This window comes from Parus major, chromosome 12 (assembly GCF_001522545.3).
Source record: "Parus major isolate Abel chromosome 12, Parus_major1.1, whole genome shotgun sequence".
Lineage (NCBI taxonomy): Eukaryota > Metazoa > Chordata > Aves > Passeriformes > Paridae > Parus > Parus major.
In genome coordinates, this window is record NC_031781.1 from 6,325,424 (window position 1) to 6,389,120 (window position 63,697).

Below are 63,697 nucleotides of genomic sequence, written 5' to 3' on the forward strand. Positions count from 1 at the left end.
CCAGGCCACAAAGACGACCTGGCAGGGTCATCCCAGGCCACTCACTGGCTGCTGGCACTGCTGGGGGGCCTAGCCCCAAAGGTTGGCCCAGGGAGGTGGGCACATATTTGGGCCACCCTGCCTGCAGCACCCAGCCAGGTGGGGAAACTGAGGCAGGACACAGGCCAGCAGGGACCAGAACAAGACGGTTCAGACATGCGGGGGACGAGAGGGAAGCGCAGGGCGGGCTCTGGGTGATGATTTATCCCCTCCACTAGGCCTCCGCTTGGGATGGATCCAGGCTTGAACAAGGCTGCCAGCACGTCCAAAAGCCACCGTTAACTCTGCGCCTTCCCACCACCACAGGCAGGCATCACTGAACCCACCACTCACCCAGTATGGGACGGGGGGGGGGGGCCACCAGATCCATGATGTTCCATCACCTCCCTCAGCCCCCCAGTGCCACTGAGCTGCCTGCGGGCAGGGCTTCACCGCATCCCGCTGGTGGCAGGCAGGAGCTGCCCACTCCCCTGCCCGCTCCCCCACGGGCGCCAGGAAGGCTGGGCACTCTCGTCTGCAGCCCCTTTCTTCTCCCAGGTTATAATTACACCTCTCTGGGCAGCTCAGGAAATACCAACTTCTTCCCCCAAGCGTCTCTCAGAATAGCAAGCGGCACGGCCGAACTCATTCAGCATGCACCGGGCTTCGCTCTGCCACCCAGACGCTTCCTCCCACCGGGCAGCCCTGGCACAGCCTTGGCACAGCCCTGGCAAAGGCTCAGCACCACTCACTGCCACTTCCCCAGCTGGCCCTGGCCTTTGCCCCTCGGCCAGGGTCTCCTGGTGGCAGCGGCCAGGGAAGGGGGGAGATGAAAGAGGAGGGAGCATGAGACAATTCGATCGGGCAGTGCGAGCCCTGCCTGCCGCTGTTTGCCTTGCGATAAGGCAGAACAACAAATACAGAGTGACGGGTGGCCCTGAAGAGGTGGCTTGGTTCCCCTCCAGGCTGGGGTTGGTGGGTTCACCACCTCACCGTGCCCACCTTAGTTGGGAACCCTCTGCTCTGGGCAAAGAGCATCTCCCTAGGGATCTCCTTCCTCAGGGTGCCATGCAGATGGGATGCTGCCATCTTCACTGCCGTGTTGGGTAGCCCACATGCTGCCTGGCAACATCCCACTTCTGACCACCAGCCCCAGTGCCCACTTGCCCAGCTTGATGGTGTGGACCTGGCCACATGCATGGGCACAGAACCCCCCCCGCTGTGGCACCCAGGGCCACGTTCCTGGGGGTGCTGAGCAAGCTGCATCGATTTCCCGGCATGCGCCTCTCCGCTGCCTGGAGTGCAGTGTCCCGGGCTCTGGGACACAAGGACAGAGACAGCCCCACTGCAGCCAGACCTCCCACCTCTCCCAGGCTGCTCCAGCTGTCCCAGGCCTTGGTGACACCCCACCAGCACTGCAGTGTGGCCAGGCAGCCTGAGCTGGGCCCTGGTGCTGATGGAGCACGGAGCCAGATGCGTGGGACGGCACGTACCGTCCCGCCGGCCACGTCTGCGCTTCAGGAGAGGCTGCGTTTGCTCTCGCACACCGCGTCCCGGCCAGCACAGACGCCTGCCCGCCCTTGCTGGGATGGGGACACGTGTGTGGGGCAGCAGGGCTCCCAAATCCCTGCCCTGCTCTGGCAGACGGGCAGTCCTGGCCTCACCCCGGCACCCTGCCAGCCTTCCTCAGGGACCGGGGCACCATGGAGTGGGTTTCAGATCTGGAAGGAACTGTATCTCTCTCTCTGCCTCACATCTCGCTTTCACGCAGACTTTATTTAAAAGGTGGAAAATCCCAGAGGGAACAAGGCAGAGTCAGGAGCGGGGGGGCAGAGCAGGGGACCTCTGTCAGCAATGCCATCAGATATGTTGGATGAGAGGTCCCTTGCATCTGGCAACGTGGCCAGGAGGATGTGTACCACCCTGGGCAAGCCTGGCTCCTGCACTGTGCTGGTTCCTTCGGTCAAGCCCCGGCCCAGCACAGTCCGCAGCGGTGCCGGTGGCAGTGTGGCACTCGTGGGGACAGTGTCCTGCCGGCTGTGCCCGTGCCAGGCAGCACCAGCCCAGGGGGCCGTGGCCCACCATGCCCCCACAGCCCACAACACCCGTCTGTGAGCACCCACTGCTCCCACCCGTGGGGACTGAAGGCACAGGCTCTCCCTGGCAGCAGGTGAGTGCTCCCCCAGGCCAGGGACCCCCACAGGGCAGACTCCCTCCCCATCTCCTCTCCCTTGCAGATGAATCCTTTATAATCCGGCCCAGCTGGGGCTGTGGGACTATTCCGGGTGGTAATCCGGCTTTAGCACCAAGCCTGCCGCAGCTGCCGGCCTGCGTGCTGGCAGCCAGGTATCCCGCTGCTGCTCCCGGTGTGTGCCAGGGGGATGGCACCCCCCCGCCCCTGCCCGCCTGCCCAGGTGGCTCTTCAGGTTTCAGCAGAGCTGGGCACACAGGTCTCATATTCCCTGAGGCTGTGCCGATGACGGAGCCCTGCCAGAGAGATGGGCGGCATGGGCAAGTGGGCAGGGATGCCACTCGTGTTCTCCCCGCTGCCATCAGCCCCAGCCCTGGGGTTACCCCCAGCACTGCTGCTGGGCCCAGAGTGACCCCAGCATGGGGTCCCTGGTCAGCCTCTGGCACTGCTTTGGGCACAGGGGTGTGTGGGCACACAGGCACTGCTGGGCAACAACCCAAACCTGGGTGGTCCCTGGGCAACCCCTCCCCAGGGAAACTGACCCCAGCAGGGCACACAGCAGAGAAACCCCCCCTTTCCTTGCCCTCCACAGAGAGCCCCCCTCCACAGCTGCCCTGGGAGTAGGGTCTGCCCTTCCTCTGAACCACATACAGCCAATAGCCTTCCCCCCAGCCTGCCTTCCTAAAATTAGCAACCAAAACCTGTTTTTAACCTGTGGTGTTCCACCCCCCACCTCCCAGCTAAGCAAAGGCAGTGTCAGGGTGCCACCTCCCCCAGAGGAAGGGACACCCAAAGAGGCAAATTCAGCCATTCAGGGGATGGCCGGGCACCTCAGCTTTGGGGCAAATGTTCTGGGGTGCAGCCACATGGGCATGGGAACCCCAGCAGCTGTGGGGAAGGACAGCTCGAGGCAACCTGCCTGGTGCACGGCTGGAGAACCTCTCTGGATAGCCCTGCTCTAGACCTTCCCCAAATAGATCTTCTGGAGATTCCCCTGAGATAGCTCCACCTGAGATCCTCTGGAGATGACAGCCCCACCAGATGGTCATGCCGGCCCCACTCATGCCCCCAGCAAAAGCTGGGTAGAGTAGGCACTGCTCCTGGGTTCACCTTTCAGCCCCAAATACCACACCATGGCTAAGCCTTGGGTCAGGCAATTCCCCTGGTGCTCCAGCCAGGGCAGGATTGGCACCAACAAGTAGGAACAAGTGGCTCTGGAAGCTGCTGTCCTGGCTAGCAGGGCTCTGGCAGCACCAACACCTGCGTGGGCACTTCTGGCCATCTCTGTTGCACCGTGTGGACAGCAGTGTCCATCCAGGGTCTTACCTCTAAGAGCACAAGTGGCACCCATGTCCTGGGGAACAGCTCTGCCTGAGCCTGGGAATGTGCCTGCCTGGAGAATATGCCAACAGCTGAGCTGGCCCGGGGCCACTGTCCTGCAGCAATGGACGTGCTAGGGTTTGGGACACACCAGGGAGGGGAAAGGCAGTTCAGGAGAGGGGGTGGTGGAGCCATGGAGAGGGTTTTCCAGTGCCACAGCTCAGCCACGGCATCATCTGCCAGGCACACAACCCAGGATGGGGCTGCACTGCAGGTATCAGCCACCACCATCCTGCCACATGCTTCAACATCCAAGCACCAGTACTGAGGCAAGCTGGGAAGAGCAGCAAGGAAGCTGAGGCCAGGTGAGGGGAATCATGTCCAGCACTGGGACAGTGCAGGCTGCTGCTGTCACCTGCCAGCTTGAGTCCATGTGGTACAAGGTCAGGTGGCAGCTGGCAGCATGGGGATGGGGACAGGGTGGGCACAGTACAAGGCCAACGGCACTCAGTGTGGTTCTTGGGGAGGCTGGGTGAGACACCAACTTGAGCCCAAAGCATCTCAGACAGCACTAAACTGTATGATGGGTTTTGTTTTAAACTTCAAACACTGCCCTCCAGGAATGCAGGGCCACCCAGGGAAGATGGTGGCACAGGTAGTAGCACTGCAGAGACTGATGGACAGACAGTGCCTGGAAAAGGACATGTCAGGTTTTCTACCACACCTCTACAGTTCTGTTTTGCCTTGGAAGCAAGATGCTTTCCAGGAGTTCACACTCCCCAAAACACAACTAGCCTTAGCAGGATGACACAGAAGGGTCAATAGCAAAACCTCCAAGGTGTCATTTGCTGCTGGCAGCACTGGGGACATCAGGAGGGACTGGCCTCAGCCACAGCCCCGTGTCCCTCCAGCACCCCCAGCACAGCCCCCCGTACCAATGAGGATCCATGATTCGCCCAAGCCCTGTGGCACCACCACTGTGCCCGGCCATGCCACTCTCACCATTGGACCAGCCTGACATTTGCTCCACGGGGACAGCAGGACCGGGCTGTCCCGCTGCCATGGGGGACCCAAGCCAGTCCCAGACCTGCGTCAGTGGCTGGGGAGGCACGCGGCAGCTGAGACCCACGCGGCGAGGAGAGCCGGGGGCATGGGGGTCCGTCCTGTCCCCGACCCGCCTCTGTTTTCTCAAGGGTTGCACTTCCAAAGGAGCCCGTGGGATTCCGCTCCTTCCCCCATCCCCATGCGCCAAGGAAAATAGGCTCTGCCGGTGCTTGTTTGTTTGCCGTGGCCGTGGCCCCGGCGTGTGATTACAGCTGCAGCACGGCCGGGTGCTGTGGGGCCCTTTGCGCCTCAGCCAGGGTCCCCCGCAGTGCCCGCACCCCCATGCCACCCTCGAGTGGAATGGAGTGTCCCACTGCCCCTCAGCATCCCTGGCCACCAGAGCCAAGGCACACGGGCACGCTGTTCTGGGAGACAGGGCAGTGTTGCGAGGCACGGGCGCCTTTCTCTGGGGTACCCCCTTGAAGCCACAGGGACCAGGCAGGTCTAACACCTCTTCTTGGGCCCGGTCCAAACACCAGTGGAAAATTCCCCATCTCCTCCGCGTCAGCTCGGCACAGCCATGCGCTCCGCAGCCAGCCAGGGCTCTGCTTCCCTGCCATCCCACCTGTTGGGGACTTGCCAGGTCCCCGGTCTCACCCATGCCACTGCAGGGCCAGCTCAGCTTGGGGACCCCAAGTCCAGCAACCACCCGCTGTGGTCCACTTTCCCTTGGGGAAGAGTTCTCTCCAGTGGGACTTTCACAGCTGGCACAGCAGAGAGGGCCACCGTGCTGGCTGGCATAGGACACGCGTGGCCGACAGGAACGCAATGTGCTGCCCAGCTTTCCACGCTGCTGTCCCGGGCAGCCAGGCTCTATAAATACCACAGCCTATGGAATCACCGCACGCGGGTCCCAGCCAGCCCCAGTGCCCCTGACGGCGGCATCACTCTCCCTGCCCGTGCCCCCTGTTCCGGCACCCCGGCATCCCTGACACCCGATCCTGGCCACAGCCACTTCCAGCCTTCAGAAACATATGTCATTCCCATGGGCGATTAAAAATTAAAGCAGAAAAAAGGGAAAGTAAAGGGAGTTTGGGGGTTGGTGTCACTGAGTATCAGCAGAATGATGAACGCCGAAGTCCCCAGCACCACGGTCCGGGCAGGGGCAATATCAGGGTGTTGGGGTACCGGGCGGTGTGGCAGGGCTCTCTCTCCCCCTGCACTTGCGGGATCTGTCACCCACCCGTGGGAAGGTGCCAGCCGCCGGGAAGTGGCAGGAGTACAGCAAAGCGAAAAGCCCCGGGGCTCTGCCACCTGCCAGATCTGCCGGGCCCCGGAGTCTTCCCGGTGCTGCCCGGCGCCGGGAGGAGGAGGAGGGAACGGAAGAGGAGAGAGAGGAAAGCGGGGCCGGCAAAAGACGGGTCGGAAAGGATTGGATGGGGTGCAGAGGAGAATTAGGGGAGGTGAGGGGTCCGAGCGCCCGGTAGCCTCCAACCACGGAGCTTCACGGAGGAGAAGGCAGCGAGCTTGGGAGTGAGAGCAGCAGGGGAGATCGGAGAGACCTACCTGCCTTCTCTCCGCGGTGCCTCTGCTGCGGGCTGGGGCAAGCAGCCCCCGGTGGCCGGTGCTGCGGATTAGAGACTATCCTGCGACCGTAATCCCGGCGGAGCCGGAGATTAAACTGGACCCGATCCCGCCCCCAGCGCGGAGGCTCCCAATCTCCTCTCCGCCGGGGCACAGGAGGAGCGCTGGGGAGCGGGTGGAGCGACCGCTCCGCATCGACCGACCCCTGCCCCGCCCCGCCCCGCCCCGCCCCGGCGGGACCGCCGCTCCTCGGGCATAGCCGCCCACCGGGGACCGCCGCCCCAGCGGGCACCAGGGTCCAACTGGGCATCACCTCCGCAAGTGAATCATTTCCCCACCAGGCATCATCCCCCACCGGGCATCGGTGTCCAGGCAGCGCTGCCCTATCTGGAATAGGTACGTCACCAAGCAACCCCAATGCACCGCACATGGCCACTGCATGGGATCTGTGCCCCTCTAGGCACGATCATTACATTGGGCATCCCTGTCCTGCCAGGTATTGACACCCCACCGGGCATCCCTACCTACAGCAGCTCAGGCTTCTGTCCTGACGGAGATCGGTGGCTGCTTCCAAAGGGCTGGGCCAGTGGCTCTAATCCACTTGAAGGGCTCAATCCAGTATGTGTTGAGTGTGGGCACAGGGTTTTCCCCTTTCTCGGACAGGGACAGGTCACCCAGCAGCACACCTTCAGTCAGATTCTCTCCCTGGCCCGGGAAGCTTAGGCTGTTCCCACGTTTAAGCAGCCCAGCTGACTGCCCTGCTCATGGTGCCTGCTGCCCTCACAGCACTCGCCCCAGCATCTCAGCACCCTGGGAGTAAACAATCCACGTGGAATCATAACCCCGAGTAACTGGGACAGGCCAGCCCTCTCCTCCAGTCTCCATCAAACATCCCCACTTGACCTGAAAGATGTCTATTTCCATGAAGACACAAATCCCCATACAAGTTCCCCAAAGAGGAAATTTCTCCCAAGTGCATCCCACATGCTTTAGGGAGAACCGTGGGCTCTGGTGAGTCACCAGTTGTGTCCCCAAAGATTCCCTGTCCCTTGACAAAGTCTGTCAGCCCTAAACTCCCTCCTGCTCCTCTGTGCTGCCCAGCTTTTACTTCAGAGGAAAATTTGGGGGGTCCACCCTTGGGACTCCGCCCACCCCCCATGCTGAGCTGCAAGCCCTGCCCAGCTGCTGTGCACTGGCAGAATGGCTCCGCATGCTGCTGGAAGGTTTTATTTGTGTTATGCATATCTTTCATAAATCCTTGCGAAGCCTCGGGCGGCCTGGGATGGAAACGGCTTTGCCAGCCAGCAGTGAGCGTCGCCATCGGGAGAAGAGGCACCCTCTAGCCTGGACATCGAGGGATGTTAAATATTCAGTGGCGGCTCTGCCCTCACGCTCCCGGCAATCCCGCGGCTCCTGTTACTGCCGCTCTCCTTTGGCTGGAGACGTACATCCATTAACTAATTTCTAATAACAGCAGCATGCGTAAGTGCTGAACCAGCGCTGGCTGGCACGCCGGGGGGACTGGAGGCAGCCAGGTTTGGCAGTGTGACGGGGGAGCCAGAGGCACCCAGAGGATGGGCACGGCTGGCCTCAAGCCATCAGCTTAACCCTTTCCCTGCTGTGGTGAAGGCGGGAGCAGCCACGTGGCACCTGTGGAGAGACGTCCCGGGATGGGTGGCGACGCAACTCTCCAGGGTTGTAAAAGGCGGCCAAGAGCTTCCGCCCCGTAAGCAAACACGGCACAGGTGCTGGGCACAGGGACAGGCAGTGCAGCCCCATGGCACGGGGTGTGGCGACTGCCATGGGGTAGCGTACTGGAGGACCTCTGGAAAGTGACTCGGAGGCTGTCTGCTCCTTCCCAGCCTCCGAATGCCCTTCCCTGCAAGTGGCACAAATGCAGCCATGTCAACCTTTTACTGTCCCCTCTCTTGTCCAGCATGTGACACCCCTCTCTGGTGTTTCCACTTTCCAGGTGGGCAGAGGACGTGGGCTCCACCCTGTCAAGCTGAAGCTTTGCAGAAAATCAAAGCACTGAGGAGAGGAGGAAAAGAGAGTGAAGATGTCCCCAAAACCTCCCAAAGCCCGTCCCAGCATCCTGCAGTTGGCACACAGCAGCTGCAAGCTCGTGCAGCCGGGCTGGCAACATAGACAGGAACAACATGAGAGGAGTGGGCTACGACCCTGCTCTCGGCCCCCTGAGCCCTCTGGTCACCAGCGCTTCTCCAGCGCAGCTCTGGCCAGCCTCACCAATGGCTCCGGTGGTGTCAGGGCTCCAGTGGATTGCAAAATTGCAGTCGTGTGGTTTTCTCCAGCTGGCTGGAAAGTTTGACGCTGAATTCCCGTATGTGAGGAGCCTTCAGGGGAGCACGGCACAGCACGGCTCATCTCTCCAGCAGCATCCTGCCTCACCAATGGCAGGGAGCCGAGTGCTGTGCCAGAGCCCTTGCCCTCAGCACACTTCCATGGGATTTGCCTTCTCACCATTTCCCCCAGCCAAAAGCTGCCCTATTTCTTATCCTTCAGCTGTGCTTTGAGATCAAAGATTAAAGTGAACCCATAAAACCCCTCAAACGTCGCAGCACGGCCAAGGCCAGCCCAGGGCCCAGGCACAAAGCAGTGGGTGCCATGTATGGCCAGGACACGCTCTCCTTGTCACGCTCGGCTTCCTCCCCCAGCCCTTGAGCCCGCTGCCTGCTGCTGCCTGCCACTGCCCGCTGTTCCCAGAGCCCAGATGGCAGGAAGATACGGCAGAGATAATGGTGAGATTTGCAGCCCAAGCAGTGTGCCCCCACCACCACCTTGACCTCCCAAGCAAGAAGTCTCCCAGAGATTGCCCTTTCCAGGAATATTCCAGTGGGTGCCTCAGGTCCCCATCACTGGGCACCCCACAGACACAGCACACACAGGGGCTCCAAGACCCCCACTCCCTCTCTACCCCACAACCACGAAGCGAGTGAGGCACAAAAGGAATGCTGATTGTAAGAGGAGAAGGATGCCTGTGGCCAGCAGCATGGGCTCGGGAGTGACACCTTCCCGAGGCCGTGTCCAGGGCTGGAGCCTTCCTCCCCCCAGCCCTCCCTCCACAGAAGCACCCCGGTGCTGGTAGATTGTGCCTGGACACAGAGGAGCTGGGGAGCAGCTGGTGGCCCCCTCCCTTGCCCTTGTCCGCCGCCTCCCTCGCGGCACATGCTGTCATGTGGCAGGGCACAACAACAACACGGGCTAATTGGTTAATGTGATTTCAAAACATGATTTGCAATTATAACTCACCAGAGAGCATTCAATGATCCCGCACATCGGAGAGTGGGTTTTTCTCCTTCGTTTGTTCCTGGAACCTCGAAACCAATTAACTTTACAGAAGCCAGAAGCAAAGCACTGCTCAGCAGACCTGAAGGGTGGGTTATCTCTGAGCTCAATCACCTCCTTGCCAAGCCACAATCTGAGAACCAAGGACTGAAGGACGAGCCCCAGGGTAACCCTGATGCTTCTCCCTGTGCCACTGAGAGGTTTGGAGGGACCTACACAGGCTCCCCCAGCTCCAACCCATCAAGCACCATGGCTGCTTGGGAGCACTTGAGGACAGAATGCCCTGAGCCATAAGATGTGGGAATAAACTGTTCCTGTTGGCACAGGGAGACTGTTCCTTCAGTTCCCTCCAGAGGTGCTGGCACCTGCTGGCAGCCTGGTCATCTCTGCCACCCATGCAGGACAGCCATGTGCCCACCATCCCCACTGGCAGCACCCACAGCCCCACCAGGGCCAGGGGCTTTGTTTCTGTGGGCTGACCATCCTGCAGCAGAGGCTTAAATGCCATTAAGGTAATTAAGCAAGGACTTAGCAAGGACTTTAATGCCTTTAAATGCAACTCAAATGCCTTTCAAGCCAAACCAACCCGAGTAGTCGTGATGCCCCTGAAACATCCAGCACCAAGTGTCCAGCTCCCCTGAGTCTTGGCTTGTTTCCCCAGTGTCCCCAGTTGGCTGGGCTTTGTTGCTCCCCACATCCCACTGGAAAGCCAGACATGGGGCCAGCAGTATTTTCTCTTGGGTGGGCAAAGGGGTGTTGGGTGCCATCGGCTGCTGGAGGGATGATCTGGCAATTCTCTCTCAGGATGGTGATGCAGCTCCACTCTGCAGGGGGACCCCTGCTCACAGGGGAACACTCCTATGTGCACAGGGCCTGGGTGTCCCCAGGCTGGGAGCTGCCTTCCACCAGCTCCCCAAGCCTCAGGGTCCTCCATACCACAGGGAGCTCAGCATTTCACACTGCAGCCACCTAGGCTTCCTGAGGACAGGGAGGGAGCTCAGGCAGCGGTCAGAACCTCTGAGGAGGCACAAGGTGATGCCAGCAGTGCAGCATGGGGCAGTGGGAGGAAATGTGGGGCAGTGCTGAGGGGTCTCCAGTCCCTGGGGAGGGGCTCTCCTGCTCATCTCCAAGCTTCCTGCAAGCTGTCAGGGAGTGTGGAGTCGGCTGGGAGGCCCCCAGGGAATGCCAGGCATACTGCCCAGGGCCTGGGCAGCAGGGTGGCAGATGGCTGGGGAGCTGGGGACCGGGGAGCAGGGGAGAACCAGGCACACCTTTCAGCCCAGACAACTGTAGCATCCTTGTTTAGAGTTATTTATAACTGGGCCAAAAATGGAGACGTGGCCACAGCCATGTCCCTCCTCTCCCCAGGGCGCTGTGGTTGGTCCAGAGCCGACCAAGGAGCAGATATGGTCCCTGCAGTCCCAGTGAAAGGGCAGTCTGCTCTGGCTCCCTACAGAGGCACCCGTAGGGCTGTCCTGAACCCCGTCACTGCCTGGGGTGACTGTCAGTCCTGGGGCTAGACAGTCCACCACAGGCTCCTGTGGGGTGTGATCCAGCCATGAGGAGGAGAAGGCATAAAGGCCCTTTCATGGCCCATCAGGGATGGGATTCAGCGAGAGAAGCACAAAAGGGCGTGCTGGCACTCAGGACAGGCTGCCATGTCCCACAGCATCGGGGCTGCCCCAGTGGTGGAAGGTGCCTGCCCCAACCAGGGGGCAGCTGGGGAGCGCCAGGTGCTGGTCTTGGCAGGCACCCCTGCATCCCTGCTGGCACCCCCCAGCCCTGTGTTTGGGTGGACTAAACCTGGTGCTGTTTCAGGCTGGGCAGTGCTGGCATGGTGGCCCTCTCCAGGGTTAGGAAAGCCCCGGGGCAGCTGCCCCTCTCCCTCCCCTCTGAGCTGGACAACAATTGGCTGCCCGAAGGACGCCGGCCTTGATCCGCATCGCTGGCCGTCCCCAGGGCCAAGCAAACAGAGAGGAAAACAGCCCCGGCCAGCTCCTGCCACTGCCAGCATGCAGCCAGCCCCCAGCACCCCAGTGCTCCTGTCCCTGGGACCTCTGCCACCCAGCAGAGCTGGCAGCACCGCTCTGCCTGGTGCTGCCAGGGGGCCAGTGGTACTGACCCACCTGCTCCACAGCCAGGAGTGAGCCCAGGGGCTGCTGGGCTGAGCCGGGAGGAGGAAACAGGAACCAGGATGAACACCCACTGTGCTGGCAGAGAGGCTGCCCTCAATGGGAGGAGTGAGGCATGGCCAGGATGGCACTGAGACCACTGGCCCTGGTTGTGGGGTTGTCCCTCCCTGCCCAGTGCAAGGGTCAGCTCGCCCAATTCAGCCCTGTTTGCCGTGGGGCTGGGCCAGTCCCTGGGGCTTGCAGGCTGGCTGGGGCCAGCTGGTTAGTGGCAGGAGGCCAGCACAAGCCCAGGGCACGTGCCATGGCCTTGCCTAGCCACCTCACATGTTTCCCCCACAGCCCAAAAAGTTCCCTGTAACTTTTTCCCACCAGCGGAGCATGGTGCTTCGCAGAAATTCCCCCGGCACCCTTCCCAGAGCTCCCCTGTTGGAGAGCCCCCCCAGTCCCACCAGACGCCAGGGAGATAGCAGAGGCCAGCTCCAGTTCCATCCCCCTGGGTACATCCCACACCACCCAAAGTCCTACCAACCCGCTCCGTGGCACTCCTGGGACTCCCACCCTGCCTGTGAGCAGCAGGGCCCACCCGCCACCATCACTGGGCTTGCTGGGCTGCAGGAAGCACAGACGAGGGCTGGGATGGGTATGGGAAATGCCATCAGCAGCAGCAGCGGCCACTGTGGCACAACGGTGACACCATACCAGGGTGGGGATGGAGATACGGGCCCCCAGCTGCCCTCCCGGCACTACAGCTGTCCCTGGGAAGGTCAGGCCCTGGGTGCCAGGCCACGAGCGGCTGCTCCAGCTCCGCCGGTTCTGCCCAGAGCGCTGCCCGTTCCCGTTCTGCCGCCGGCAAGGTCAGCAGCGGTCCCCGCCGTGCCCCCGCCGCCGGCCAGCCGCTCCCGGTTCCCACCGGCTGGAGGGACGGGCGTGGCCTTGGTGACACCACACCACCCGCTGGGCATCGCCGGCCCGTGACTCTGCGGGATGGCGATGGCCCTGCCCGGAGCCCCGGCAGCGCTGCGGGCACCGGCGGCGGCGGCGCCGCTCCCCGGGCACCCTCTGCCGGCAGCCGGCGGCACAGCCCTGCCCCTGCCCCTGCCCCTGCCCCTGCCCGCCCCTGCCGCTGCTGACCACTGCTACTGACCACTGCCACTGCCACTGACCACTGACATGGACCACTGCTACTGACCACTGACACTGACACTGACCACTGCTACTGACCACTGCCACTGCCCACTGCCACTGCCACTGACCACTGCCACTGCCACTGACCACTGCCACTGACCACTGACACTGATCACTGCCACTGACCACTGACACTGACCACTGACACTGCTACTGCTACTGACCACTGCTACTGACACTGCTACTGCCACTGACACTGACCACTGCTACTGACACTGCCTGCTCTCACTGACCACTGCTGATCACTGCTACTGCCACTGACCACTACTGACCACTACTGACCACTACTGACCACCTCCACTGCCCACTGCCCTTGCCCGCAGGACACCGCCCGCCGTCCACACCCCGCCCACTGCCCGCGCTCCGCCCGCTCCCCACACCCTGCCCGCCCCGTGCCTGCCACTGTCACTGCCCACTGCCCACTGCCCACACCCTGCCCACTGCCCGCCCCCTCACACGCCCTGATTGCCCCCGGCCCGGAGCCTGCCCACGCCTGCCTGCCCCGTGCCTGCTTCCAGCCTGGCCCCACTGGGGCTTCCCCAGCACCCACTGCTTTGTGGGTCAGTCACGCCCATGTGACTCCAGCCCACATCCCCCCAGATCTGTGTCCCAACAAGCCCTCTCCCCCCACTTGCACCCCAGAACTGTGCCTGCCCCTCTGTGGGACAGATCCAGTCCATGGGAAGTGATGGCCATGCTGCCTGGCAGCTCTCCAGGGTGTCACCTGTTTCCTGAGGCCTCTGGCCACCCCAATGCTTTCCATGGAGCTCAACACTGTGAGGTGCCCTGGGGCTTCACATGGCACCACACGGCATGGCACAGCGATCCACTGTCTGTTCTGGGACAACACGCTAAGAGCCCAGCTCTGTGGTGCCACTGACATCCCAGGATCATGTTCCAGCCCCTTTCCATCTGCATGGTGACAGCTGCCAGGACAGAGTCTGGGGCCTGGCACAGTATAGGCAGGGTGCCTGGCCGTCCGAAGCCCACCCCACGGCAGGAGTGGCTCCGCTGGTGCCGGCTGTTTGGGCACAGATCCTCGTGTCTGGATGCTCTGCAGCCTCTGGCACAGCCGTGTCAGCACCTGGCCACTGTCACAGAAGAAAAACACATTCCCTTGTCTCCAGATGGAATTTCCTGTTTTGTTTTTTTATTAAAATGGTGCCCATTGCTTCCCATGCTGGCAGGCACTGCTGAACAGAGCCTTGCTCCCCTGGCTCTCTCACCTTATGCCCTCTTGGAGGTCAGATGGGCTGAGATCATCCTCTCCCTCCCTGGGCTTGTTCCCAGCCCAGCCTAGCACACTGTCCACTCTGTTCCATCCAGCCACCACTGGACACCCCAGCGTGTCCAGCCATAAGATGGACTTTCCTTCTCCCTCCTGCCCTGGCTGAACGGCTTTTACTGCGATAGAGCCGCTAAATCCCCAGTTCCCAGGATGCCGGGAAGGCGAGAGAAGTCATGCGGCTCAAACCGCCCCAGCCCAGCCGAGAACTTGTTACACATTTACCCCACATTAATGAGGCGTCACTGGCTGCTCGGCCTTCGGACCGCAGGGATGTTCCACGGGCAGCCACCCGGCCCCACGGCAGCTATGGGGGTACCATGGGGTGAGTCCCCCCAGAACGGGCACCATGGCAGCAGCCACATCCCCTTCCTCCCCCTCCAGCCCTGATGGGCTGGGCTTTGCAGGAGCAGATGAGGAACTGGGACGGTGATGAGAGCCTTCACCCTGGCACTCCTCCAAGGCAGGAACAGGACCGAGCAGGCAGGAGCGGGTGCTTGGGGACATCGCTATGTACCGCGACTGCGATCGGGATTCCTAGGCTCGCTCGCACCTCTCTTCCCTTTCCAGCGCAGGCAGAGGGGGTGGCAGCACCCCAGAAAGCCCTGGGGTCCCGAGGGGCTGTTCCCAAGCGGCCAGCCAGGTCGTTGGGTGCAGAGGGAGGACACACGACACAGTTGCCTTTTGTTGGTGCCGGCCCCGGGAGCAGGGACCGGGGCTTTGCATCCCCTCCCTCCACCCCCGCCGCTGGCGGGACTGGCGCCCAGCACCGGGGATTTGGGGTTTAAAGAGCAGGCGGCAGCCAGAGCCCCAGCTTACCCGCCGGGCGAGGAGGCAGGCGAGCTCCGGCAGAGCCCACGCACCATAGCAGGTGAGAAAGTGGATTTGGGGCACCGGGCTGGCCCATTGAGGGGGGCCGTGGCGTTGGGGGACTGGGGTGGTGGAGGTCCCTGGGAAGCAGTGAGCTCCCTGCCTCCCCGCAGTGGGTAGCGGGTGCCAGCGGGCTCAGACGTGGTCCCGAGAGGGAAATGAAGGCATCATTGGGCATGTACCACCTTCTTGCTCCTGTCACCCCATAGCTGAGCAGGAACCCCTCAGCCCTGTCCCAGCAGGGGTGGCAGGGGTGAGCACCACCATGCTGGGAAGTTTCCCCAGCAATGCTCCTTCCCTGGGCACTGGTTTATGGGAAGGGGCCTCACCTGGTGGCCTCCCACCTGCTGCTCCTTCACAGCACTCACTGACTCGGTCAAGGCAGGGTTTGCCCTGGCTGGCACCTGGTGAGCTCCGAGGCCATCGGGAAAGGGGGTATCCTGAGGCTGGGCACGGGGCTGGGCAGGAGCGGGAGCTGGGCCAGCAGACAAGGCCCCATTGTGCCGTGCCGGGGCCGCTGGCTCGGCCATCAATAGCCCCATTATGCTCGGCGGCGGCCCCCGCAGCCTTCCCAGCCGGCACAGCCCCCCGGGAGCACCGTGGGAGGCAATCTGAAGTGGCTGTTGTGTTGGGGGGCCAGGGTGAGAGGAGAAGGGTGAGAGAAGAGGGCAGGGTGCCGGGACTCCACCGCTGCCTGTCTGGGTGCTCCCAGGTGCCACCAGCTTTGGGGGCAAGATGCCCAAGATACAAAGCAGGAAGGGTCAGGGGGAGCAGCTGGACACTCCTGTCCTCATTTCCCCACCCTCACCATCCCACCAGACATTGCCTGGGCCCAAGGTGGCCATGGCTGTACTGCTTTGCCCTGGGGCAGGGATGAGCAAGTGGGCGGTGAGGGGCTGACATCAGCCCTGGGTGTGGATGCAGCCGGGCCAGCAGGAGATGAATGGAACCGCGTGCTTCCTGACAAGACACACCCTGGCTAAAATTACTGACCCCATGGCAGGGACACCAGCCTATTTTTACAGCCCAAAGAGCTGGATGCCTCTGGTTGGTGTGGCTCAGGGCAGGGCCAAAAGGACATGGGCTGGACAGCAGGCAGAGGGGCTCAGCCAGCATCTTCTACTGCCCTCCTGCTGGCGTGGGGAGAGTCCTTGGATGGTGGCAGAAAGCCTGAGTGTCCTGCTCCTGCGCAATGAATGGTTTTGAGGAGCTTTGGTGGTTTTCAGTGCAAGGCACGTGGCCCCTCTGCCTGTCTCAGAACCTGGCTGCTGGCAGACATGAAGCCAAGGGCAAATGGTCACCTTGAGTCAGGAGGATAGGATCCTATAAGATAAGGGTCCCTCCCTTTCCCTTTCCAAAAAGCCACTGTTCTGCACCTGGAAGATGGACATCCCCTTCTCCATCACTCCCCCAAAGGGTCACCATGTACCCCATGGCTTGGTCCCACAGAAGGGACACATGATGGCAGCACCCCACAGCTGCTCAGGCACTGAGCTGCACACAGCACCTCCATCCTCTGGACAGCCCAGATCAGTCCAGCACAGGGTAGGGACAATTAAAAAGGGATTAGCTGGGCTACACCAGCATGGCAGTGCCGGGAGCCGGTACCTAATCCCGGCAGGAATGCACTGGGGCCACAGGGCTCCCTGGTGCTGGGGTCTCACCAGCGTGCTATGGTGGGGGGTGGGCATAGGGCCAGGTTGGGTGTATCTACAGATAGGGTATGAAACTAGAGCTGGTGTCCCTCTGGGATATTGGCACCATACCGTGCCACAAGGATGCAGCCATCTCAGGCATGTTTACTTGCTGCCAGCCAAGCCCTCACACTGGCACACTTGGGATGCCATGGGCTCTGTCCCCTGCCCGGCATATCCTTCCCCTGTACCGGGAATGTGGCATCCACACAAGGCCTTATGCCATCCCATGACCCAACATTCTGGACGCACCACAGATGGATTCCCACAGAAGTCCGAAAGTCACATCTTCAGTGCCATCACAAACCACCAAAAGCTTTTTGGGGTGTCCAGACCCAGGGGATACTAGTTTGAGCAGCATACCCCTGTGCCCGGGTCATGGCTGTAGGCAGGGGTGAGGATGCCACACTCCTCCCCTGCTGACAAGTTGGCAGTGTCATTGGCAGCGCTGGCAAAGGCCACCCTGCTGCACAAACCCATCCCTTGGCTGGGGAGCAGTGCCGTGCCACACCCATGTGTCACAGGGATGCCTATGGCACCAGCTGTCGTGACGCAGCTCGCCTTGACCCTTGGGTTTTCCATGTCCTCAGCCATGATAGCTCCATCAGGACAGAGGGAAGCTCTCTAGGCCCCAGGGATGTGGGGGACCACCCAGTAGCACCCTTGGGGGAGTCACCCCACAGGTCCCCACAGAATCACGAGCGTTTCTTCTGGTGAGGTACCATTTCCATTTGGGATGCGAGATTTGTACCCATCCTGAGGGCTAGCAGATGCCAGTCCTTCTGACATGCAGGGTATCCAGCAGCCAGTGGTGCTGGGCACGCATTCCATGATGGCACGGATACATCCCCATGCCCTGCTGGCTCAGCCCCGGCACAGGAGATGCAGGAGCTTTGCCCGTTGCCCGCTGCCTCTCCGCCCCGGAGCCCTGCGGAGGTGGAGAGGAGCCGCTTCCTACCGCTAACACCGCTGGGGGCTCGGGCGCTGCCGGCGGAGCTACAGATGCTTGCCGGAGCCGGAACCGCCGGGAGGGATTTGGCCGAGGCAGCGATCCCTGGGTGCGGATCTGCCAGCGGCAGGGACGGGATCAAAGAGCGAAAGCGCCAGCACCTGCTGGTGCCGTCGGCAGTGACACCCCCGCTCTGGCGGGGAGCCAGGCCACCGGTACCTGGCTGTGAAACCTCCCGCGGGCTGGCACAGGGTACGGGATGAGGGATGCTAGTGGCGGTGCCCATTCCAGATGGGAATCGCCATCGTGCCGGCGCCCAGCGGCTCCGGTGCCTGCCAGGAGCACCCCGTGGGGCAGGAAGGGATGGCCGGCGGCCGACGTGGCGCATCCCTCCCGCGCTGGTTTTTCCGGGATGGAAGCCCGGCCCTTCTGACGCTTGATGGTTTCTCCAGGCGGAGCCGCTGCCAGCAAGGTCCCCTCAGGGCTCCAGGGCTGGGGTGGTGGTGACGTCACCTTGGTCACCTCGCCACGCTTGCCGGGAGTGGCGGTAGTTGGAAAAGTCCCAACTGGGTGAAGGGAAACTAAGGCACGGTGCTGGCATAGCACGGGAAGGTGCCCACTGAGCAGGGCTGGGCACGACATCCCTCTCCCCACCATCTCAGCGCCATCCAGGGACAGTAGGCACAGGGACGCCATGCCCGTGTGGGGGCCACCCAGCGCAAAGTCCTGCTGGTGTCTGGACAAAGTCTTACAGCGGAATAACCCCTGCAGTACCGGTGCCAGCTCTTCCTCTGCTGCCCCACCCGTCCCTTGGCTATCTCTGTCCTCCTTGCTGCCCACAAAGCTGGGCTGGGCTGGGCTGGATGCCACTCAGCAGTGTGGCGCAGCTAGGAGAGCAAGTGGTGGTGCTGGAACAGAGCCTGCCAGCGTGCCAGAGTACCAGGGCTGGCAGCACGAGGGTTACTGGCAGTAGGATAAAAGGGCATTTCCCGGGCACCCTGCCTGGCACAGCTTCTGCCTACTGCTGGCCTGCCTGCCCGGCTCTGGCTTCCTGCTGAAATCATTGCCTGCCTCTGCCAGCTGCCTGTCTGCACCTGCACCTGACCTGCCTGCAGCCGCTTCTGGCGCTCACTGCCAGCCCACCTGCGCTCGCTGCCTGCTGGAACCCACTGCCTGCACCTGCCCGCACCCGCTTCTACCCGCACCCCTTCCTCCCCGCTCGCCCTGCACCTGCCTGCGCACTCTGCTGCCTGCAGCTCTGCCTCCCCGCTCATTCTGGACCTGCCTTCCCGGACTCCTGCACCCGCAGGTAGGGACAGTGAGGAGCACGGGGAGAACAAGGCAGGTGTGGTCCCTAAGGCAGCTCGTGTTCCCCCCGCCCCGAGCCCTGCCCGCCGAGGCACGCGTGGCCCCGCTGCCGGCACCACTCGGCACTTGCTATTCTTGGCAGCGGCAGCTGGAAAATGGGAGGCAGCGGAGGAATTTTGTTTGCTCCGGGCTGGGCTCGGGCCAGACATCTGGGCTGCAGCTGAGCGGGGCGCGGGACCGGCCCCCCGTACCCCCGGTACGGCCCCGGCACCCTCCGGGACGGCCCCCACACCCGGACGGGCAAGTGCCTGTCCCGGCGAGGAGGGAGCCCCGCCACCACTCGTGTGCTGAGCCACACGTGCGCTGAGCTTGGCATCCTCAGCTCTGCCCCGGGGGCAGCGGGGTCACCGTGGGTGTCCCCGTGAGTGTCACCGCGAGCCACGGGGGTGGCAGCACGGGGGGTGTGTGAGTGGCCGTGGGTGTGTGTATGTGCGAGGGTGCCCGCGTGTCCGCTCGTGTGTTCGTACACACGTGTGCGTGTCCCTGTGCGCGCCCCCGACCCCGCCCCGCCCCGCCCCGCGGGGCCGCCCCGCTCCCTCCCGGCGGACGCGGCGGGCGGGGCCGGGCCGAGCCGAGCCGAGCCGGGACACAGGTGGGTGTCGGGGGCCCGGCAGGGTACGGGGGTGGCCGGGGAGCGTCCCGGGATGGGGTCTGTGCGCTGTCGTCGGGGGGGCTGCCCGTGCTGGTACCGGGGGGGCTCGCGGTGGGGTTCGTGTCCCCTCTGGCACCGGAGGGCTGGCGTCGGGGTTCGCCCGGGGAGTTTCGCGAGCTGGATCCGGATCTGCCAGGGTTGGCACCGAGGGTCTGTGGTGCTGCCGCTGCTGCCCGCCCGCCCCCCGGCCGGCTCCCCGTGCCAGCCGAACCAGAGCCACGCGGGTCCGCGCCCGGGGGTCTGTCCCGGCCGCTCGGCAGCCGAGGGCAGGGGACAGCCCCCGTGCCCCGGCACGGCCCTGGCTGGCGGCAGCCGTCGGGGCTGCCAGAGCCCGGCGGGTCCCGCGCCTCATCCCGGCGCCTCTGTAAATGCCATTAGCGCCGACCGCCTTCGTGCCGGGACACCGGGCAGCCTTACCCGGCACTGCGCCCAGCCGGGCCCCGTGCGCTGCCCGCTGCCTGCCCCGGGCTCACCTCCACCGACCAGCCTGGAGGGGCTGCCCTGCCCGCAGGAGCCCCTGTCCGTGCCATGTATATGTGACCCTCCCAGCTCAGACAGGGTAGTAGAGCCTGCGGTGATTGCACCGAGCCCCAGGGCTGTGCTGAGGCTTTGGTTGTCACCAGCGTCCTGGTGAGGCCACAGTGGCTGTGCCATGGGTGAGACCCACAGGGGCTGATGACCGGCATAGCTCAGTTTGTGCCTTGCACAGGGCACTGCAGCACGGCCAGGGGACAAGGTGGGATCTGTGTTCTAGCACAGTGCCCTGATAACCATCACCTCCCTCTCCCCAAGGGAGAGGGTGCTGCTGCCAGAGGAGGACTTCCCTAACTCGTAGTGGGCAACCATCAGTGTGGCAAACACACCAGCATGGGCCCCTCAGGGTATTGTGGGCATCTGTTTAGCCAGAGCCCCCCCAGAATTCTGCTCCCATTTGCCTGGTGATACAAGAAAGGCCGGGGACTAACGGTGGGTCTCTAGCAGTGCGGAAAACTGAGGCATATGACCCCATGACTACCATCATGGACAGCTTGCCCAGTGCTCAGGAGCCCACTGACTGCCCAGGGTGCCCTATTATATGGTTGTCACCACTTCGGTGTTTGCTCTGTCCTTGTCCCCATTCCTATAGGACAGCTCTGTGCTTGCAGGCAGGAATGGCAGAGCCCAGCACAATCCTGCTGGTGGGCTCAGACAGGCATGGGCAGGGCTGGATGCTGCTTGGCTGAGCTGCCTCTCTTTCCCCACGGGCAGGAGCAGGAGGGGTGTTTCTGAAGCCCATTATGTTTGAGGTTGGATTAATGGGGGCTTAAAAATAGGGAGGGATGTGCCTGGCTCACATCCCCTCCAACTGCCAGGTTGAGCCCAGTGGGGAATCCCCTCATGCCATGCCTGGAGTTGCCCTATGCCGATGCTCAGGGCTCTCCAGACACCGTTGGCGGCATCGGGGAGGGCTCGTGGTCTGGGGGCTGTGGGGAGGGGGCTGTAACCCGAGCTGAGGTCTTGTTTCTCTGCCCCAGCCGCGGCGCCACCAGCCAGACCCCGGCCATGAGGCACACACTGCTCCTGCTCCTGCTTCTGCTGCGCGGCCTCGGCGCTGGCCGCCCCCCACCTGCTGCCACCCCCCGCCTCAAGCTGTCCTTCCCCGGTGAGCATGGGACACGGGCAGGGTGGGGGGCGTGGATCAGGTGTGGGTGCACTGGTTACGGGTCAGCAGCACCCAGCATCATCCCGAGGGATGGGAGTATCCTGGGGGGCAGCATGGTGGGAGGGGTGCAAAACCCCAGCACCGGCACATCCCCAGCACTGCTGCCGCCCTCCCCACGGGCTATCAGGTCTTGGTACTGGCTGCCATGTTCCTAACCTGATGCCAGCCCCTCCAGGGCCACCTGCCTGTCCTTGGGACCTCACTCCCAGCATGTGCTAGCTCAGGTGCCCCTATCCTGTGTGCACCATGGTGGCACTCCCTAGCCACAGCTGTGCCATACCTGTTGGGAATGTTGTACCAGCTGGGGAGCTGAGCCCCGAGTGGCCACTCCACAGGCTCCAGCACGGCGCAGGGGGCTTTGTCCAGCGGCAGGTCTCAGCAAGAGCTCTCCTCCCAGCCTGACAAAGGGCTGTTTGTTCCCGCCACGGTGGGATTAGCTCTGCAGGGCAGGGAATGGCCCCTTCTCCCCGGCTGCCGGGTGAGCAGTGCAGAGATGGGTGCCGAGGGGCACAGGAATCATTGCTGAGTGGGTTGGGGGTGAGCCTCAGGGGACACAGGGGTGGGTGTGGGGCTGGCATGGGGATGAATGCTGGACAGACAAGGGCTTGGTGAACCTAGTCAAGCCAGTGGGACAGGTTTGGGGGAGGGGATGGCATGGCAGGGGGCCGTGGCCTGACCCGGGCAGCCTCGGAGCGTGTCCCAGGCAGTGGAGATGGACAGGCAGTAGCAGGGCCGGGCTGAGCAGTGCCGGTGGGTCCCGGCAGAGCTGCGGGCTCGCCATGGGCTGCGCCTCTTCTCGCTGGAGCACTCCTGCTGCTACGAGGCCCTGCTGCTGGACGAGGAGCGCGGCCGTCTCTTTGTGGGCGCCCAGAACCACCTCCTGTCTTTGGCCCTGGATGACATCAGCCGGCGGGATAGGAAGGTAACGGGGCGGGGAAACATGCTGATGGGGCAGTGCCCGTGCATCAAGTGCTGTGAGCATCCCCTTTTCCACCCACAGATCTACTGGCCGGCTCCCGTGGAGTGGAGGGAAGAATGCAACTGGGCTGGCAAGGACATCACTGTGAGCGATGGGGCGTGTTGTGGGATGGCAGGACTGTGCCAGGGACCTGCCCCAGCACTACCTTACCCTTCATTCCCTCCATCCCTAGGCTGAGTGCATGAACTTTGTGAAGATCCTGCACCCCTACAACCAGACCCACCTGTACGCCTGTGGCACTGGTGCCTTCCACCCAGTCTGTGCCTTCATCGAGGCTGGCCAGCATGCAGAAGTGAGCTTCCCCTGGCACCACCACAGCCCCCAGCTGCTGCCACCTGCCCATCTCCCATCCTTACCCCTCTCCAGGAGCCTGTTTTCAAGCTGGACCCGCGCCACACTGAGGATGGCAAGGGGAAGAGCCCGTACGACCCCCGGCATACAGCCGCCTCTGTCCTTGTGGGTAAGGGCATTCTGAGCCTGCTACTGGGTGCAGCGTGGCATAGGGGTGCTGGGGGGTCCCCTATAACGCTTCCCTCGGTGCCTGCCAGGCGAGGAGCTCTACTCTGGGGTGGCCACCGATCTGATGGGCCGTGACTTTACCATCTTCCGCAGCCTGGGCCGACGTCCCTCCATCCGCACGGAGCAGCATGACTCTCGCTGGCTCAATGGTCAGTGCTGGGGACTGGGAAGGTGGGGGGGACCACTGGCACCCTGGCACAGCAGTGCTGCTGCATGGAGGTATCAGGGCAATGATTCCCTCAGGCTCAGATGTACATTGTCCTTCACTGCCTCCAGAGGATGATTTCAGGGGTTCCTGTGTCCCCACTAATGTCTGGAGGAATCCCATCCTCACTCTGCCTCTGCTCTGCAGCTGGGCAGGGTTGGTTCTGCACCCTCCCCTGGGACCCCAACAGTCCCTGGGGAGCAGAGTTAGTGGAAGCACCACCCCTCTCTGTCCCCAGAGCCCAAGTTCGTGGCCGTTTTTTGGGTGCCAGAGAGTGAGGATCCTGACGATGACAAGATCTACTTCTTCTTCCGTGAGATGGCAGTTGAACGGCAGCAGGGGCTGGGCAAGACCAGCTTCGCCCGTATCGGCCAAATCTGCCGGGTGAGAGCACCCACGGGCAGGTGGGCTGGGGGTCGGGGTGCCCAGGGGTGCCACCTGCTGCTGCTGCTGACACCGGTGTCCTCCTTTCCCTGGCAGAATGACATGGGCGGGCAGCGCAGCCTGGTGAACAAGTGGACGACATTCCTGAAGGCTCGGCTTGTCTGCGCCGTGCCAGGCCCTGACGGGGCAGACACCCACTTTGATGAGCTCCGTGAGTAAACGGGGATGCGACCCCACCAGCGTAGCTGTGGGCAACACTGGCAGCACTGACGCCTTCCCTGCTTGCAGGGGATGTTTTCCTGTTGCAGACAAGAGACAGGCGCAACCCTCTGGTCTATGCCATCTTCTCCACTTCCAGGTCAAGCCCCCTCCCCAGTACCCTGTACATACCCAGTGGTGCCCCCCTTGCCTCCTCACATCTTTGCCCTCTCTCTCCCACCAGCTCTGTTTTCCAAGGCTCAGCTGTCTGTGTCTACACCATGGCTGACATCCGCCGGGCTTTCCTGGGCCCCTTTGCACACAAGGAAGGTCCCAACTACCAGTGGGTGTCATACCAGGGGCGTGTGCCGTACCCCCGCCCAGGCATGGTACGTGGTGTGGGGCTGTCCTGGCTGGTGCCACCAGTGGGATGCCACTGCCTGGGGTTGGGGCAGTGGGGTGTGAGACCCTGCTTAGCCAGTGCTGTCTCCCTGCAGTGTCCCAGCAAAACCTTTGGCACTTTCGGCTCCACCAAGGACTTCCCAGACGAGGTGATCCAGTTTGCCCGTCACCACCCGCTGATGTATAACCCTGTCTTGCCGCATGGCCAGCGTCCCCTCTTTCTGCAAGCCACCGTGCCCTACACTTTCACCCGCATCGCTGTGGACCGTGTCACTGCTGCTGATGGCCAGTACGATGTCCTCTTCATTGGCACAGGCATGTAGTGACCCCAGGGATGGGGCAGTGAGGGAAAGCAGGGGGATGCTGGGGCTGGGACCTGTGGCCTCACCCCTTCCTGCCTGCAGATGTGGGCACAGTGCTGAAGGTGGTCTCAGTGCCCAAGGAGAGCTGGCACCGCATGGAGCCGCTGCTGCTGGAGGAGCTGCAGGTCTTCCAGGTGAGGGTCAGGGTTCTGCATCCCACCAGTCAGACTTCCCTGCAGCACCCCCATGTGCTGTCCATGCTCTGGGTTGTGCCAGGGCACTCCAGCTGCCAGGCTGCGGAGCCAGGAGGCTGCATACCCGGGTTCCCCCATGTGTCCTTAACTCCTGCCCATGCTCTGCCCACAGGATGCCTCCCCCATCACCAGCCTGCAGCTCTCCTCCAAGCGGGTAAGGGGGGATCTCTGGGCATTCCCATGTCCACCGTGGCTCTGCCTAGCCGTGTGCCACAGCACGGGAGTGCTCAGCTCTGCTCTTTCCCCAGCATCAGCTCTATGCTGGCTCAACCACAGCGCTGGCCCAGCTGCCCCTGCACCGCTGCGGAGCCTACGGCAAAGCCTGTGCCGAGTGCTGCCTGGCCCGGGACCCATACTGTGCCTGGGATGGCAACACCTGCACCCGCTACGTGCCCAACACCAAGAGGTAGGTGCCGTGCCAGGGTGCAGTGCTGGGGCAGGCAGCCTGCCCCGAGGCCATGTGGCAGGAGCACAGATGATGATGAGGAGCACAGATGATGCTGCTGCAGCCCCTGCTCCTCCATCACCTTCCCTCAGGCGTTTCCGCCGGCAGGACGTCCGCAATGGAGACCCCAACGTGCTTTGCTCTGAAGGTGAGCTGGGACCCAGCTAGAGTCTGGGGGCCAACCCTGCCATGGTGGGGGCCTGAAAGCCAGGCTGTGTCCCGCAGATCCCAGGCGGGACACCATCCCCCAGAAGCAACTCTACGGGGTGGAGGGAAGCACCGTCTTTCTGGAGTGCATCCCCAAATCCCTGCAAGCCCACATCCTCTGGACACACCAGCGCACCCCGAATGATCCCCAGCGTGAGGTAGGCTCTCCCTGGGCAGGTAGTGCCGGTGGGACTGTGCCGTGCCATGCCGAGCTGACCGCCCATCTCCACGGCTGCTGCAGGTGCGGATGGACGAGCGGGTGGTGCGGACGGAGCGGGGTGTCCTGCTGCGCAGCGTGCAGCGAGCCGACGCCGGCCTCTACCTCTGCCACGCCACCGAGCACGGCTTCACCCAGCCCCTGCTGCGGCTCTCCCTCGAGGTGATCGGCGCCTGGCAGGCCACGGGCGTGGCATCTGCCGGAGACCCTCAGCTCGCCGCCGGCATCCCCGGCCGCAAGGTCTGGTACCGGGACTTCCTCCAGCTGGTGGAGCGCCCGCCGCTGGCAGCCACGGACAAGGTCTGCCAGAGGCTGTGGAGCCGGGGAAGATCCCCTGCACCGCCCCGCGCTCCCGCCGGGCCCCCCGGCCGCGGGCAGGGTGAGGAGGCGCGCAGAGCCCGCCGGCGGCGCACCCACGAGGGGCCGCGGGCCGAGCGGGGCCCCCGCAGCGCATCCCCCTGGTGACCCGGGGGTCGGCCCCGGGCGCCGGGCTCTGCCTAGGAGCGGGGCCGCAGGTGGGGCACAGCCTCGGCCGCTCTGCCGGCAGCACTGCGGGGGCACTGGCGGGGGGCTGAGGCTCCGGGGCCGCAGGAGGGCAGCCGGGCTGAGCAGCCCCCCGAGGGGCTGCCGACTGCCCTCGCCACCGGCTCCAACACCGGTGGGGACCCAGCCGGCTGCCGGCATCGCAGAGTCACCGAAATATTTATTAACGACTGTTACGATGAATGTAAACCTGCAGGGCCAGGCAGTGCCCCCACCCCAGCATGGCACTGCGGGAGGACGGCACGGCAGGGTCACACTCGGGTCCCAGAAGGGCTACAGGCAGGAGTGGGAGCACGGAGGGGCAGGACAGGCACTGGTGGGACCAGGGGCCCAGCAGGAGGAGGGGGGCACAAAGGGGGGGGCATAAAGGTGGCACCCACCGCCCTGGGTGCAGAAAAGTGGCACAGGGGACCTTGTACTAATTGAGCACAATAAAGCAGATTCAGCCGCCCAAGGTCGTGCATCTGACCCAGAGCCCCAGGAAGCACTCGGGGGGCAGCCTGGTGCCCCACCACACTGGCATCCCAAACCTAGAGGGATGGGATGTTCAGCAACACTGGAGGGCTGAGGGGAGACAAGACTTGCAGGGACATTGCCAAGGTTGATGGGTTTCCCCCAGGCTTCCAGCTCCCCGTGCTTTCAGCTCCACTTTGATTTCTGAAAGATGAAAACCAAACTTCCCCAGTGCCAACAGGCAGCAATTGAGGCAGTGACCGAAGGTGACCTCGGAGTCTGCTGCCTCCTGCTGTCTGCACTGGCATCAGGACCCTTGGTGGCACTGGCCACATCCCACGGCCTCTCCTGACACCATGCTACCAGCACAAACCATGTCCCAGCACTGGCTGCACCCCAGCCTGGACACTTGAGTCCCCAGCATGAGCACAGGCAGGCAGTGGTGCAGGCAGGAGCAGGCAGAGAAAGGAGCTGGTTTTTTCTCCTGACATCCAGCTGGCAGCAGGCTGGCATCCCTGACCCCACCAAGCATCCTGGGCTCAAGGAGCACTACTTCACTGCACCTCTATGCCCTGTGCCATCCCAGCAGCTTGTGGCATTGAGGTCCCCCCTCATTCCAAAGGCTTAGTGACCCAAACCCTTTTGACCACCCCATGTGACACCTGTCACTGTCCCCAACAGAGCAAACAGCACAAGGATCTACAACGTATTTATTTCCAGCATGACAGGAGGGCACACAGGGGCATGAGCTGGTGCTGAGGGAAATGTTCAGGAGTGCAAGCAGGCAGGGAACTAGGGGAGCTGAGGGTCTGCACCCCCCCGGAGCCGCAGGAGCATGAAGATGGTGCTCATGGGCTTGATGTCGTAGTGCGCCAGCGTGTGCTGGTCCTCCAGCTCCCTGGAGCCATAGGTCAGGCGCTGCTCTTTGGCAGAAGGCCCTTGCCGGGCCTGGATCTGCTCCTTCAGCTGTCGGACCGTGTCAGTGGGCAGCACCGTGTAGGTAGTGGTCCGATTCTTATCATCCTTGACCAAGACCTGCATCTTCTGGGGCTCAGTCTGCAGCAGCACCAGTGTGGTGTTGTAGAAGATGCCATATGTGGCCAGGCTATCGCAGTCCTGTAGGATGATGCTGCTTCTGCCTGACTCCTGCTGTGCCAGCCGCTGTGTGTATGTCGGGATGCCCCAATTCTGCTGGATCATCTCCTTCAGCTGCCCGATGGTGGTATAGGGGCTGACACACCTTGTCAGTTTGATGCCTGACAGCTGCACCACATCGATGGTCACGGGCCGGGCTGGCTGCAGGGACAGGAGAGCGAATGAGCAAAGACAGCAGGGGTAGGGCTGGGGGAGTGTGATGCTCACAGGCTCAGGCAGCCTTACCTGCACATTCCAGGGCTGGACATTTTCAAGGCAGGGCAGTGAGTTACAGCAGCTGGCAGCTGCCTTTGCCATCACGTCCCAGTTCTTGTCTTGGCCCAGGATCCCTGTGGGGTCAGCAGGGTCCAGGATGACAGGCCTGCAAACACAGAGTGGGCATTGCTGTCAGTCCCTGGCAGTACCATGGGGCCAGCAGGGACAACCTTACTGGGCACGGTCCTCACCGGGATCTGCATAGCAACCCCTTGACATGGGCACCAATCTCTCCGTGCTGGATTGAGTAGTACTTCTCCCAGTAGATGCAGATCTCCCGGTGCCGGCACAGCAGTTCCAGCACCGTGCGGAAGCCCTGAGCTGTGTCAAAGTAGTCACAGGAGTCTGTGCCTTCCTCCCAGGCATAGATGGTCAGCAGCTCCAGGGCATATTTAGGGGGCAGGTCCACATTGGGGTACTGTGGATTCAGCAGCTGGAGAGAAGACAGAGATGGGGGTGAGAGCTGGCTGGGATGGGTGTCTATTGGGAACTGGGAAAGCTGGGCAGCCCCTCACCTCCTTGTACCAGTGCTTGACCAGGCGCAGGAGGTTCTTCAGCTTGGCAGGGCAACGTTTCACAAACTTCTTCTGCAGCTCAGTGAAGCAGGGGGAAAACTCCCCGGGGTGTCTAGAGGCATACAGGAGCCTTACATATACTTCTGGATTTGGTGGGGCATCCTGGGTCACCTGCCCTGTGGAGTGAAAAGGAGGGTGAGAGCCATCCCATCACTGACACCACTGCCTGTCCCTGTGCCAGCCTGCAGCCCTTACCCAAAGCATCATAGGCAGGCAGGATGTCCATATCAGTGGACTCTTCTTCTGTCTCCTTGGAGGACAGAGTAAGGCTGAGGGAGCGCGGCATGTTGTCAGGACCCTTGTACCTGGGCTCACTGATGAACACATCAAACCGCAAGATCTCCCTGCAGGCCTTCAGCCTTTCCTTGATCAAATCCAGGATATCCTTTCGGTTCATTTTCTGATCCTCATAGCTGAGGAAGCAGCTGAGGAAGAGCACCACATCAGCATCAGAGTTTTTCTTCAGAGCTGTACCCTTTCCTGTTGATCCACCCTGCAGAGAGAGACCCTGCCTGATCAGCACCACTTGGTTGCCACCACTCCTGGAGTTGCCAAGGGAAACTGAGGCAGGGCGGGAGCTGGAGCATGGGACAGTGGAAAGGGTGGCAGCAGGGGTGGCAGCTGGCCCCAAGCCAGGCAGCACTCACCTTGACGGTCTTTTGGACACGGATTTTACCCTCAAAGCAGGTCGTCTTCAGGAATTCACATATTCGCCCCACTGTGTCCTTCACCTGCTTGGAGAAATCTCGGCTGGGCTGCAGGGTGTCCATGATCCAGTTATCCAGGTTCTTGGTGGTTACTGTTCTCAATCCATCCCCGGGTAGCACCTGGCTCCATTCCATGCCGACAGGTGTGTCTCTGCCTTTGCCCTTTGCTGACTTGCCGCTTCCTACGTCTATCCCCGCCTGCAGCTCCCTCCTCCCACAGCCTGCTCCCGTCTGCAGCAGCTTTTAAACCTTCCCGGGCCACCGCCCCGATGCGTCACCGCTGGGAACTTAAGGTGGTTCCAGGTGGTTCCCACCAGATCCCCCGGGTGTCTCTGGTGCCACCACTGCGGGGGCTGGGAGGGGGCAGGAGTGGCTGCGCGTCACCCTGGCATCCAGCTGGGGTGGTGGTGGCAGACAGGCAGCTGGCCAGGCTCTGGGGTGCTGTGGGACCCCATGGCCCCGGTGCTTTCGGTGACACAGGGTCTCTCGCTGGTGCCCAGCCGGACAAAGGCAGAGCCCCACCGCAGGCACCAGTCCCCTGCTGGGGGTTCAAGTGTCCGGTCTGGGGCACAGGCGGTGCTGGGACACCTGGGATATGCTGTGCCATGGTGTCATCACGGGCAATTGGATGTGGCCAGTGCCACCAACTACCTTGGTGTCACCACGGGCAATGGGATGAGGCTGTCACCAGTGTCAGCAGATGCCCTGGCATCAATGTAGGCAGTGAGATGCAGACATAACCAGTTCCACCATGGGTCCTGATGTCAACACCGTCAGTGGGACACAGCTGATGCCAGCCCAGCATCACCAGGGAGGCTGGTGCCCTCCCTTGCCGTGCGATGCAGCCGGTGCCAGCATCACCAGAGCCCTCGGTGCCCCTTGATCCCGGGAGCAGGAGGCAGCGGGTAGGATCCGTAGCGCGTTGAGGTCCGTGCTGCCTTAAGATGGGAAAATGAGAGTTTCAGTTTCTGTTTCGGACGCAAATTCAGTTTCTGGCTCTGCCGAGCTGGAAACGAAACTGCAAAGGATCGATCCCGCGACTGCCCTCCTGGCCCAAATAAAGTGGGAAGAGCCAAATAACAGAAACTCACACTCGGGAACTCGGAGCAGGGCCAGGAGGATGGGCTGGGGCTGTGGGCAGAAGGGGAGTGTGCTCCTGGGAGCAGGGGCTGGCCAGAATGGGAAGAGGAAGAGGATAGGGAATAGGGACAGGAGGAAAAAGGGGCAGGAGACAGGCAGGGGCTGGGGAGAGGGAGGAAGAGAGGGAGGGACAGGGATAGGGACAAGGATGGGGCAGGCAAAGATCAGCAGCAGGGGCAGGGATACGAGTAGGAGTGAGATAGGGTCCATTTGGGGTCAGGGACAGAGATACAGACTGGGCAGAGGAGACATGGTCAGGGACAGGGATATAGTTAGGAGCAGGGACAAGGACAGAAGTAGAGATAGTGGATATTAGGAAAAAGTTTTTTATGGAAAGGGTGATAAAGTACTGGAATCATGTGCCTGGGGAGGTGGTGGAGTTAGGGTTAGGTTAAACACATCCAGGGATGTGAAGAGACAGAAAAGACTGGATGTGGCACTTGGTGCCACGGTCTAGTTGAGGTGTTAGGGCATGGGTTGGACTCAATCTTAGACGTCTCTTCCAACCCAGTGATTCTGTGATTGTCAGCAGCAGCAGCAAATGGCCAGGTCAAGGATGCAGGCAGGAGCAGGGGTGGGTAGGTGTCCCCTTGGTGCTGGGTGACAACAAGGCAGGGGTACAGGCAGGGCTGGGCATATTAGGAGAGGCAGGGAGAGGAGCAGCACTGGGGACAGGGTTAGAGGCAGGGGCAGAGCTGTAGGCAGGGACAGGTGTCATGAGCATTTCACACCTGGCCGGTGCAGCCTGAGGAGCAAGACCAGGACACAAAGATGAGCATGACAAGAAACATTCTTTATTCACACCTGGGGGTTGTCCCAGCCAAATCGAGGCATGTGTGGTTCACATGTGGCTCTTGTACCGTTCAAGTGTCGGGGTACAGGAAGGCTCCACCAATTCCCTGCTGTCCCCATGGCTTTGTAAAGCCAGTGCAATTATTTTGTTTTGGCATCCTTCTCTCCTCGTTCTGGAGTCGGTTTCACTGCCTCAAGGAGTACTTATCTGTGAGGCCAGATGACAGGAGGGTCTCAGGGAGGTGTTGGAGGGCCCAGGCTGCAGGCCTTATCTGCCTGCCTCCCCAACCACAGCTATGTACAGTGTAACAGGGATAGATCTTAGTAAAGGCCAAATAATTTCATACTAGAAAGGCTAGTTGGTACTTTACTTAGGTAATGAGATTTTCCTAATGAGATGCAGGCAGGGGCAGGGACAGAAGAAGGGATATGGGCAGGGATAGTGAGTGGCCAGGAATGAAGATGGAGCCAGGAAACAGACAGGGGCAGGGAGGGGGGCAGGGATGTGCAGAAAATCACATTAGGAAAAGCCAGTATCCATAAATGAGACAGAGGAGTCCTGCAACTTTATTCAAACAAAGGAAGAGACCCCACTGGTCCATACCCCCATAGAGTTTCTCTCCCGACTTTTGGACGACGCAGCCTCCTTGTACCCTAACTCCCGGCCACACGTTGCCCTCTTCCTTTCCCCATTGCCTGAGGTACTAGGAAGGTACAGCTTTCCCAAACCACCTATCACATGTTCTGCCCTTCAACATGTCATTTTCCCCTGAAGTTCAGAAGTTCAGGCTATCTGAGTTCTGCAATAGACTTTGTGCCGACTCATTTGCCTCTTGCCTTAAAGTTCAGGAATTCAAACTGTAGTCAAAATGTCTGGGCTCTGTACCAAACATGTGTGTGGCTTGAGGTTAGTAGAGATATTAAGACCCATTTCAAAGACATGAACCCTCATTTCTCCTAAAGACCCTCACCCGCATTGTTTGTAAATACATCAGTACACATCTTTCCTATCAGGGATGAAGATAGCGTCAGGACAGGGAGAGAGGCAGAGATACGGGCAGGGATACTGAGGGACCGGGGGTGCAAATAGCGCCTGGACAGGGAGAAGGGTCAGAGAGAGGGTCAGAGAAACGGGCAGGGAGACCGGCAAGAACAAGAACAAGGACGGGGACAGGGACACGGGCTCGGGCAGGGGACAGGGACACGGGCTCGGACAGGTCCCACGGCGCATGCGCAGAGTGTGGGGGCGCTCCGGGGGCGGGGCGGGGGCTCCCGGAGGGGCGGGGCGCGGGGTGCGCGCGCGCCGGCCATGCCGCGCTCCCGCCGCGCCGCGCGCCGTGAGTGGGGGGTGCCCGGGTGAGGGGAGCGGGGGCCGGGAGCGCGCGTGCCATGGCCGGGCTGGCAGCGCCGGGCTCACACGAGTCTGCTCCGCACCCTCGCAGGCGGCACCGGCAGTGCCCGGGCGAGCTCGCCCGGCAGCGAGGAGGAGGCCGGCAGCGAGGTGCTGAGCCACTGCAGCAGTGCCAGCGAGAGCGCCAGCCCCGCCGACGAGGGACCAGGTGAGCCACGCGGACCCCATGGTGACCCCCACGTGGGTCGCCGTGTCCCCCGCCCTCGGGCTCCCCGGCTTCACGTGGTGCCGCCCGGGCAGGGAGCGAGGCGGCGAGTGAGCAAGGCCAGGAGGAGGAGATAGAGGACAGGCTGAAAGAGCACATGGACAGCCTCCAGGACAAGAGGTGAGGAGCGGCTGTCACCCCCGCGGGCGCTCCGGGCACGCTGCCCGCCCCTGCCAGCGCTACCAGCCAGGAGCAGGGACGTGCCCCGTCCCGGGATACCCCAGCCCGTGACGTCCCACGGTCTCTCGCAGCGCCAAGGTGCGGCAGGCGGCACTGCGGAGCCTGCGCCTGGCCCTGGCCTCCAAAACCCTGTCCGAGTTCCTGCTGGAGCGCCGCCTCACGCTCACCGACTCCCTGGAGAAGTGTCTCAAGAAAGGTCAGGGTGCAGGCGGGCGGGGGGCAGCGGGGCCGGTGACCCGTGTCTGAGGGAGGTCTTTCGTGCTGCCTACAGGTAAAGGGGAGGAACAGGCGCTGGCGGGCACCGTCCTCACCCTCCTCTGCCTCCAGATGGGCTCTGGCCCGGAGGGAGAAGAGGTGTTCCACAGCCTGAAGTCCCTGCTCGTCAGCGTCCTGACAGACAGCACAGCCAGCCCCAGCGCCCGGCAGAGCGTAAGGCCTGGCCTCTTTCCTCCTGGGAACACCTCCATAGCGGGGAGAGCCCGGGCAATGCCTTTGGGAGCCCCTGCAGTCCCGGGAGGGTGGCAGGATTGGGTGCTATGGAGTGTGGTTGGGCAAAGCAGGGGCACCCCAACGTGGCTGCCCCTTGGCTGGGTGCTGGATCAGGCCCGGCATGATCCAGCAAGCTGATCTGACTGCATTTCCCTCACTTCCCTTGCCAGTGTGCCACGGCCCTGGGCATGTGCTGCTACATTGCTGCTGCTGACCTCGAGGTAACTGCGCCTGGGTGTCATCCATACCCCCTGCAAGAGGGCACCCAGGGGCTGCCATGCCACCTGCCCTCAGCCCACAGTGCCAGGGCAGCCTGGAGCTGAGCTGGAGTAGGGGTACAGGGACATCAGTGACAGCCTAGGCCCCTTCCCTGAGCAGGCTGGAGCTGAACTGGGGCGAGGCCTGTGTTGCAGAGATGTGGTGTTGTGCATAGAGTAGCCTCTCCTACTCCAGGGGGCTTCTGGCACCCCTTGGCATGGTGGGTCCCTTTGGTCCCCAGTGCACAGTTCACTGTGGCATCTTCATTGCAGCTCTGGTCTGACTGCCAAGTTTCTCTCCTCCAGGACCTGGTATCATGCCTGTCTTGCTTGGAGGGCATCTTCAGCCCTACCAGCACAGGCGAAGGGGGCTCAGCACCTGCCCAGCATGGGCCTCTGCACTGCAGTGCACTCCAGTCATGGTCCCTGCTCCTCACCATCTGCCCCCCATCCCACCTCAGGAGCATTTTGGACAAGTGAGTGGGGTGTAGAGTGAGTGGAGGCTGGTGTGGGGCAGCCAGCTGCAGAGCAGGGAGCCCCTGGGGCAGTGCTTGGCCTCCCTGACTGCCCTCTTGCCTCCCTGTCCCAGTCGCTGGCTGCAGCTGCCCCCACTGCTGACCAGCAGCAGCGTTACCCTGCGCATCCTGGCTGGGGAAACCATTGCGCTGCTCTTTGAGCTGGCCCAGGACCTGGAGGTAAGGCATGGGCTGTGGCAATGGGAGCAGTGGGTGGGCAATAACCAGGCAGCAGGGAGGGAGCTGCTGTGACACGCTGCCCAAGCCCCAGCCAAGCTGGCATTGACCGGTGTCACCAGCAGGTGCCCAAGCAGAGGGGCTGGTCCCAGTGATCCCACAGCCCTGTTCTGGCCATGGCAGTGGGCAGTGCCTGGAGCTCATCCTTCTAAACCCCTTGCTTTTTGGCAGGAGGACTTGTGCCACCAAGATACAGAGTTCCTGTGTACCCAGCTCAAGGTCCTGGCTACTGAGAGCAACAAGTACCGAGCCAAGACAGACCGACGGAGGCAGCGATCCATTTTCCGGGACATCCTGCGTTTCATTGAGGTACCAGAGCCTGGTGATGCCCTGCCCTGCCGCTGTGTGGCTGCTTCCCAGCTGCCCAATGATTCCTCTCTGGAGAGCCAGGGGACACACTGGACTGCTGCCCAGGTTATTGCTGATGCCCCTCTCTCTGCTCAGAGTGGGGAGTACCAGGAGGAGACCGTGCGATTTGGCCTGGAGTGCATGTACCTGGACAGCTGGGCACGCCAGCGCACCTACCAAGCCTTTAAGGAGGTGCTGGGCTCTGGCATCTGCCACCACCTCCAGGTAGGGGCTGGGCAGGTGCACTAGGGAGTGCTGGGCTGGTGCTGATGGGTGTTGACAGAGCCCTGCTTTCACAGAACAATGAGCTGCTACGGGAGATCTTTGGCCTCGGGCCCCCCTTGGTGTTGGACACGGCTGCTCTGAAAGCCAGCAAGGTCTCCCGCTTTGAGAAGGTGAGTGCCACCTCCCAGATTTGTGCCCTCAGTCCCCTCCTCTGTCACTGTGGGCTCCAGCTGAGTGCTGGAGTGTGGTGGGCACTGCTGGGGAGGTGAGGAGAGGGGCACCCCTAACTTACCTCTCCTTCCCTCTCCTTCCAGCACCTCTACAACTCAGCTGCCTTCAAAGCCCGCACGAAAGCCCGGAGCCGCGTGCGGGACAAACGGGCAGATGTGCTGTGATGGGCAGAGGGGGGCAGAGCCCCCAGCCCACCTGGACTGCAGACCCAGCACTGTGAGGGGAAAGTGCCCCCAGCCCTCGGGCTTTTATTCATGTACAGCAGAGTATTTAATGTCTGGAGCTGCCCCAAGGGGGGGCTGCCCTCTCTTTTATTTTTTTAACCAAAAAAATAGGAAGGATAAAAGAAGAGCAGATGGAGGTGGTGTCGTGCTGCCGTGTGCCTGCTCCATGGCTGGGGATCCATGTGGCACGGTGGGAGGGGGTCTCATCCAGGTTCCTGCAGCTCTTTTCAGTGGCAGGGCTCATAAACACCCTCCCCAGTCCTGCAGGGGCACCAGGGTGGCCTGGCACAGCTTGAAGCGTGGTGGGAGGGCAAAGCTGTGCAGGGCTGTGGAGCAGCTGGTCCTAATGTCTGTGCCTGTGGCAGGAGCATTCTCCCTGCCCTGCCGTGCTGGGTATAGCCCCTGCCTCCCCAGCCAGGCTGGCATCAGCGATTGTGGCAGAGCGGTGTGGAGTGGTGAGCTCTGCCCAGCCCTGCCAGCTGCCCACCCTCAGTCCTTTTCCAGCCAAATGCTTTATATGAAACAGTAATATTGTGGGAAATTAATTATGGGGGGGTGGGGCACTGCCCAGGCAGGCATGGGGCCATGCCAGTTGGCAGTGCCTGCCTGGGAATGTATCTATCATGGTGATTTTCTAAGACTTTGATTGTAAGAGGAAATTAAAAGGCTAATTGAAGTATGCCTTCTGCCTTGTTAAGAGGAAGGGCTGTCACTGGGGCGGATGCAGGTCCTTACAGCCCAATTTCTTTCACAGCCTGGGACAGGGGCCAGGATTGCCCCTGTGCCCCAAGGGGCGATGCTGCCAGGTCTCAGCAGGTAAGCCTGCTCACTCCCCCCTCCTGCCCTTCGGTGCCCCTTCCCGTGGTGGCCTGGAGCCCATGGTGGGACATGGGGCAGCTCAGCGGTGCCCACCAGGCTGGGCACTGGCATTGAGGCGAGCCCAGAGCTGCTTGCTGGCTGCCCGCAGCTGGCGCACGGCGTCCTCCTGGCTCTCCAGCCACTGGGCCAGTGCCCGCACCGACTGGCTCTGCAGGACTGTGGGGAGAGGATGGGGACGTGCTGAGGGTGGGCAGTTTGGCCACCACAGTTCCCCATCTCCCCACCCTGCCCAGTGCCACGTACCACTCAGGTAGATGGCCAGTGTGGCCAGGACCAGGCTTGACAGTGCCAGGAGCGCCAGCAGGGCCAGCAGCAGGGGGTGGCCAGGGCCGAGGCAGGGGCAGGGGCTGGTGGGGGGCACGGAGCGCAGGGTGGGCAGGAGCTGCGGGGGCACGGGGGACACGGGCCGAGGTGGGGGCCGGCGCAGGCTGCTGGAGGGAGCTGGGCCATTGCCTGCAGACAGGGAAGAGAAGGGGTCAGAGCCTGGCCAGGGGCACAGCCAGGGCTTGCACAGCTCCCCCCAGCAATGCTCTCACCCTCTGTGCCCTTGTGCCCGCCCGAGGCCCAGTACAGGTCGCTGATGGACTCCACGGGACGCAGGCTGATGGCTCCAGACTCGCTGCTGTCGGGGTCCCCAGGCTCTGCTGGTGCAGCACCTTCAGCCCTTCCCATGCTGTCTGCTGGAGCAAAGGGTCAGCCTGTGCCCTGCCCACCTGTCCCGGGCACCCCTGTGGGACCAGAGCCCTGCCAGGGGGGGTCTCAGCCTTGGCAGCCCAGTGCTGCACCAGGGCAGGCAGCTGAGGTTGGTCTCCCTTTGGCACAGCCCTGCAGCCACAGTGGGCAAGCACTCACTGTGCCCCCCTGGCCACACCGCTGTCATCGGAGCAGTTAGCGGGTGCCTGGTGGCCATGATCCCAGAGCCTTGTTAGTGGGGCTGGAATCTGGCCCTGGCTTGGGGGCAGGAATGTGGCACCCCCCAGGCAGGATAGCCCAGGCACTGTGGGACTGGCTGAGGCTGCAAGGGCCAGCTGGAAGCTAGTGGGCAGGTGCAGGGCAGTGCCAGTCTGCGGTGTGGCCCAGCTTGCCCTGCAGGTACTGTGCTGCTTGGGAGTGCACAGATGGAGATGTGGGGTCTATGCTGTGCCAGGGGCCCCTGGTGCCCATTGCCCTAGTGAACACGTCACTTGCGACTGAGAGGGCTTTTTGGAAGTAGGCATTGCTCCAGCACTGTTTTGGGAAGCAACCATGCCTGCATTGGGGTAGAGGAAAAAGATTATTTTCTAGGTGTTTGTGTGCTTTTGAGCAGTGGGCAGGGCCCACGCACTGTGCCCTTGGCAGAGCAGGGCAGGCTGGCGCTGTGCCCACTCCCAATCCCTCCCGGGGTCAGTGGCGTGTCGCAGGGCAGCGTGGCGCCGTGCTGCTGCTGACCAGACTGTGTGTCACCCACAGAGCTGGCAGGCGTCAGGGTTGGGGGGCCTCAGCTGGTACCCAGGGTCCCCTCAGACCCTCCCCATGGCCAGGGACTGCTCCACAGGTACCCACATCATCTCTGCACCCACTTGCCCCCGGTGGAGGGAGCACAGCTGGTCGCATAGGTTTGGTGCAGGGGGCTGTGCCCAACAGCTGCCTGCACCTTCCCCAAACCCCAAGCCCTACACCTGCAGCCCTTCAGGACCCCCTTCTTCCCTGGCAGGCATCTCTGCCCACAGCCCCCATGGCAGAGGGCACCATCTGTCCATCTACTTCCATCCCAACCCCAGAGCCTCGCATCGCCCAGTGTCCCCTGGGGTGCTAGAGCCCCCGCCAGCCCCAAGCCCACTCCCCAGTGTACCTTCTGCAGCCTCCCTGGGCATGGCTCCCTGTGCCCTGCACCCGGGCAGCGTGAGCAGGCAGTGAGGTGGTGCAGGGCCCCCAGGAGCTGGGCACTGGGTTCCCGGTGCGCCAACTGCGCCGCTTAAAATAGGACAGTGAGAAACACGGTTGGGGGGCGATAAAAATAGCTATGGGGAGGGGGGCCTGGTGGCGTGGTCAGGGCTGCTGGCAGCACAGTGCCAGTGGCAAAGGGACAGCAGGTTGTGGCAGTGCCTCATGCCCCCTTTCCCAGGGTAAAGGGGCTGCCAGCTCATGGGATCAGGGCAGAGCCCATGCAGGAAAACTGAGGCACCACCACTGCTGGATCCACCCAAAGCCAAACTGGGGTCTGTGCTGTCTCTCAGCAGCAATGGCAACTGTGCCCATCCTGGGGGCACCACAAAGTCCCCCAGCTTTGCCCGCAAAGACCATGCTAGCTGTGCCAGGAGAATTTATTTAGGTTAGTGAGACCACAGGAAGTGCCAACAGCAGCACTACTGAGGTAGGGGACCGTGGTGGTCCCCGGCTCTTGTCACCAGCCCCACACCCCCTGTGGCAGGCAGGTGTCAGAGGATGTGAGATCCTTGTGCCCATAGAGGCTGTGAGCGTGGGTGGGCACCTGGCAGGAGGTGGCAGGGTTGAGCTGTACCGGCTGGGCACAGCCTTCACCTGCCCAGCCACGGTAGCAGTGGCAGCGGAAAGCAGCCCATGGGCCAGCACCGGGGCCAAGGTGCAGGAGGCTGCCCAGGTCGTGGGGCTGCCGGCGCACACAGCGCCCGTGTCCATGGCACTGTCCATAGCTGCATTCTCGGGCTGCTGCCGTCACGTTGGCCACGTAGGGACCCAGGGTGGACACGAGGTAGTGGCGCAGGCTGGTACAGCTTTCCTGGGGAGGAAGCACCAGTGAGAACCCGCCCCAGCAACAGAGACCTGGCCAGCCCTACCTGGTGGGCACAGGGGATGTGGCCATCCTGTACATCCCATGCCACCTCCTGCTGCCCACTGCCTCCAGTGCTGCCAGGGGCCATACTCACAGCCGAGTGCGAGTACGACATGTCTCCCCAGAGCACGAGTCCCGACGCTCCCAGTGCCGCGCTCTCCCCAATGGTGTGCACCAGGTCAGCCTGCCGGGAACAGAGACATGACCGGTCTGGGGGACACAACCTCTGTCCCCGTGCCAACCGCATCGCCCCCACGGCCAGCTCCGGCCCCACGGTGCTTACCAGCTGCAGGAAGCGGGATGAGCGGCGGTAGGAGAGGCGGGAGTAGGCGATCACGGGCAGGAGGCCGTCGGGCCCGAAGGCGGCCACGCGCAGGGCCTCGCGCAGCCGGTGGTGCACGTAGCGGCGGCGCAGGGTGGGTGGCAGCGCCAGCGGCAGGTAGATGCTGGGGTAGAGGGCGGAAGAGGCGGCCCAGAGCCAGCCCAGATGGTTGTTACGCTGCACCTCTGCCGGCTGGCACTGCCCGGTGTAGTTTGCCTCCTTGGCCCAGTTGGTGTTGAGGCAGTTGGGAAAGCGGTAGAAACCCCAGAGCCCTCTGGGGCGCATGGCTCGGCCCACCAGGAGTGTCTCCTCCATTAGAGCCTGTGCCGCCTGCTCGAACTCCAGCTGGGCCAGTTGGAGCTGCCGCCGTGCCGGCAGGATGCCGTGCTGGCTCCGCACCCACTGCTCTGAGGCTGTCCGGTACATCTTTTTGGCCCCCCAGTTCTGGGCCCATAGAGGCCTCCACTCCTCCCAGTCTACTACGGCCAAGCCATGGAAAGCAGGTCGCAGGAGGAGGCGGATGTCCTCGGCCACCCTGTTGATGTGGGCCTCCAGTGAGACACGCTGGGGGATGCCCCCATTGTGGGGGACACCCTGCTGTGACAGGTAGGGGTACAGCCCAAACTTGTTCTTGTAGAAGATGGTGATGTTCTGGCCGGCAAAGTGGCCACCCTGGTTCTCCACGATGCCGTAGTCGCTGAGGGGCAGCCCCACACCAAAGCGGTGCTGGCAGCGGCTGGTGGGGACGTTCCACACCACGGCAAAGGGCTGCCCGCCTGCCAGGGGCGCGGGTGCTGGGCTCTCCTTGCTGGCTGTGCCCAGCGCCAGGCAGGCCCACAGTGCCAGCACCAGCACCATCCCGCCTCACCAGCTGCTTGCGGGGCCGGCACCCTGTGAGGAAAGGAGAGCCGTGGGAGTGAGGCTGTGGGATGCAGTGGGCATTCCAGCAGTGCACTCGACCCTGGCACACAGTGGGCTAGGATTGGCCACAGAGGCTGGGATGTCCTGCAAGCACATGCTATCCACTCCAAAACCTGACAGGACTTGGGGGTTTGAGACCCCTCCTGCCTCAGCACAGCCAGTGTTACCTCTGCCTGCTGCTCTCTGCTGCTGAGATCCTGCTTGCACCACCACAGCCGTGGCACAGCTCCAGAGTGGCACTGCAAGCCACTGGTGCTGGTGCCTCAATTTCCCTGCTGGCTTCCAGTCCTGCCTGTAGTGGAGGCACCGAGACTCCCTGGTCCCGGTTTTCAGCACAGTGCTGAGCCAGGCTGGGTGACCTACTGAAGGACTCAGTCCCCCCAAGAGGCATGGTGGGGCCAAAGGGGCAGCTCTGTCCCTCACAGTTCAGGCAGGGCCAGAGGGGTCTGGTGCCCCTGCCCGGTGCTGGCCAGCTGCCCAGAATGAGGGGATTAGGCAGGGAATGGGCCCAGGGCCGCGTGATACAGCAAGGGCAGTGCTAATCCCTCGATGCGAGGCTGGATGCTCCCTCTGACCTTCCTGCTCCTGTGCCTCTGGCCCTCACTGACGCCGGCTGCCTTAGGGGGGCTTGGCCACCTGCCCCCCTCGCTGTGCAGTGCAGGGGACTCAATTCTGCAGCCCCACCACCATACCCTACTCCCACAGTGCCACCCCAGCCATCCTGTGCCTCAGTTTCCCCAGGCTGCTCAGTGACGACAGCTGTGACCATGCTGGAGGCCACCACACGCCATCAGCCCCAGCTGCCTCACAGCAAATCCTGAGTGGAGGAGACACTGGTGGCACTGGGCAGTGCTCCTGGGGACTCGTGCCAGCCCCTCAGCCTGGGGTGGACCTGGCTACCCACCATGCTGGTGGTCCCAGAGGCCCAGCCAGGCAAGCTGGGGGCCAGGCAGGAGCAGAGGTAGCGTGCCCAGGTAGGGCAGGGTATGAGAACCACCTCCCTGCCAGCACCACTCCCTCAGCATTGGGGCCAGGGTGAACCACGGAGGCTGGGGGAGCTGGTGCCAGCCCTGAAGAATGGCAGGCAGTCAGGCAGTGCTGCGGCGGGCAGCTCCCACCCACGCTGCTTTTAATCACCAGCTTGGGGCCTCAGCCCCTCAGATGTCCTTCTTCATCCAGAAGATGGGGAGCCCTTTGGCATCACGGTGTGGGGATTCCAGGAGGCTCTGCTCGCTGCTCTCAGCCAGGACACCCCTTGCCCAGATCACAGTTGGTGGGGGAGGTGGTGGGGGGACAGTGAGGGGCTGGGGGGGAGGCGGGGGGGCAGCAGGTACCCACGGCCTGGCGGTGGTGGCAGTGGCAGCCCCAGAAGGGGCGGAGAAGAGCCGCAGCACCTCAGAGGATATAGCTGGGCTGAGAAAGGCCACGTTCTGCACCGGCTCACCCAGGACATAGCCCAGGTGGGCATAGAAATGCTGCTTGTCGTGGGTGGTGAGGTGCAGGCAGTGAAAACCCCGGGCCCGGGCCCACTGCTCAGTGGCCTCCATCAGCCGCCGCCCATAGCCCTGGCCCCGCAGCGCCCGGGCCACCACCACACTCTCCACAAAGAGGTCATGGGGACAGCCAACCACACGGGAGAGTCGGACATGGCCCACGAGCTCGCAGGGCCCCTCCTGGGCGGCAGGGGTCTCGCTGGGGCCCTGGCTCCGCAGCAGCAGCAGGCAGGTGGGAAAGGCGTCCGAGGAGCGCTGGAGTGTGTGGAGCCGCGACGCCCGGCTCTTCCCCCACTCCTCGCCCAGCAGCTTGGCACAGGCTTCCAGCAGCTCCGGCCTCTGGTGCAAGGGGACCAAGCTGAGCTCCTCTGACACGGAACCCATTCTTCTCACTGACAGGAAACCAAGCAGGTCACAGCTTAGAGGCAATAAGGCACAGACCATGCATTTGTTCCCCCCAGCCCGACACCAGCCCCAATACAGGTGCGGTTCCCCAGCCGCACAGCCAGATGAGTTCATGGAGCTTTGGTGGGTCCAAGGGCAAACAACAGATTCATGGCAGGGAAGTGGCATATGGTGCCAGCTCCAGGAAATCATGCCATGAAACCTGCAGAAAGGTCTAGCGCTGCCAAACCAGCTGAGGGCCAGGAGGCACAGTGCTAGCCTTGCCTCCCCTGCCATTAGCTCCTGCTACTTCAGAACCCAGGAGACCAGCCAGCTCATCACTCATGTCCTCAAAGTCAGGGCTCTGAGGAGCCCAAATAGCCTCTGAGAGGTCAGAAAATCCCTATCCTACTGCATGCCATGAGGTCCCATCTCAGGCTGGCCGTTCCCCTTGCAAAGGAGAAGCCGCAGGCAGAAGGCAGGAGAAACCACTATGCCAGTTGATTAACTAGGATTGAGCAAACTGCCCCACTTCCCCTCTGGGGGCTGGGGATGGCCTGAGCCTGCTGTCCCACACCCTAGGTGCTGCCAAGAGGCATGGTGGGGTCACCCCCCTAGCTCCAAGACTCCTGACTCAGCCCAGCCTGCAGTGTCCCCTTCAGAGGCCAGACCCTACCAACACTCCTGAGTGGGTGATGGTTTCCTTCCATCTGCCCAGCAAAGCCACACCAGGACTCCCACAGCATTTGCTTGCCACCCACCATGACTTCACCCACCCTCCCTGTGCTCATTCCGCTGCTACCAACCCTGTCTGCACACACCCAGCCCACAGGCACCCTGCTCACATCTGTACCTTGCTCACACCTGTACCTGCTCACACCCACCCTGCTCACACCCACCCTGCTCACTCACCCTGCCCTCTGCTGCTGGCTCCTTTGTCCCGGATGCCAGCACAGCAGGAAGCAGCCCCGGCTCATGACCAACCACAGCGCCTGGTTCTACTTCCCCGGTGTGAATGACACGTCTGTCAGGGCCCCACACAGCACACCCCACTTCCCACGCTGCACCCCCACACAGGCCACTCACCCTGCCTGTACCCCGATTGCTCCAAACCACAAACCAGCACACACACACACACAGTCTGAAACAGCATCACCCAGCTGATCGCTGCCCCCACCTCATGGCTGCACCTCCTGGTCCCGACCCCACCACTGACCCTCACTGACCACCCAACACTCACCTCACCACTGACCTGTCATCTGACCTGCCATTGACCCCATCAGTGACCCCACTGCTCACCCATCACTGACCCCATCCCTGACCCCATCCCAGACCCCACTGCTCACCCATCCCTGACCCCATCCCTGACCCCACTGCTCACCCATCCCTGACCCCATCCCTGACCCCATCCCTGACCCCATCCCTGACCCCGCCCACCAGCCCATCATTGACCCTATCACTGACCCCAGCATTGACCCATCATTGACCAATAACTGACCCATCATTGACCAATAACTGACCCATTATTGACCCATCACTGGGCCACCACCGCGCCCCTCTCCCTGCCCTTCTCCCCGTGGCGCTGCCCTGCCCCAGCCCGGTCCCGCCCGTACCGTTCCTCGGCCCCGCCGGCCCCGTCACTTCCTCCGGCCCGCCCGGCCCGCCCGCGCCCTCTGGCGGCCGGAGGACGCACCGCCCGCGCCCCCGGAGCCTAGCGCTGCCCCCCAAATTGCCGCACGGACCCACCGTGACAGGCACACCCCACCCTGACCTGCCCAGCCCTCCGCAGCGTCTCCAGTGCCAGGGACACCGAGCCCTACTGGGCAGAGCTGCAGTGCTGCAGCTCTCCTCTCTTCTGGAGCTGGGCTGCCCAAGGCTGTTTTGGGGATGTCCATCTTCACGCCCTCCTCTCCTCCCCAGGGAGTGAGACACTGTGCGGGAGCTCTCCATCCGTCTCTTTCAAGTCGTGATGGGGCTTACAGTGGGCACCACAAAGAAGATGTTGAAGCAGGAGGTGCAGGACAGCTCTTTCACCTGCATGACCAGAACACCGTTCTTCCCTGACTCCTTCTGTGCCAAAGAGATTGCACATAATAGAATTTTTGCACAAAAGCAGATGTTAGATCTTTAGAGCATCACCTGTCCCAGACAGACAGACACTATCCCAGCATGGCCAAGGACGGGTCCCTGGAACTCCACAAAGGACATGGGAAAGGACCAGAGGCCATGCCCGACAGTGGAGGCTGGTTAAGGGTCCCTGAGGGGCAGAAGGAGTTGATCGTGATTTCAGAAGTAGCAACCACCGTCACTGTCACCACGGGGGGCTGCCAGCTGCAGGACTGGGCCCGAAGGGCCATGGGGGGCAGAGGAGGCAGCGCTGGGGGGCCCGGGGCTCTGAGAACTGGCCCTGACGAGTGCCCGGTCCCTGCGGCAGAGACCCCCGCCCAGCACAGGGACCGGTGGGGCGGGGCCACCGGCAGGGGCGGGGCTACGTGCCTCGTGACGTCACACCGAGTGATAGCGCGGCCGCCGGACGGGGGGGGCAGGGCGCGCTTCCGGGACCGGGAGGCGGTGCCGAGGGCCAATAGGAGGCGGGATCCTGCCGCCCACAGCCAATAGGCGCTGTCGGGGGCGTGGCCTGAGCCTTGCCGGCGGCGGGGGGGGCCCACGTGCGGCGGCAGCATGGCGGCAGCGGCGGGCGGCAGGAGGGCCAAGGCCCCGCGCGGGGCGGCGGCACGGCGGCGGCCGCGGCCGGTGGTAAGGGCCGGACCGGGCCGAAGGGAGAGAGGGAGGCGGGTGAAGAAGAGCTATGTCGCCGCGGCCGCCGCCGTGACGCTTTCGCTGCGCCCGTCCCGTCTCGTCTATCGCCCCATTTTGTTCCGCAGGCACCGGCCGCCGATGGAAGACCGCGGGCGACGGCCGGTCGGCCCGCCGACGAGGAAGTGTCTAGCGACTCCGAGACAGAGAGGTAAGGACTGCGCCTGGGGACTGCCGGTACCGTAGTGGGGCGCCGATACCGGGGGATGCCTGTACCGGCGAGGATGCCTGTACCGGAGAGGGTGCCGGTACCTGTGGGGTGCCGGTAGCGATGCTCACGCACGCGTGTCTCTGCAGCCCGTTATTGGAGCGGCGGCGGCGGCGAGAGGCAGCGGAGGAGGAGGTGGAGGAGACGCCGCAGGAGAAGAAGCTGCGCTTGGCCAAGCAGTACCTGGAGGAGCTCCGCCAGCTCGGTGAGTCCCGCCCGGCGCCCGTGTCCCGCGGGGCGGCCCCGGGCGCTGAGCCCGAGCCTCATGCACTGTCCCGCGGCAGAGGAGGAGCGGGCGGAGGAGGAGGAGGAACTCGAGCCGGCAGATCTCATCGGCGACCGGCTGAAGGAGGACGTGGTGAGCGGGGGGGGGGCGGACGTGGCGTCTCGGTCCCGTTGACGGCGGCGGGCTCGGTCCCCTTACCGCGGGACCGGGACTGAGGCCACCTCTGCTGAACCTCTCCCTTCTTCCCCAGTTGGAGCAGAAAGGCCGGCTACAGCGCCTCGTCGCCAAAGATGTAAGTGCCCGGTGCTGGGGGTGCCAGACTGCAAGAGCCAGCTTAGGGGACACTAAGGCACAGCCAGCATGCTACAGCCTTTCTCCCTGCTGCTGGCATCCTGGAGAAGGCAGGGTGCTGTGCTGGAATGCTTCTGTGCCTGGGGAAGGGTCCTGGGCAGCCCAGTTCACATCCTGCTCTTCCTGCAGGTACAGCCTCCAGATGCAGCCAGGATCCGTGTGCTGAGGGGACACCAGCTGCCTGTTACCTGCCTCGTCATCTCTCCTGATGATAGATTCATTTTTTCTGCTTCCAAGGATGGCTCCCTCATCAAATGCAAGTGTTCACCTGGGGCTGCCACTGGCTATTCTCAAGCCGAAGCCCTGCAGGGACCCAGGTGCCCACTGAGGTGGCTTGGGTCTTGGCTGTTCTTGGATTGTGGATAATTCCAGGCTCTGTGGAAGGCTAATTGACACTTCTGGGAGTGGTGGGAGGCTCCCAGAGGCTGATTGTGATGACTTTCCTGCAGGGGAGGTGGACAGTGGGAAGAGGCTGTGCGTGGTGCCCGGCGGGAAGAAGGGCACGGAGGAGCGGCACATGGGGCACGCATCCCATGTCCTTTGCATGGCCATTTCATCAGACGGCAAATACCTGGTACGGGGACAAGGCTGGAGAGATGGCCATGGGAAGTGTTCTCCCAGGGTCCTGGGGGTAGAGTCTTATGCCCAGCTGTTCCTTGCTGGGTTAAAGTAGCGCCTACCCCCTGCTGGGTCACAAATGGGTCCCTGGGACACCCAAAGCCCATGGAGCGGAGGCAGGACAGGGCTGTTGGTCTCCAAGGTGCAGATCTCAGGCATCCCCTGCTGTCTGCCAGGCTACGGGAGACAGGAACAAGCTGATCATGATCTGGGATGCAGCCACCTGCAAGCGCCTGCACATCTTCACAGGGCACCGTGACGCTGTCTCAGTGAGTTGGGGGCATTGGGCAAGATGCCTGTAGGGTCAGGTAGCTGTGTCCTCCTCAGTGTCCCTCACTGCTGTACCATGTCTGTCCATCTGTCCCCAGGGCCTGTCCTTCCGAAAGGGCACACACCAGCTGTACAGCGCTTCCCACGACCGCTGTGTCAAGGTCTGGGATGTGGCAGAGAACGCATACGTGGAGACTCTGTAAGACCTGGGGCAATCCCACTGACCCTTCCAAGGGATGCCCAGAAGCCCTGAGGAGGTGAGGGGGCAGAGAGCCATGCTTGCCATAGCTCTTTGTCATCTCCTTCTCCAGGTTCGGACACCAGGACATCATCACAGGGCTGGACAGCCTGAGCCGGGAGTGCTGTGTGACAGCAGGGGGACGGGATGGCACTGTGCGGCTCTGGAAGATCCCTGAGGAATCACAGCTCGTGTTTTCTGGGCACCAGTAGGTCTGGGATGGAAGAGGGGGCTGTGGGCAGGTGTGTCCAGCTGGGGCAGTGGGGTATGTCTGCCAGGCATCACCAGAAGCACCCTGGGGATGCTGATGCCCTGGTGAGCCCTTGTCCCCTAAGCCGGATCCCAGGGCACACTTGCAGCTTCTGGCAATTGCCTCTTCTCTTCACAGAGGCTCCATCGACTGTATCCAGCTCATCAACGAGGAGCACATGGTGTCTGGTGCTGATGATGGGTGAGCACGGGGCCAGGATGATGCCTGGGGTGGGCAGGGTGTCCCCTCAGCCCCCTCATCCCTCACGTCCCTTGCAGGTCTTTAGCCCTGTGGGGGCTGACGAAGAAGAAGCCGCTGGCACTGGCACGGCAGGCGCACGGTGAGCAGGACACCCAGGGCCTGCAGCAGCCCTTCTGGATCGTGGCGGTGGCTGCCCTGCGCAACAGTGACCTCCTGGCCACAGGTGTGTGACAGCTGCTTTTGGCAGCCTGTGGGGAAATGTGTCCTGCTCCCATTGCTGGGCTGGGGTGCATGACAGTCTCCTCTCTGTGCCCCAGGGTCCCACAGTGGCAGTGTGAAGCTATGGAAATCTGGTGAAGGATTTCGGAAGCTGGAGCACCTCTTGGACATCCCCTTGGTATGGATGGATGGGCAGGTTGGGAATTCTGGAGCTGGGCTGGGGAGTCTCTCAGAAGGGGCTTCCCTCCTTGGGAAGCTTGAGAAGCCTGTGGGAGCCCTTCACCCTGCTCTGTCCCCTCCAGGTGGGTTTTGTCAACAGCCTCAAGTTCTCATCAGCTGGTGACTTCCTGGTGGCTGGCATTGGGCAGGAACACCGGTACTGTCCCCACTCCCTGCTGCTGCCTGGGGGTGCAGCTTCCCCCTCCTCTGGGTCTTGTTGGAGGGTGACCCCCCCATCTCTCTCATCTACAGGCTCGGACGGTGGTGGAGAATCAAAGAAGCAAAAAACAGTATCTGCATCATCCCCCTGAAGCAGAAGAACACAGCCTCTAGTCCTGAATCCCCTGTCAGCTCCTAGGCCCCTGTCCCTGGAGCCACTGGAGCAGGTTCTTCTGTGCCTGGAGCTGTGCCCCCAATCCTTGGTGCAGCCGCCACCCTGAGGTCAGCAGGATGTGAGTGGGGGTTGTCACATTGCCCCCATGTCTTGATGTGGCTCTGCCCTCTGCGAGGGTCTGTCCCCTTCTCTCAGGTTTGGCTGTACCTGAGCTCTGGAACAATCCATTTTGTAAAAAAAACACCACCAAAACCACTTTATTTACATAAATTACAAAAAAAAAAAAAAATCACACTTTTGTTCACAGAAAAAGTCTACTCTTAAAAACTTTGTTGGGCTCAAATACCTGGGTCCTGGTGCTTGCCCTGAGCCTCCAACGCCCCCCGGGGCTCTGCAGGGGCTGGGGTCAGCGGGCATTTGTCTGCCCCTGCTTCTGCCCTGTCTCCCACAAAGGGATGAGAAGCGCCACACACAGTGAGGGAAGTGATGTGGAGGCTTGGGCCCGGCCCAGCCACGCTCAGTGGCTCTCCTGAGGCCAAAACCAGGAGGAAAAGGGGAAAAGGCAAAGCACTGGGGAAAGGGTGATGTGGTGCAAGGCTTGGCACAGAGGGTGATGGGAAAGGCATGGCCCTGGGAAGGTGGGGTGGGCGATGGGGAGAGGGCAGTGTGAGGCACCACAGCAAGGGAGTGGGGGGCACAGCGATTGGCACAAGCGAAAAGCAAGAGGTGGAACGTGGCTTGGCGAGAGGGAGTCGAGTTGTGCGCTGGGGCTGGGGGCAAGGGGCAGAGGATGCGCCCCGTGGCTCTGTGCAGGCAGGTCTGCACCAGGGCTCAGTGCAAGGGACAAGGAGAGGGTATTTGTGCCACAGCTCAGTGCGAGGTCCGTGCGATGTGCACTACGGCTCAGTGCAAGGGATGGGGGGACATTCTCCATGGCTCAGTGCAGGGGGTGAGGTGCACAATGGCTCAGTGCAGGTGACAGAGAGGGACGTGTGCCGTGGCTCAGCTCGGAGCGGGGATGTTCACCATGGCTCGTGGGTGGAGGACAGGGTACATGTAACGTGGCTCAGTGCAAGGGAAGGGTGACACGTACCGTGACCCGACATGAGGGATGTGTAGCTTGTGCTGGGGCAGGGACTGAGCCTCCCAGCTGCACCTGGCACCTCAGTGGGCCGTGCTGCAGGCACTGCTCTCCCTGGGGAAGCAGTGGGGGTGCCGTGTGGCAGCACCACAGCCTGGCCTCCGTCCTTCACAAGGATGACGTTGTGGAATCCACCACCTCACGCCCGTTGCACACCGTGGGCACGTATGGCGAGGCTGAACCTGGACAGGAAGGTGGCAGACAGGACTGGGTTGGGGTCTGGCAGCAGCACCCCCAAGCATGCCATGGTAGTGGTGCCCAGGGAGCTGGGGTGGAGGGTGCCCAGGGTGGTCATGTTCCCTGGAGCTAAAGAGTGCCTCAGGTAGTGACAGGCACCTTGGGGCAGCTGAATCCCCTCTGCTGGGGTGGAGAGAGGCCTTGTCCACTCAGCAATGATGGCCCCCCAGGAGCAGTACCCCTCTGGCAGCTGTGCTGTCCTGATAAGGCACTGGGACAGAGGACAGGGAAGAGCCACTGGGGATACTGCATCTTTCATTCTCCCCCCTTTCCCACTTTGCCCTACCACACACCCCACTTTTCTTCAGGAACCCGTGCTGGGGTGCCCACACACACCCCCCACCAGGAAATGGATGCTGTCCCCCAACCCTTTCCCAGCCCCACCATGCTCACCATGGGACTGGCTGGAGCTGGCTGCTGCCACACTGAACCGAGCGGTGCCCACACGGTGACTGGCCACGTTCTTCTGCGGCTGGAAGAGTATGATGTGGAGCTTGGGGGTGAAGAGGCAGCCGAGGACCACGGTGCCGCTGAGGCTCACCGAGATGCACATGGTGGTGGTCTGGACCTGGAGACAGGGGTGGGCATCAGGTGCTCCACCCATCAGCCCTCTGCCCCAAGCAGGGCAGGATGAAGCCCATACTGTGGCACTGGCCGGCCCCACTGGGCACAGCCTGCACCCTGCAGGGACAGCCCACCCCACACCACATCCCTCTGTCAGGGTGGTCCTGCAGGAGACCCATGGGCAGGGTATGGACACTGCTCTGATGGGGACAGGTTGCCCCTGCAAAGCAGGTACACCCTGAGGAGCAAACCCCAGCCCTGCCCACATGCTGCTTTGTGGCACTGCCTGGGGCCAGAACCTGCACTCCCCCATAGCGGTGCCCACTCCCTCTGGAGGTGCAGGTCCTCTCTGGAAGCCCCTGACTGCAGCTGCCCCCACCAATTCCTCAAGACCCATCAAGAATATGTTTGGTTGTCTGTGCCAGGGGTCTTGAGGTGCTGCAGGATGCACCCCATGCTACCCAGTTCCTGGCACTGCTCGTCAGCCCAGGGACCAGGCTGGCCCTGGGGCTGGCATTCATGCTGGGGTATGGTGTCTGGATGAGCCAGGGGCTGTCTCATGCTTTTGTGTCACCTGGCTGAAGGATGACTATCATACTTCCATGGTCTGGCTATGGTGAATCTCTGGAGGTCTCAGGGCCATTTCCCATCCTCATCCTAGCAAAGGAGGGAGGGGGGCAGGTCCTCTCTCCAGGACTCATTGCCCCATCAGCCACAGCCCCTCAGGACCCTTCACCTGGTGCTGAATTACCCAGTGCAGAGGTGACCATCACCAGGTATGTGGATAAAGACCCTTCCCCAGGCCCACACATCTCCTAATCATGGACCCTGCATGGCCCAAATCTCCAGGACCACTTAGATCAAGCCCTGTCAGAGCCCCCTCATTGCTCCAGCTCTTACACGGTAGTCGCTGGAGGTCACGTAGAAGATGGGCAGGAAGGCCAGCCAGATGATGCAGGTCGTGTACATGGTGAACCCAATGAACTTGGCCTCGTTGAAGTTTTCTGGACATTTCCGTGTCTTGAAGGCGTAGACCGTGCAGAGGACAATCAAGAGGACATTATAGGTGAGCGAAATGAGCATGTTGGAGTCACGGTTGTTGCACTTGAGGGTGACAATGTACCTCTTGTCAGGCTCAGTTTCCTTGCCCGTGCCAGGGGTCTCCACCAGGAGCCAGATGATGACGATGATCAGCTGGCAAGAGATGAGGGCCATGCAGATGACCACCTGCGACGTTGGGCTTATGAAGCGGGGGCGCTGGACCCCCTCCTTCACCCCGCTGAAAATCCTGGCGATGCGGTTCGTCTTGGTCAAGAGGGCTGAGTAGCAGACGGCGAAGGACGTGCCCAGCCCCAGGCGCCGCAGCGTGCACACCCCGGTGGAGGGCTTTGCGATGAAGATGAAGGTCATGCTGTAGCACATGAGGACCCCAGTCAGCAGAATGTAGCACAGCTCTCGTCCAGAGGCCTTCACTATGGGAGTGTCGTTGTTCTTCACGAAGACTCCGATAACGAAGAGGGTGGAGATAAAACCCAGGCAAGAGATAGTGACGGGACCAATGGCCCAGACGTCTTTCCAGCGGATGTACTCTTGGGGCAGCTCGTAGCAGCCATTCAGGGTCTCATTGGGCCAGTAACCAAGACCACAGTCCATGCAGGTGAACTCATCCAGCAGGTACTCGTAGGGCTGGCAGGGGATGCAGATCCAGCAGCAAATGTCTCCAGGCTGCATGCTCTTGATCTCATTCTTCTTGCAGGGATCGCTGCACTGGGACACAGGAGTGGAGGTCTCAGCCCAGGGGATGAGGCTGGTGTCAAGGATGAGCCCCTCTGCCCAGTAGCCCACTTTCTGGTACCGGTACCGCCCGTCCACATAGTGGTAATTGAAGATGTTGTAGCGCCCGATCCCATCGCCGTAGCGGTCAAATCGAACAACGCTCTCGGTGTCCGCTGGCCTGAATGGAGCTGCGGGGAGGAGAAGGGGAGACAGTCACTGCCTTAGGGCAGGAGAACACTCCCTCCAGGCAGGGCTCTTCCAAAGGATCACATCCCACCATGGCTACAGGTAAATGTCCATCCTGTTTCCTGCCTTCACTCCCATTCTTGCTGCCTATGCACGTGTTAGGAGCAGGAAAGCAAAGGTGGAGAGCTACCCACCTGCCCGACAGGCTGTCAGCCCCAGCCAGCTCTGCAGGGACAGAGGGGATTTGTGCAGCCTCCACGGCTCTCAGTGACTCTTGGTAGCCAAGACACCCTCAGCCCAAGTCACAGAGGACATGCTTCTAATTCACCCCAGTCTACATGGGTCCCTGATCACAGGGATCCCTCCAAGTTAATCCCTGAAATGTGAATAAATCATGATGCTTGCAAGGACCTGTGTTCTTGAGGGACCCTTGTGGGGCTGGTCCCTCCCAGCTGTACCAGGATGGTGTTGGTGGTCAGCTTCTCCACCCACACATTTCCACTGGGGACAGAAAGCTTGGATTGCCTCACAAGGATGATGGTGGGCTGTTGGCACCTCAGGACAACCACAGCCCTGGACATGGGTAGGCTAGTGGAATTAGAGGGTTTAGGGTCAAATTTGGGCCTCCTTCTTTCCTATCTTCCACCTGTCCCTTTCCAGTTTGGCAGCCAAACCCCATCTCCATTTTGGACTCACCATCAAAATTAACATTGAGGATAAAGTCCTTGTAAAACCTCTTGCCATTTACAGGCTTCATGGCATCACAGAGCTTGGTGGAGTTGGGGCACAATGTCCGGTGCATGTTGTGAAGAGAGTGAGCCATGGCATAGACTGCATTTACCACAAAGGTGATCTTGGACTCTGGCTCAAACTTGCCTGTCTTGAGGGAGTACCGGCTGCAGTCCTGTGTGTGGAAGCTGCACCTAAACTTCTGCTCCCAAAACTCCCGAAACCAGGGATTTCGGCTGTTATTGTAGGGGTGGAGGTTACGGAAGTAGGAAGCAAACTCCTTAATGGGGTAGGCTGCCAGTTCGATGGTGATGGCTCCCTCTGCCACTGCTTCGCTCCCGGCCACCACGCTCTCCAGGGCTCCCCACCCGTCACTGGCCACCCACATGAAGGACACATTGGCTCTCTGGGCAGCTGTCAGCAGCTCCCGGGCGTCTTCACTTCGGGTGAATAGCACGACCACTCTGGCATTGGGCTTCTGCAGCAGGGCCCGGACCACTCCATCGTAGGTCTTCTTGTTCATGGAGCGCCCCACCTTCTCCGAGGTGGCGATGCAGATGTTGCGCATGCGGGCTTCTTGCTCAAAGGCCTCGATCCCCGTCTCCCCATAGTCACCCTCTGAGGCCACAGTGGAGACGTAGGTCCAGTTGAAGAAGCGGAGGATCTCTGCCATGGCTTTGGCTTGGTAGAAGTCTGGTGGGACAGTGCGGGCAAAGTAGTCATAGCGGGACTTGTCGCTGAGCTTGGCACTGGTGGAGGCATAGCTGATCTGTGGGATCTGGAAGAGCCGCAGCAGGTTGGCCACCTGCATGGAGGAGGAGAGGTGAGTGGTGGCCAGCAAGGGACATTCCTATGGGGGACCCCTGCCCAACACCCAGTGTTGCACGATGCTCCCAAGCACAACCCTTGGGCTGATGAGCAACCCATCCCAATCCAGAGCATCCTGATCTGTGGAGGGACTGGAGAGGAATGGATGGCACATTCACGGAGTGCCTGAGCCCTCAGACATATTGTTTTTTGGGTTTTTTTTTTTAGTATTTCAAGCATTTCCTTCTGAAATTTGGGGCTCAGGAGAGGACAAAAGCAGAAAGTCTGACATAGGTGACCTGTGGGAGATGCTTGATGGCAAGGAGAAAGCCAGGATGCCTGGCAGCCCTACAGCACAGGGGGAATTCTAGGGGCTGGGAGCCAGGACAGAGTTCCCCACCACGCTGGGGGATGCTGCAGAGCTGGGTCAGGGGACAGTGCTTGTGCATCCCACACTGGGAGCTCAGCGGGACTGGCACCTTCCAGCCACTCAGCAGAATACCTCCTTAGCTTCAAAGGGCAAAAAAGCCCCACTAATGAGACTGTTAAAACCCAGGCTCTGGGTCTCGAGTGGGCCAGCGGGGCTGCCAAGCCTGCCCACATCTCACTTCTCCCCAGGCAGGAGACGTAGCTTCATTAACGTGGACAAATGATCTTGACGATAAATTCCCCTAATAGCAAGAATGTCCCTGAGCGCAGTGATGCCGCTGTCTGTCCTCACCATGCATGGGAGCTGTCAGCCTGCCATGTCCCTTCAGTGCCCCCTGAGCTCCCCAGCCGGCCCATATTCTGCCCCTGCTGACACCTGCCTGCCCAGGGTTGGGACATGGGGACATGCTGTGTTCCCAGCAAGGGAAGGGACAAGTGCCAGGATGGGCTGGGATGCTGCCTCCATCATGCAGTCCCAGCTTCTTCTGCCCCATAGCTGGAGGATGCAGGGACCCCAGGGAGCAGGACACACAGTCTGACACACCCTGGGGACTCATTAAATCTCAGCAAGCATGTGGCCCACCGGCCACCCCTGTGACTCAGCTGATGCTGCTGGCTGCCTGCGTCCTCAGGGGATGCTCTTCTCCCTGCTGAAACCAGCCTCCAGGTGCATAGAGCTGTGGTTTTGGGGTCTGAGATGCACTCCACCCAGGGTCACAGCCAGGTCTGAAGTCTGAGGTGCCTGTTCCTATGGGATCATTGGGGACAGGGGGACACTTCTCCTCGGAGCTCACCCTGCCTTAGCCAGGCAGCCCTGTGGCTGAGCCCCTCACAGGTGCATGTCCCTTGCAGCACCTCGCAGGCTGCAGTTTGGAGGGGCAAGGGGGACAGTGTCCCCTCACACAGCTCTGCCTGGCACAGTCCAGATGTGAGCTGGGCTGAGGAGCTGCACCCCCTTGACCCCAGGAGAGGAATAAACAAACACCTGTCCCCATGTGAGGCTTAGCTCCTATGGCTTATGGAGTGTTGGGGGACTCCCACAGCCCGCAAGGGATCCTAACCACATGCCCCACAGTCACAGAGAGATGGCTCACTCATGTGCCTGCCTGGCATTCCCTCCCCACTGGAGAAAGGGGCAGAGCATCACCATGAGTGAGCTTCCCTGTGCCACACTGGCAGTGGCATCACTGCACTGCTGCCAAGGTTTTATCCCCTTCCCCCACTTCAGCCCCTGGCTCCATCCGAGCCCCTCTTGCCTGGGAGGTACCTGGATGGAAACGTCACTGTAGGAGCCCCCGATGACACCGGTGATGGCAGTGGGAATATCATCATGGACAGCGTAGGAGCCATCAGGGCAGATGTGCTCAGAACCATCCACCCTGGTAAGGGAGGCACGGACGAAGTCAAGGGACTGCTCTAGGGCATAGGTGTCCTTGGAACAGGTGTCGAGGATGTGAGCACCCAGCTTCACCCCTGGCAGGATGCTCCCGTCCTTGTTGATCTCGTCCAGGGCGAAGAGCATGGCCTCCAGGCGCTGGATGCCCCGGTGTTCGTTGATCTTGCCGCAGTCTTCACTCCCCACTCCTTTCTCATGGACAGGGAAGAGGCCCCCAATCACCAGGTCCCCATCCATGCTGATCTCCTTCTTGCCAGCCATGCCGTGCCCAGCAGCCAGACAGGTGGCCAGGTGCATCAGCCCCAGCCAGGCGGCCAAGGGGACCGCCATGGGGTGTGCTGGTGCTGGCCGGGGGACCCACACCACCCCGTGTCACCCGCTGCCACCCGTCAAGGTGAGGGCAGGCAGTCCCCAGGCATTGGGTGGTGGGGGATGGCACGGCGTGGTGTCGGTGGGAGAGAGGTTGTGCCACCCCGGCAGAGCCCTCAGCACCTGGAAAAGCAAAGGGAAAAGTTGATGGGTCTGCGGGACGCAAGGCACGACAGGGACGGGGCAGTCAGTGCTGCAGGGAGAGAAGGGGCATGAGCCTGCCTGTGCCCCCCAGCTGGGATGCCCTTAGGAAAATCCCCTGAGCAAGGCAAAGTGAGCAGGTGCAGTATCTCCCACAGTGACCCAGACCCCTCAGGACAGACACAAGTGACACAGATGCCAGGGCACAAGGAGAGGCACAGGGACTGCTCTCCCCACAGCACCCCCAGGGGCGCACTGGCATTGGGGTGGGCACAGGGCTGGCCCCTCTGGCAGCATCAGTCCAGAACAGCCTGAAGGGGAACAGCTTGACAGCCCTAAAATATCATGGAGGGGGAAAGAGCCAGGGATGTCACCTGGCATAGAGAGGCTGAGCTGGGCAGATAGAGCCAAGGCCAGCTCCAAGCTGAGCCCCCAGCCCACACAGCAGCATCAGAGGTGATGACAGATCCCAACCTCCAGCCAAGAGCACTGCCAAAAGCAGCCAGCCATGAGCCCATCGTGCCCACAGCACCCAGTGCCCACAGTATTTTAATCTCCATCCCATTGGCCCTGGGTTCCCCCCTTCTTGTTGTTGCCCTTGGGCTGTCCGTGGCATCAGGGCTGGAGCAGGGACTCGCCACTGGCTTCACCCTCACACAGCAACACAGGGTTCTGGCAGTCACGGTGCTTTAGAGTCTGTTCTCTCACCACCGCCCCTTCCTTCCCTGTATACTAAATTCAGAGATTTCAGTAAAAGTAAGAGCCAGGTTTGCTGACTCCCTCTGCAGAAAGCACGGAGGCGCGGGGGAATCAAAGGCTTTTGCAGCAGGCAGGCCTTGTTTTGGCAGAAGATGCAGTCCCCTCTGAGATTGGTTGTCTTTTCCCAAATCACAGGAGAGATTTGTTTCCCATTTGAAGCTGACTGCTGAAATCCCATGGGGCTGGCATTTCAGGGACCATGGGAGAAGGAGACCCCTTGGCAGTCCAGAAGCCTCAGGCTGCTCTGGAACGGGAAGCTGCTGATGCTGTGGCTGGACCACAGCCTCTCCCACAGCCCAGCAGTGCTTGTGGGGGCACAGAGGGTGGGAGGGGGATGCCACAGAGCGCTGCCCCCCCTGCAGTTCCCTGCAGCCCATACTGAGGCTACTCTCCCTGGGAAGGAGGAGGGGACCTCTTGATGCCCCCATGCTGCTCCCAGACAGGTGATGACTGTGCTGGAGGAGCCCTCCAGCAAGCAGCCAGAGCTGGCAGTGATGCCCAGGGGGATGCAGGCAGCAGTGTGGCACAGAGTGTAATGGGGTGGGGTGGGGTGGCACATGCAGACCTCCTCCTGTTCCTCCATGCCCCTAAGTGCCTGTTCTCAGGTGCTGTCTTCTGCTGCTGAGCCACATCTGTCTCAGGGCATCTCCTACCTGACCCTCCAGTGAGAAGGGCTTTGGAGAAGAGAGAAGGAAGGGTCCCAGCCTTATTTCAGGAATAAATGCTTCTAAGGGACCCAGGGTTTCCTCAAGCAGGAAAGAGGCCACAGGCACGCAGATTATTGATGAAGCCCATCAGCAGCAGGCTGAGCCTGGCACAGGGGTCCGGTGGCACTGGGAACCCGGGTCCCTGTGGTCCAGGTCTTTTGGGGCAGTTGACAGGAGTCACCAGATGAAAGGCACCTTCAGGCCAAGCTCCTCTGAAGGGCAAACCATCACCCACCCGGCAGCAAGCCACGATGCACTGTGAACAGGGCTGCCACCATTCCCGCAGCAGCTCAGCTGGACTGGTTTAGTGCCGGGGGGATGACAGACGGCGGGGAACCTCTGGAGAACATCTGGGGAAGCGAAGCACCGGTAGGGCAGAACCAATTCCAGCCCGACGGCCACGGTACGGCGGGAAGCTCCTGCCAGCTGCGGGCAGCCTCTCCTCCCGGCCTCATCGCGAGTGGGGTGGGTGAGAAGGGGCCGTGACTCCTCCGTGCCCGGAGCGCTTCCCACCCCCTGCCAGCCCTGACCCCTGCGACACCAGCATCCCTGGGGGTGTGTGACACCCGGGGCGTGTGCGAGAGCGGCAGTGCTGCGGGGGAGCGGGGACAGTGTCACCTCCCGCGGAGGTCCCGGAGGTCCCACCGCCACCGAGGTCTGACAGGAGCCCCCAGCTCTCTCCTGCACAAGGGGTGCCAGCCCCGGTGCCCGGCGGGGCCGAGGCGCCTCCCCGGGGCGCTCCCGCGGCGCCCCCGCCCCGGCGGCCGCCCCATATCCCGTCCCGAACGCGCCCCGAGACGCGGCTGCCCCGGCCCCCTCAAAGCCCCGGCTCTCCGCAGCCCGGACAGCCGGACGGGAGAGCCGGGGGAGCAGCAAGGGCGGGGGTCTGTCCTCGCCGGCCGGGCGGTGACCCCGCTTCCCTGCTCCGGTGCCGGCGGGCAGCCCCGGCCGGGGGCTGCGGCGGCGGGTCCCGCTGAGTGCCCGCTGCGGGGCTCGGGGCTGCCGGATCACGGGGAGACGAGAACCCCCCAGACCGTTCTCCCGGAGCCCCGCGTCTTGCGCCGGGCGAGTGGGAGCGGCGGGAGCAGCCCCGGTGCCACCCTGACCGCCCGCATCCCCGGCCCCTCCTGTGCCGGTGCCCGTGCCCACGCTCTGCTCTCTTCCCGCAGCTCCGGGAGCCCCGGTACCGGGGCACCTGTCCCCGAGCCCCGCCGTGGCGCTGCCCCGACGGCTGCGGGGGATCGCAGGTCTCCGTGCCGCTCCACCGCCGGCACCGGGGCTCTGGAGACGGCGCCGCGCCGCCGGAGCACGGCGCGAACCGAGGTCACGGCGATGGGAGCGCCGGGCTGGGACCGCAGCCCTTACCTGGGCCCGGCGGACTGTGCCTGGAGCCGGTGCCGGTGCCGGTGCCGCGGCTGTCTCGGAGCTGCGGCTGCCACCGCCTCCCGCCGCCGCCTCTGACACTCCGCCAGCCCCAGCAGAGCGGAGCCGCTCCGCCCCCCGCCCGGCCCGGCCCGGCCCCCGCCCCGGTCCGGCTCGGCCCGGTGAGCAGCAGAACCCCCGCGGCCGCCCCGAGTGCCCCCCGCTCGCTCCGACACCGGCTGAGCCGGGCAGGGCACTGCCGGGACAGGGGCAAAGCCGGGATTAGATAGAGCTAGGTCCCGGCCGGGCACGGGCAGGACACGGGCAGGACACGGGCAGGGGAGGCAGGAACGGGCAGGACATGGATGGAGAAGGTGGAACACAGGCAAGACACAGCCAGATCCAGGCAAGGGATGGGCAGACTGAGCCAGAGCACCGGCAGGATGCAAGCAGGACATGGCCAGAGAAGGCAGGACACAACCAGATCCAGACAGGACACAGGGAAGACATGGCTAGATGCAAGCAAGGAATGGTCAGATGCAACTTTGGCACAGGCAGGACACAGCCAGAGCAGGCAGAACCTGGCAGACCTGGCAGGGCACAGCTCAACACCTGGTCCCCTGGCCCCAGAGCTCCCAGCTCATTCCCAGCCCAGTGAGAGGGGTCTCGGCCCCAGACCAAGCTTCACAGCCACAAACTGTTGCCCCAGGGTTTGTTCCCCCCTTGCCTGGCTTGCACCCTGCTCCCCAAGTCCTTGGGAGGAGTTCAGGCAGCCAGCATTACCCCACTGCCCACCTGCACCCCACGAAGCCCCAGCACGCACCAGCAGCCCGAGCACCAAGCTGGGGAAAACTTTGGACCATACAAAAAACAGGCACCAGCAGTGTTCTGCTCCAGATCTCTACCAATTGCCCAAACTCTTCCTAGAGCCATTTGGCTGCCCAGGGTCCTGCAGCATTGCATTCCTAGAGCTCCATCACTCAGAGACAAGAACAGGACAGTGGATGACCCAGGGGACAAGGGTGCTTCTAGGGAACTGCCCCGAGTAACCACCTCACCACCATGTGACTCAGTTTCCCCCCTGCCAGCTGCTGCACTTGCAGGCTGCGGGTGAAGGGCACTGCAGTGAGTCAGACACACTCTGCTGGATTCCCGTCCCCCCGGCAAACCTGGTTTGGGGAGGGAAAACTCAGAGAGTCCCCAGGGTCCCCCCTGGAGTCCCACAGCAGCAGGACCCGAGACCCCACAAGCCCCTCTCTTTTCAAGACTCTTGGCACAGACAGAGTGGGACACTGGGAGAGGAGGGTGCCTGGGCTGGGGGACCTGGCCAGCGTGGCCAGAGCTGAGGAGGACTGGAGGTGTGTTGTGCCAAGGGATGCTGGCACTGCCATGGTCCCGCTTCCCCCAGCAGATAGGTCCTGGCTCCAGCCTCATACACACCCTGGCATCATCCTGGCTGCTGCTCCAGCACTGCCGACGGCAGGAGAATGATGGCAAAGCCCCCCTGGTGCCCAGGTTCAGTGGGGTTAGGGGACAAGCACCGTTAATATCCACTGCCTGGCTCCAACCCCCTGGGAGCCTCAGCCAAGCATAAATATTTCAGGGGGCTTGGCAGGTTTGTAATAACTAGCAACAAAGATAAACACCGGGAAGAGCAATATTTTTCCATGTGGGCTGGAGGAGTTTAATATTTTATCACTCAGAGCACAAAATATTTATGAACAATCTTATGTCAATCACTGGCTGAGGACTAATCATGACCTTTCCAAGCCAGGGAGGACACATTCCCACCATGGAGAGACAGGCAGACCTCCTCTGCCCCTGGCACCCCCACCCCAAATCCCAGTTTTGGGCTGCCATGTTTTACCACCAGGAAACAATCCCTGGGCTGCTGGAGGCACCAAGGGCACTCAGCAGGTGCTCTGGCACCTGCCATTGCCCCATGGCACCATGGCCATGCTGTCCAGGCTGCTTCCTTGTCCCATACTGAAAGGCAGGGAACTGGGACCAGCACAGGCAGCCCTCCTTGCCTGCATTCCACAGCAGCAGGACAGACAGAATCAGGAAGGCACAGTGCAGGTAGTCTAGTGTCCCCTGCCACAGGAGGAGGCCCAGCAGCAGCTTTGTACCTGGGTTTATACTGGTTTTGCTCTCCACAGGTTCCCAGGAGGAGTGGAGATGCCACCTCCCTCCAGCTCTGCCCAGCTCAGCACAGCAGCTGGGACCCTTCCTTCCCCACGTCCCCTGCAGCTTGCACAAGCTGGGGACAGACCCTGTGCCCTGCTGGGTTGCCCAGGCAGAGAGAAAGCCTGAGCAGCAGGGATGCAGAGCGCCTGGGCAGCTCCTTGGCTCAGTGGAGGGTTGTGGGGGCAGCTCTCATCCACAGCCCACTGCCCACCATGGGGCAGGATGGCACAATCGGCCAAAGGACAAGTCAGCAACGCACCAGCCATCAGTGAGGAAAAGCATCCAATTTATTACATACCCTGAAGCGCCCGTGGCAGTGCCAGGAGGACCACATGTACACAGGATGTTTCCACTGTTCAGCAAGGGGAAGAGAAGAGGGGAACAAACCCAACTGACCCAACTCACGGCTCTTTGGTGCTAGAAAACATGGTGGTGCAGCAGAGAGAAGCTGTGGGTGAGAGGGGCACCAGCAGAGACGAGGGGGGACATCTCTGACATCCACCACCATCCCCCAGACACCTGCAAGGAGCCTGCAATGTGCCTGGACACACAAACTACAAATGCATTTCGCTGTCCCCCCAGCCGGCACCTAACCCTGCGCCACCAAGCACCACAGAAATCCCCCCCACCTCCCAGCACCCCCAAACACAGTCAAACACCCTTTCTGCAAAGAGGGAGAGCAGGTCCTGGGGGAATCAGCGACCAAAATCTCTTGGCTGGAGAGGAAGGAGATGGGAAAGGCAACTGGTTCCCAGTAACTCAGACCCCAGTGGGAGGTGAGGCAGCCAGGTCTCTCTTTACTCCTCTCCTCTCTCAGCAGCGATGGGCTCCTTGGTCCACTTGTCTGTGACCTCCTGGTTGCCTGTGTAGCCTGCATCAGGCAGCAGGCCCGGGGCTCCCTCCCCATCCCCGGCCACCTCCAGGTCCAGCTCCTCGAAGGAGGAGCCGCTGGCTCCCGACTCGCTGTAGCTGTGTTCGCTGCGGTTGTCCGCCTCCTCCCGGCCACGGCTGCCTGGGAAGGGCAGCAGGATGGAGGTGGCCACCGAGGTGTCTCTGCTGTCAGTTGTGGCCTCCATGCTGATGGAACTTGTCTCACTCATGGTGTCACCCCCTGGGATGGAGAGAGAATGAGAAAGAGTGAACGTTGTGGGAAGGAGGGAATGGGGATGGGGTGCCACAGCCTTCAAAGCCACCAGAAGCCTCTGAGATATCAGGCCACGGTAGAGACCAGCTCCTACCTCCTGTCACCTCCTATGCCTTTGAGATGTGACCAGATCAATGGGCTGAGCTCAAACTGCTCCCTGAAATTTGGAACCCCGAAGCCAACACAAGCACCAGCTTCCAGCCATACCCTGAGCTCCTGGCCACACCCTGGCCCCACGGCTGCTCCCCATGCACACACCAAGGACTGGCCAAGCCCTTCCTTTGGGAGAATGCATGCCTGTCTCTGGATGGCACCAGGAATGAGACAAAGAGCAGGAAGAACACTGTGCTGAGAGGGTTGCGTAGAGCTGCAGCATTGTTTAAGCACCCAAGGGGATGATGGCACAAGTGCAAGTCATCAGATGTTCTGTTGTCAGAAGCAGGTATGTAAGTCCAGCCTCATGCCAGGGCATCCTGGTGCCTTCAGCACCTGACAGCCTGCTCCCACTCCCTCCACGGCTCTCCCACAGCCGGCAGCTCTGGCAGCAGTGTGAAGACAGGCAGGGGAGCAGCAGACATGTCTCAGGGTCCCAGAGGATAGGGGGAGCCTTCCAGCTCATTCTGTGCTTCTCCACATGACCTGGCTGCCAGCCACATCCCATCTCATGACCAGACCCCCAGGTGGATCCCTTAGCCCACCTCCCCCTCCCCAGATCCCTGCCTCATTAGCTCAATCGACAATACAATTAAGGAGTCGACAAGGAGAGGAACGTGTCAGATTGAGACCAGCAGCTCAGTACTGTTGCCAGAGCAACCAGCCAGGAGACAAACCCTTCCTGTTAAACATTAATCATTGTTAATTATGACATCACAGATCCATGTGGCTAATTATGACATCACAGCTCCACACTGTTAATTACAATACTTCAGCAAATATTGGGCAGGCTCTTTCATCATGGCCCTCCCTGCTCTACCTCCTCCCTGTCTGCCTTGTACCAGTGGGAAGTGAGTGCCAGGCTCTGTCATTTCCCAGCACCTCCATCCATGCTGGACTGAACACCCCTGCTGAGGATCATGCCCCACACCAGGAGGGAAACCAGGAGGAGTCCTCAGTGGAGGACTGAGGCTTGCCACCAACAGGGCTGGGAAGTGGCAAATGGGATCCTCTCTGCAGTCATCACTATCCTAGGTGGGAGAGGAGAGCCCTCTTCTCCACACTGTCTCCTGCTGCTGCAGCTCCATCCTCAGCTGCTGGCAAGGTGCTGCCTTGGGCTTCCACAGGCATTTCCAGCCTCCTACAGCTCCTGCAGCCATGGTGCCCAAGGCTGGGCTGCTTGCTCTCCTCCAGCTGTGTCACAGTCACTGATCTGAAGGAGATTCACCAAGGAGGGAACTTTCCTTCCAAACATCCTTAAATCCTTTTTCTGCGCTGTTTTTCTTCCCGGCCTGGGCAGCTGCCAGCAGAACTGCTTGTAAATGGCAGTCCTCTGCCTCCTGAGCAGCATCATCCCACGGTCCTGCCGGCTGAGTGACGGCTGTTCCGGGAGGATCGAGCAGTGGTAGCAGGATGAGGGGTAGCCAGAAAGGATCCACAGACACAGTGCACCCACTGCTTCATCCCACCTGGATGGCATACTGGCTTACTCCAGGAAAAGAACCTGAGCCTCCA

General features: G+C 62.0%; 10 protein-coding genes across 16 annotated transcripts in view; 3 read left to right on the forward strand and 7 right to left on the reverse strand.

Moving 5' to 3' along the window:
* Window positions 1–6,302, reverse strand: part of SLC38A3 (solute carrier family 38 member 3) — a 14,274-nt gene extending 7,972 nt beyond the window's left edge. Inside the window, exon 1 of the mRNA XM_015641414.2 lies at window positions 6,140–6,302. The gene's annotated coding sequence lies outside the window, so the exon portion shown is untranslated. The remainder of the gene's footprint in view (window positions 1–6,139) is intronic.
* Window positions 6,303–14,288: 7,986 nt separating this feature from the next.
* Window positions 14,289–26,376, forward strand: SEMA3B (semaphorin 3B). Of its 2 annotated transcripts, XM_015641417.3 has the most exons (19): window positions 14,302–14,390; window positions 14,473–14,936; window positions 21,113–21,240; window positions 22,065–22,222; window positions 22,301–22,363; window positions 22,452–22,571; window positions 22,646–22,739; window positions 22,828–22,947; window positions 23,242–23,387; window positions 23,484–23,598; window positions 23,676–23,745; window positions 23,830–23,974; window positions 24,083–24,302; window positions 24,392–24,483; window positions 24,656–24,697; window positions 24,792–24,949; window positions 25,081–25,136; window positions 25,214–25,353; window positions 25,437–26,376. In XM_015641417.3, the coding sequence occupies exons 3-19, from the start codon at window positions 21,141–21,143 to the stop codon at window positions 25,875–25,877; spliced, it is 2,280 nt and encodes a 759-aa protein (XP_015496903.1). In that variant the 5' UTR covers window positions 14,302–14,390; window positions 14,473–14,936; window positions 21,113–21,140; the 3' UTR covers window positions 25,878–26,376. The 2 variants fall into 2 exon arrangements, with proteins under 2 accessions (XP_015496901.1, XP_015496903.1); XM_015641415.2 differs by lacking the exon at window positions 14,473–14,936 and having other exon boundaries at window positions 14,289–14,390.
* A 725-nt stretch (window positions 26,377–27,101) lies between these two features.
* Window positions 27,102–29,330, reverse strand: LOC107210154 (2'-5'-oligoadenylate synthase 1-like). The gene is made up of 6 exons (XM_015640556.3): window positions 29,041–29,330; window positions 28,589–28,886; window positions 28,334–28,509; window positions 28,010–28,251; window positions 27,789–27,924; window positions 27,102–27,704 (listed from the first exon to the last, which is right to left on the reverse strand). The coding sequence occupies exons 1-6, from the start codon at window positions 29,233–29,235 to the stop codon at window positions 27,201–27,203; spliced, it is 1,551 nt and encodes a 516-aa protein (XP_015496042.1). The 5' UTR covers window positions 29,236–29,330; the 3' UTR covers window positions 27,102–27,200.
* A 3,009-nt stretch (window positions 29,331–32,339) lies between these two features.
* Window positions 32,340–36,033, forward strand: IFRD2 (interferon related developmental regulator 2). The gene is made up of 12 exons (XM_015641215.1): window positions 32,340–32,369; window positions 32,475–32,591; window positions 32,684–32,768; window positions 32,900–33,024; window positions 33,100–33,257; window positions 33,488–33,538; window positions 33,881–34,050; window positions 34,164–34,269; window positions 34,498–34,635; window positions 34,771–34,899; window positions 34,974–35,069; window positions 35,214–36,033. The coding sequence occupies exons 1-12, from the start codon at window positions 32,342–32,344 to the stop codon at window positions 35,292–35,294; spliced, it is 1,284 nt and encodes a 427-aa protein (XP_015496701.1). The 5' UTR covers window positions 32,340–32,341; the 3' UTR covers window positions 35,295–36,033.
* LSMEM2 (leucine rich single-pass membrane protein 2) lies at window positions 36,024–38,507 on the reverse strand. Its single transcript, XM_033517451.1, has 4 exons — window positions 38,065–38,507; window positions 36,770–36,910; window positions 36,477–36,686; window positions 36,024–36,389 (listed from the first exon to the last, which is right to left on the reverse strand). The coding sequence occupies exons 1-4, from the start codon at window positions 38,084–38,086 to the stop codon at window positions 36,253–36,255; spliced, it is 510 nt and encodes a 169-aa protein (XP_033373342.1). The 5' UTR covers window positions 38,087–38,507; the 3' UTR covers window positions 36,024–36,252.
* An 11-nt stretch (window positions 38,508–38,518) lies between these two features.
* LOC107210418 (hyaluronidase-3-like) lies at window positions 38,519–45,290 on the reverse strand. Of its 2 annotated transcripts, XM_033517447.1 has the most exons (4): window positions 45,214–45,290; window positions 39,308–40,237; window positions 39,119–39,208; window positions 38,519–38,970 (listed from the first exon to the last, which is right to left on the reverse strand). In XM_033517447.1, the coding sequence occupies exons 2-4, from the start codon at window positions 40,202–40,204 to the stop codon at window positions 38,617–38,619; spliced, it is 1,341 nt and encodes a 446-aa protein (XP_033373338.1). In that variant the 5' UTR covers window positions 40,205–40,237; window positions 45,214–45,290; the 3' UTR covers window positions 38,519–38,616. The 2 variants fall into 2 exon arrangements, with proteins under 2 accessions (XP_033373338.1, XP_018863661.1); XM_019008116.2 differs by lacking the exon at window positions 45,214–45,290 and having other exon boundaries at window positions 39,308–41,239.
* NAA80 (N-alpha-acetyltransferase 80, NatH catalytic subunit) lies at window positions 41,364–44,751 on the reverse strand. Of its 4 annotated transcripts, none has more exons than XM_033517449.1 (3): window positions 44,284–44,751; window positions 43,758–44,178; window positions 41,364–42,152 (listed from the first exon to the last, which is right to left on the reverse strand). In XM_033517449.1, exons 2-3 carry the CDS (start codon window positions 44,092–44,094, stop codon window positions 41,425–41,427), a joined length of 1,065 nt encoding a protein of 354 aa, XP_033373340.1. In that variant the 5' UTR covers window positions 44,095–44,178; window positions 44,284–44,751; the 3' UTR covers window positions 41,364–41,424. The 4 variants fall into 4 exon arrangements, with proteins under 4 accessions (XP_033373340.1, XP_033373341.1, XP_033373339.1 ...); XM_033517450.1 differs by lacking the exons at window positions 43,758–44,178; window positions 44,284–44,751 and adding exons at window positions 43,057–43,142; window positions 43,665–43,737; XM_033517448.1 differs by having other exon boundaries at window positions 43,758–44,751.
* RRP9 (ribosomal RNA processing 9, U3 small nucleolar RNA binding protein) lies at window positions 44,827–48,384 on the forward strand. The gene is made up of 15 exons (XM_015640492.1): window positions 44,827–44,901; window positions 45,030–45,112; window positions 45,259–45,374; window positions 45,454–45,527; window positions 45,646–45,687; window positions 45,876–46,002; window positions 46,196–46,320; window positions 46,541–46,633; window positions 46,733–46,833; window positions 46,946–47,080; window positions 47,261–47,323; window positions 47,401–47,546; window positions 47,641–47,720; window positions 47,845–47,918; window positions 48,014–48,384. The coding sequence occupies exons 1-15, from the start codon at window positions 44,827–44,829 to the stop codon at window positions 48,117–48,119; spliced, it is 1,440 nt and encodes a 479-aa protein (XP_015495978.1). The 3' UTR covers window positions 48,120–48,384.
* On the reverse strand, window positions 48,323–58,798 carry GRM2 (glutamate metabotropic receptor 2). Its single transcript, XM_015641211.1, has 6 exons — window positions 58,702–58,798; window positions 55,232–55,852; window positions 52,696–53,533; window positions 50,938–52,001; window positions 49,867–50,041; window positions 48,323–49,418 (listed from the first exon to the last, which is right to left on the reverse strand). The coding sequence occupies exons 2-6, from the start codon at window positions 55,688–55,690 to the stop codon at window positions 49,345–49,347; spliced, it is 2,610 nt and encodes an 869-aa protein (XP_015496697.1). The 5' UTR covers window positions 55,691–55,852; window positions 58,702–58,798; the 3' UTR covers window positions 48,323–49,344.
* A 2,352-nt stretch (window positions 58,799–61,150) lies between these two features.
* Window positions 61,151–63,697, reverse strand: part of TEX264 (testis expressed 264, ER-phagy receptor) — a 38,493-nt gene continuing 35,946 nt past the window's right edge. For both annotated transcript variants that reach the window (XM_015641208.3, XM_015641207.3), the window contains one exon: window positions 61,151–61,996. In XM_015641208.3, coding sequence (XP_015496694.1) covers window positions 61,683–61,996 — 314 coding nt within the window. In that variant the 3' untranslated portion in view covers window positions 61,151–61,682. The remainder of the gene's footprint in view (window positions 61,997–63,697) is intronic.

What these genes read in the sequence shown, in the direction of transcription:
- SEMA3B (XM_015641415.2), top strand. An exon ending in GGGCTGGCAAGGACATCACT is followed by an intron (nt 22,364 to 22,451) that starts GTGAGCGATGGG and finishes CTCCATCCCTAG; the next exon opens with GCTGAGTGCATGAACTTTGT. An exon ending in AGCCGCCTCTGTCCTTGTGG is followed by an intron (nt 22,740 to 22,827) that starts GTAAGGGCATTC and finishes GGTGCCTGCCAG; the next exon opens with GCGAGGAGCTCTACTCTGGG.
- LSMEM2 (XM_033517451.1), bottom strand. Translation starts at nt 38,086, where the DNA reads ATGCCCAGGGAGGCTGCAGAAG. An exon ending in GCCCAGGGAGGCTGCAGAAG is followed by an intron (nt 36,911 to 38,064) that starts GTACACTGGGGA and finishes TTGCTCCAGCAG; the next exon opens with ACAGCATGGGAAGGGCTGAA. An exon ending in ACTGGCCATCTACCTGAGTG is followed by an intron (nt 36,390 to 36,476) that starts GTACGTGGCACT and finishes CTCTCCCCACAG; the next exon opens with TCCTGCAGAGCCAGTCGGTG.
- IFRD2 (XM_015641215.1), top strand. Translation starts at nt 32,342, where the DNA reads ATGCCGCGCTCCCGCCGCGCCGCGCGCC. An exon ending in CCCCGCCGACGAGGGACCAG is followed by an intron (nt 32,592 to 32,683) that starts GTGAGCCACGCG and finishes CCGCCCGGGCAG; the next exon opens with GGAGCGAGGCGGCGAGTGAG. An exon ending in GGAGAAGTGTCTCAAGAAAG is followed by an intron (nt 33,025 to 33,099) that starts GTCAGGGTGCAG and finishes TGCTGCCTACAG; the next exon opens with GTAAAGGGGAGGAACAGGCG.
- LOC107210418 (XM_033517447.1), bottom strand. Translation starts at nt 40,204, where the DNA reads ATGGTGCTGGTGCTGGCACTGTGGGCCTGCCTGGCGCTGGGCACAGCC. An exon ending in CATCCCGCTTCCTGCAGCTG is followed by an intron (nt 39,209 to 39,307) that starts GTAAGCACCGTG and finishes TGTTCCCGGCAG; the next exon opens with GCTGACCTGGTGCACACCAT. An exon ending in TGTCGTACTCGCACTCGGCT is followed by an intron (nt 38,971 to 39,118) that starts GTGAGTATGGCC and finishes CTTCCTCCCCAG; the next exon opens with GAAAGCTGTACCAGCCTGCG.
- LOC107210154 (XM_015640556.3), bottom strand. Translation starts at nt 29,235, where the DNA reads ATGGAATGGAGCCAGGTGCTACCCGGGGATGGATTGAGAACAGTAACC. An exon ending in TCAAGCACTGGTACAAGGAG is followed by an intron (nt 28,252 to 28,333) that starts GTGAGGGGCTGC and finishes TCTTCTCTCCAG; the next exon opens with CTGCTGAATCCACAGTACCC. An exon ending in TCCAGCCCTGGAATGTGCAG is followed by an intron (nt 27,705 to 27,788) that starts GTAAGGCTGCCT and finishes CTGTCCCTGCAG; the next exon opens with CCAGCCCGGCCCGTGACCAT.
- RRP9 (XM_015640492.1), top strand. Translation starts at nt 44,827, where the DNA reads ATGGCGGCAGCGGCGGGCGGCAGGAGGGCCAAGGCCCCGCGCGGGGCG. An exon ending in AACGCATACGTGGAGACTCT is followed by an intron (nt 46,834 to 46,945) that starts GTAAGACCTGGG and finishes CTCCTTCTCCAG; the next exon opens with GTTCGGACACCAGGACATCA. An exon ending in GTGTCTGGTGCTGATGATGG is followed by an intron (nt 47,324 to 47,400) that starts GTGAGCACGGGG and finishes CGTCCCTTGCAG; the next exon opens with GTCTTTAGCCCTGTGGGGGC.
- NAA80 (XM_033517449.1), bottom strand. Translation starts at nt 44,094, where the DNA reads ATGGAGAGCTCCCGCACAGTGTCTCACTCCCTGGGGAGGAGAGGAGGG. An exon ending in GCCGGCGGGGCCGAGGAACG is followed by an intron (nt 42,153 to 43,757) that starts GTACGGGCGGGA and finishes GTTTCCTGTCAG; the next exon opens with TGAGAAGAATGGGTTCCGTG.
- GRM2 (XM_015641211.1), bottom strand. Translation starts at nt 55,690, where the DNA reads ATGGCGGTCCCCTTGGCCGCCTGGCTGGGGCTGATGCACCTGGCCACC. An exon ending in ACAGTGACGTTTCCATCCAG is followed by an intron (nt 53,534 to 55,231) that starts GTACCTCCCAGG and finishes TCCTCCATGCAG; the next exon opens with GTGGCCAACCTGCTGCGGCT. An exon ending in CAGCTCCAGCCAGTCCCATG is followed by an intron (nt 49,419 to 49,866) that starts GTGAGCATGGTG and finishes CTTCCTGTCCAG; the next exon opens with GTTCAGCCTCGCCATACGTG.